This window comes from Plecotus auritus (genome assembly GCF_963455305.1).
Source record: "Plecotus auritus genome assembly, chromosome: 1".
Classification (NCBI taxonomy): Eukaryota; Metazoa; Chordata; class Mammalia; order Chiroptera; family Vespertilionidae; genus Plecotus; species Plecotus auritus.
In genome coordinates this window covers 188376281-188448369 of record NC_137770.1, presented here as the reverse complement: position 1 = coordinate 188448369, position 72089 = coordinate 188376281, and the positions used below count along the sequence as shown (strand labels likewise).

The following is a 72089-nucleotide window of genomic DNA, read 5'->3' as shown; positions in this document are numbered from 1 at the left end:
AGGAATTTGCAACTGTCAAGAGGGCAGCTTGAAGATACCATTCAACAAGGACAGAAAGAAGACAAACAGCCTTGCTGGAGGGTATCTGAAAATGCTTGGTTATAGGCACTCATAAATAGCTGTCTCCAGGGTATTTTAGATGTGTGTGTGAGAGAGAGAGAGAGAAGCGAGGGGAGAGAGAGAGAGAGAGAGAGAGAGAGAGAGAGAAGAGAGAGAGACGAGAAGGCATGGTATTGTTAAGAAACTTCCCATCACTCACTTGACCTCTCACACCTTATACTCACTTTTGTGCTCGTACCTGCAGCACACCATCTGGTTTTATTTTTATAGCCAGACAAAGATGACAAACTCAAGATATCTCTGGATATAACCAGGGCCACAATGAGACAAAACAAAACTTCATTTTTACCAGACACAAGACAAAGATGAGTCATCAGACAAAACAAATGTACTTTTCCAAACCCACCTGTTCCCCCTTGGGAAGTTGTTTTAACTCGATATTCCAGTAGCTCTGGCTGAATTAGGAGACAGAATGGAAATGTTATTAGAAGAAGATAACGTCACATTAGTTTGTGCTCTCTTCCCCAGCATGAGGATGCTCCCTGTGAGCACAGCTCTGTATTAATTTGGAGGGTAGGAATCAGACTGCCTGGGCTCCATTAGTTAACAGCTGTGTGTCTAAGGAGAATTATCTAATCCTTTTAACCCTCCCTTTCCCCAGCTGTAAATAGTACCATGAGATCATTGTGAGGATAAAATGAACTAATATAGATGTAAAGCACAGTGTGTTCATAAAGAGTGTCTCTTGGGCATGCCCTACTATAATATAGGTAGTCGGACTGCCTATGTTAAAATTCTGGCTTTACTACTTAACGTGCCATGCAACTTGGGGCAAGATGCTATACCTCACTTTCCTTCAGCTTCATTTTCGGGAGTCAAATTGTTTGTCTCAAAAGATTGTTATGAGGATCCAAAAAAATAATTTTGGCAAACAACTTAGGAAAGACCTGACACATAACAAGTGAGGAAAAAAAGGCACTTCAATTATCCATACTTGCCAATACAATTACTACTACTACTATTATTATTATTATGAGAAGGCTGGGAAAAACAACAACAACCCCTAAACTCTATTCTCAAGAAGACGTCCTTTTACAGTTTTTAAAAACACTTTCCCTCACCTTCTTATCTATATTCCTTTGTTTAGCACTCAGGTATAATCACTTATCATTAGAAATTGGTCAATGCTATTGATATACTAAAGTATGGGGGTACCCTTCAGATTCTTGACTCTAAAAGCACTCATGGAATTTCTTGGATTGTCATTTGAACAGCATATTTGAGGGCAAAAGACTTTGTTTTCCAGTTTATTTCATTTCTACTTGGGCTTGGTGACCCACTGAAAATAATGGAAGAGACAAGAAGCTGGATATAATTGAAGAATAATTAACTGGTTACTGTGGGAGAGATTATGAGTTGTCTACCAGTATCTATTTTGTCCTTCTTTCTGTAATATTAAAACTGCTGGGTCATAGCTGGGGCACTCTGCTTTTTAGCTCAAGACTCTATTTCCCAGACTCTCTTACAGCTAGCTATTCCTTTATGACTAGGTTCTTGACAACAGAAGTGATATATGTCTCTTCCAGGTTACACCTTAAAGAAGTGGGCAATACATACTTATTTTCTCTTCTTTCTTCTGACTACTTGGGATGAAGATATGACGGAAGGCACAGAGCAGCCTTTTTAGACCCAGAGGTAGAAGGTTCTTAAAGAGAATGGCAGAGATCATCATCTCTGGACCTTTATGTACGAGACAGCAATACACTTTTATCTTGCATTAGCCACTAGATTTTGGGATCTCTGAGCCTGCAACAAATACAGTCAAATTAACTCAATAAAAATGACATTCTACTTAACCACAATTATAAAGGAAGACAATTTCAAACAGTCTGAATATAATAAAGACAGGTTCAGAAAGGAAATACATCAGTCTTTGAGACAAATTTAAATTCAAGAGATCAAATGAAAATTTGAACTTTAAAGCAGTTTCCAAGTCTTTCCCCCCCCACATTTTGTACCATAATGAAAGCCCTGCTCTAGGGATCAGAATAACTCACTTATATTTTCAGTGTTATCAATTACCAGAGATCTTTTGGATTTGTGGTTAGATGCCATTTCATATGGTTAGAATTCAGACAAGTATCAATGTGATTATCTAAATAATTTATATTCAGTCCATAGATAGAGTGATGTAGACACTAAAGTATAACAGATCCTACCATTTAGGATAAAAGATAAGTATATTAAAACTAGAGGCCTGGCGCATGAAATTCGTGCATGGGGAGGGGGTCCCTCAGCTTGGCCAGCACCCTCTCCAATCCGGAACCCCTTGGGAGATGTCCGACTGCCTCTCACAATTTGGGACCTCTGACTCCTAACCGCTTGCCTGCCTGCCTGCCTGATTACCCCTAACCCCTCTGCCTGCCTGCCTGATTGCCCCTAACTCCTCCCCTACTGGCCTGATCGCCCCTCACTGCTCCCTTGCTGGCCTGATTGTCCCTAACTGCCTCTGCCTCACCCTGCACCCAGGACTTGGGCTTCCCTCCCTCTGGCTGGCTGCAGACACCCAGGACCTGAGCCAGCTTCACCTGGGGCACAACAGCAGGTGCCTAGGACTGCGGGGTGTGCAGCTTGTCCCTCTTCCAGGCCACAGGCGCAGGCGCAGCTGTTGGCACCCAGGACTGCAGGGCAGGTGGCTTCTCCCTCTCCCAGGCCACAGCCTGTCTGGTCCCCATTCCTTTCTTGTGAGCTCATTTATGCCTAGCTGGTCCCCATTCCTCTCTCCCCAGTGTTGAGTGTCTGAGCCGTTACGGTGTGACGATGTGAGGGCGTGATGACCTTTTGCATATTATCTCTTTATTATATAGGATGTCAGCAAGAGGTCAATATAAACACAGCAGGGAATGACATACTCAAGATTTGCAAGTTTGAATTATTTATTGTGAGCATGTACTGCTTTTATATTTAAAACAACATATATATTATATAAATATATATAAAATTACATGGTAAGGTTGCAATTGATTTTCTACAAGTTTAGAATTAGCTTGCAATTTAGAGGTAGTTTGCTGCTCCATAAGAGTAAACCCAAGCGTCCTCAGGAAGTTAGCATGTTAAAATATAATACATGCAAACTAGTCAGTACATGTGGGAATTCTCATGATAACCGAAGCTGAAAGAAGCAGGCTCATGGTGCAATGTTAAATCCAAATGGAGATAAGTGACCCTGCTGTAGAAAGGGATTAAAAGCGGGTCTTTTCTTTAGCATGGTCATGGCCAAAGCATGATTTCATGGTACAGGCTGTGATTGTGATTCACCGGGGAGTATAAGAGAAGAGAGCCTCTATCAGGCTAGCATGGTGTCATAACAATGCCTGCAAGAATGTCCATGTCCCGTGCTTTCCTTCTATAAACCTTTGCACTGAGAGTGGGCTCTTGGGTAGACCCACCATGTCAGAGGAAATAATACCATCTCTGTAGGCCAGGTTTGTATGATATTGTTATACCTGACATTCTAGCCTATGCGTAAGTCTCTTAGGAGTTTGTTTGGTGTGGTTCAATACTTGTAATCCTTTTATCTCTAGGTCAATGAATTAAATAAAGTTTTTAAACCTTTAGAGCGGAGACCAGATCACTTAGTAAAAGCCATCCATTGAGATTTCATCTGAAATAGCTATCCTTGGGTTCATATAACCACTTGTATTTTTATGCTAATTTTATATTTTAGAAACATGATTTTTTATTATTTGAGCAGTTCTCAATTTCAGTTGGGCATATAAAGAAAGGAAAGGTTATACTGATCTTAAAAATAGATGATTACCGCACTACATACCAATTAACCTGGGGGAAAATACTTATAATACTGAATGCTGACAAGAATGCAGAGAAATTGGATCACTCATATATTGCTGGTTAAAATGCAAAATGGGGCAAGTACTCTGAAAACCAGGTTGATAGTTTCTTATATAATTAAGCATATACTTATCATACAACCTAGCCATTGCCCCAATGGTCATTAATCCTGGAAAAATGAAAATATGTTCACACAAAAACCTGTACACAAATGTTCTCAAAGCTTTATTTATAATAGACCTAATTGGAAACAACATAAATGTCCTTAAAAAGGCGAATGGATAAATAAACTGAGGTAAATCTATACAATGGCTAATTACTCTAAATACAAAGAAATCAACTACTGATTGTTGGATCAACTATTGTTGATGGGTCCTTTCTAGAAGTCATTTAAAACTAGCAGTTAGCTAGTAACACAGTGATTTTTAAAATCTGAGATCCAGTTAGGCAAGACCAGACATCAGCTTGGATGGATCTCAGGCATTATGCTAAGTAAAAAAAGCCAGTCTCAAAAGATTACATATTGTTTGATTTCATGGATATCACATTATTGAAATAGGAAAATTATAGGGATCAGATTAGCAGAGAACAGATCAGTGGTTGCTAGGAGTTAGAAATGGGGATGGAAGGAAGGTATGGCTATAAAGGATATCATGAGGATGTTCCTTTGTGGTCACAGAATGTATTTGTGATAAGATTTCATAGAGCTATATGAAACAATGAGTGCATGTGAAAACTAGTGGATTTTGAGTAAAGTCTGTAGTCTACTTCAGTGATTTTCAACCGGTGTGCCGCAAGAATTTTAAAAACATACAATACCTGACTTTTTAGTCAGGGGCACTGATTTCTTTTCCCTTAGATTGGGAAGTAAAAAAAATGACAACAGCAAACACAACAATAGTTGGCCAGTGTGAATGAATCAAGATTATATCTATTTTTTTTTTTGTCAGATTGGCAAAAATATAACATACTTTTTGGTATGCCACAGAATTTTAGTAATTAGTTTATGTGTGCCGTGAGATAAAAAAGATTGAAGTTACTGGTGTACTTAATAGTATTTCTGGTTTTGATAATGCACTATAGTTCTGTAAGATGCTACTTTTGGGGCAAATGGTTCATAGGACCTCTCTACTATTTTTGTAACTTCTTGTGAATCTATAATTATTTTAAAATAAAAAATTAAAAATAGTGATTACATTAGCTCACCATCTATGACATTTTTTTAAATCTATTTATTTTATTTTATGAGGAGGGATAGCAGGTCAAACTGTTTTAATCAGAACAGTTCGGCTTTTATCTGTCTATCCCTCTAGGAAGATTTATTCTGAATAGAGAATTTCTGGGATAAAGTTTGAAAACCACTTCTAAAAGGTTGTGGAAATTTTTTGAGACATTCAAAATCAAATCATGTGCAATAGTTTAGTTTTTAATAAAGAAAAAGAGGTGTGGTGTGCTTTAAAAGGCATTTTGGTTATTTATTATAACAGAGGGTTACTGATTTCAAGGGAAGTGATTACAAGTGACCACATATTTTAGACATGGTGTCAGAACTGGTTTGTTATAAAATTACAGCTGCTAATGTTAACCATAGCTTATATACTGCTTGCTGCAGTGCAGGGAAATAAAATTGTTGATGGATTCTTCCTAGAAGTCTTTAGAAAAGCAGTTAGCTAGTAGCGCAGTGATTTTAAAAACCTGAGATCCGGTTAGGCAAGGCCAGAGAGCTATAAAACTCCTTAGCTTAGCTTAGCACAGAATTTGTTGCCAACATAAACTGTATCTCTACACATTCAAAAAAATCTTTATTTGCTGTCACGAAATTTTGTCCTCAGTCAGAGATTTTGGATAGCAGACAACCTGAGGTGGCCATCAACCACTCCATGTAGGGGTGTTTCTTGCAGCATCTGTGGAGGCAAAGCTTTCCTGGTAGGATCTGACCAGAGGTGGTTGGACCCTTCGCTCTCCAGGCACCACATATCTACCCAGAGCCCCAGTAAGTCTCTTCCGGTGACCGAGGCCTGATGACTGGTACTTAGACGGGACCTCTGAGTAATTACAGGGTTGGCCTTGTGGTTGTCTTCCAGGAAATGGCAAGTACCACTTGCCCTAGTGTGTCCCTGCAGACTGCACTCGGGGACAACAGGAAACAAATGCCATGTAAGGACATCCTGTAGCAGCTGTGGACAACTGAAAGGTGGACATGTTCTCTGTCACCATTGCCATTTCCCCTTCCTCAGTCAATTTGAGGCTTATCATGAAGTGAAACTTGTGTTTCTACAGTGATCTTCAAAAGGACCTATGTGAACTTTCACACTAGAATTGGGAAGACTTGATTTTGACCTTCCTCTACTTACAGTGACTCTGAGAATGCTTTTGCAGCTTTTTCAACACTATTATCTTACTGCCAAGGCTCCTGGAAAGTTCTTCAAAGAGTTTCTCTGCTTTCACCATTTATTTGAGAGAACAGTAGCTTCATTAGCTTGTGGCCAAAAACAAATTTTAAAAATATAACCAGGGTTATTCCCAGGGTTAAACTTATCGGTTGCAGAAATCCAACTTCTCTCTGAACTGTTAAATTTGGATGTGTAATGTGAAATTGGAGGAGGAGAACAGGAAGTCTGTTGTTTGTGGGGAGACAAGTCAGACAGGATCTTCTCAGGTGTCCTCACCATCTATTGCTCTTGGCTACTTGTCCTGTTTTCCTACCACAAGAGGAAACTTGAGGGAGTTGTAATGTGAAAAGAGGCCATAGCAGGAAAAGCTTTGGAACACCCTGGAATACTATGTGGCCATTAACAATGAATTACAGCTAATCCGAATGATTTTCAGGAATTTCCATACATTATTGTTGAGTAAAGAAAACAAGATGCAGGAGAGTGTGATGTTTTATGGAGCACTCAGCATTGGTCTCTCTTGCTTGCAGGTTGAACATTAGGCAGGGGTAGTAGCTAAATCAGCACTGGTGAATAGGAGCACAGGCTGGGCACATGTATAGCCTCTCTCCCTGACACAAAGCTACTTCCTCCATTTTCCCATTGTGCTAGCAGTGGGTGGCTGATGACAGAGGATGGCTAATGTCCACTGGCCAAGTCATTTTTGCCTACTTGGTTGTTTGGTACCCCTTCCATGTTGGTGCTCTTGGGTGAGTGTTTACATGTATCACATATATTATGAAGCTTCTCAGACCTCGTGCTCAATCTCTAATGTTCACTATATGCCTGTTTCCCAGACTTCCTTTTTCCTGATATTCTAATTTTTCTCTTTTTAGAATGAGTCGAACAGTGTCGCTCCAAAATTCATGACTTACCTAGAACCTCAAAATGTAACTTTATTTGGAAATATTGTCTTTGTAGATGTAATTAGTTAAAAACCTTCAGATAAAATTATCACAGATTTAGAGTGGGCCCTAAGTCAAAGTCTGGTGCTCTTACAGATGAGGAGAGAATACTGAGGGATACAGAGGGAAGAACGCAGTGTGATAATAAAGGCAGAGACTGGATCGATGAATCTATAAACCTCCAGGAGACATAGCATCTCAACCTAATACATAGAAACAAGCACAAGGGAAACAGCCAAAATGCAGAGACAAAGAAACATGTCATAAATGAGAGAAATTGAAGCAAGCAAACTACTGGATACAGAATTCAAAACAATGGTTATGAGGTTGCTCAAGGATCTTAATGGGAGCTTCAATGGACTTAAGGAGAGTTTCAAGGGACTTAGTGAAACTTTCAAGAATGTTGGTGAGAATTACAAGGACATAAAAAAGGACCAGTCAGAAATTAAGCATACACTAACTGAAATAAAGAATAATTTAGCCCAGCTGGTGTGGCTAAGTGGTTGAGCATCAGTCTATGAACCAAGAGGTCATGGGCTCGATTCCTGGTCAGGGCACATACCCAGTTGTAGGCTTGATCCCCAGTAGGGGGTGTGCAGGAGGCAGCCAATCAATGACTCTCTCATTGATGTTTCTATCTCTCTCTCTCTCTCACTTCCTCTCTGAAATCAATAAAAATATATTTTTAAAAAAGGATAATTTACAGGGATTCAACAGTAGAGTAGAGGGTTCTGAGAATCAAATTATTGATTTTGGAATATGAGGAAGCAAAATCACTCAATCAGAAAAGCAAAAAGAAAAAAAAATTTAAAAAAATATGAAGATAGTGTAAGGAGCCTCTGGGAGAAATTCAAGCGTACCAACATTCACATTGTGGAGGTGCCAGAAGGAGAAAAGAGAGAGCAAGATATTGAAAACCTACTTGAAGAAATAATGACAGAAAACTTCCCCTACCTGGTGAAAGAAACAGACTTACAAGCCCAAGAAGCACAGAGAGCCCTAAACAAGAGGAGCCCAAAGAGGCCCTCACCAAGACACATCATAATTAAAATGCCAAAGGTTAAAGACAAATAGAGAATCTTAAAAGCAGCAAGAAAAAAGCAGTTAGTTACCTGCAAGGGAGCACCCATATGACTGTCAGCTGATTTCTCAACAGAATCTTTGCAGGCCAGAGGGATGAGCAAGAAATATTCAAAGTGATGAGTAGTAAGGATCTACAACCAAGATTACGCAGCAAAGTTCTCATTTAGAATTGAAGGTCAGATACAGAGCTTCACAGACAAGAAAAAGCTAAAGGAGTTCATCATCACCAAACTAGAATTACATGAAATGTTGAAGTGTATTCTTGAGGAGGAGGAGGAGGAGGAAGAAGGAGAAGAAGATGATGATGAAGAAGAAGAAGAAAAAGAAGAAGAAGGGAAATAAAAATATGAACAACAAAATGGCAATAAATACATATCTCTCCACAATTGTATCTAAAAATAAAAATAAATAAGGAATCTAATGAACACAATAAACTGATGAATAAAATAGAATAAGAGGCATGGAAAAATGGAATACACTGATGAATTTCAGAGAGAAGAGAGAAGGGGGGATGGGAAGAGTTTAACCAAAGACTTAATATGCATATATGCATTATCTATGGACACAGATAATAGGGTGGTGAAGGCCTGGGGTGAGGTGGGAACCATATGGAGAGAGGCAAAGAGGAGAAAATGGGGAACATCTGTAATACTCTAACAATAAAGATTAAAAAAAATAGTAGTATTGCTCAATGAAATGCCAATGATCCTCAATGCCTCAACTTGAGAACCATTGAATTAGAGTCTGTTATAAATATCATTATTTGACCCTCTTTAATAATAGTTCCATTTTGCTGACATTGTTTGTTTCCAATATACTGAAATTGAAACTGGACAAAAATAGTTAGAAAAATGTTTAATTAGCATAAAAGTATCTTCTTTGATCTTTCTGTGTGTATTTTTATTTATTTATTTATTTTTAAAATTTAATAAATCTTTATTGTTCAGATTATTACAATTGTTTCTCCTTTTTCCCCCCACAGCTCCCCTCCACCCGGTTCCCACCCCACCCTCTGCCCTTACCTCCCCCCCCACACTGTCCTCATCCATAGGTGAACGATTTTTGTCCAGTCTCTTCCTGTACCCCCACAACCCTTTCCCTCTGAGAATTATCAATCCACTCCCATTCTATGCCTCTGATTCTATTATATTCACCAATTTATTCTGTTCCTCAGATTTTTAATTCACTTGATTTTTAGATTTACTTGTTGATAGATATGTATTTGTTGTTCATAATTTTTATCTTTACCTTTTTCTTCTTCTTCCTCTTCTTAAAGAATACCTTTCAGCATTTCATATAATACTGGTTTGGTGGTGATGAACTCCATTAGCTTTTTCTTATCTGTGAAGCTGTTTATCTGCCCTTCAATTCTGAATGATAGCTTTGCTGGGTAGAGTAATCTTGGTTGTATGTTCTTGCTATTCATCACTTTGAATATTTCTTGCCACTGCCGTCTGGCCTGCATAGTTTCTGTTGAGAAATCAGCTGACAATCATATGGGTGCTCCCTTGTAGGTAACTAACTGTTTTTCTCTTGCCGCTTTTAATATTCTTTCTTTGTCTTTTGCCCTTGGCATTTTAATTATGATGTGTCTTGGTGTGTTCCTCTTTGGATTCCTTTTGTTTGGGGTTCTGTGAAGTTCCTGGACTTGTAAGTCTATTTCTTTCACCAGGTGGGGGAAGTTTTCAGTCATTATTTCTTCAAATAGGTTTTCAGTATCTTGCTCTCTCTCTTCTTCTGGCACCCTCATAATTCTGATGTGGGTACACTTGAAGTTGTCCCAGAGGCTCCTTACACTATCTTCAAATTTTTGGATTTTTTTTTGCTTTCCCAGTTGAGTGTTTTTTGCTTCTTTGTATTTCAAATCTTTCACTTGATTCTTGTGTTCTTCTAGTCTGCTGTTGGGTCTCTGTATAATATTTTTTATTTCAGTCAGTGTATGTTTAATTTCTAGTTGGTCCTTTTTCATATCCTCGAGGGTCTTTTTAAATTTATCAGCCTTTTCTAGGAAATTCTTGAAAAACCTTATAACCGTGGTTTTGAACTCTATATCCAGTCATTTGCTTTCCTCCATTTCTTTCATTTGTGATCTGTTTCTTTGTCTCCGCATTTTCGTTGCTTCCCTGAGTTGGTAGGGTGGCTTTGTGTGCTAGGTGCCCTATATGGCCCAGTGGGTCGGCCTCCCAGTTACCTGAGGTGGAGACTCTTGGTGCACCCCTTTGTGGACTGTGTGTACAGCCTTGTTGTAGTTAAGTCTTGATTGTTGTTGGTGTCACTGGGAGGAATTGACCTCCAGGCCAATTGGCTGTGAGGACCTGCTATGTCTATAATGGAAGAACTGCTGTGCTGGAGACACGTTTATGGGGCAGGACTTGTTTCAGTGGGGCTTTGGTGCTCACTGAGTCTGCCTCTTGAATGTGTCACTTATGGATGTGAGTAGTTGAAATCTGGTGTTGTCTCACACTGACCACTAGATACACTAGCTTCTGGATCTCCAATGAGGTGTAGGTCAACTACTGTCTGAGGCCACCCAGCAGGAGCTACAGCGAGAACTACAGTTTTCTCCTCTTTGCTTGGGGTTTGGAGGTTTTGGAGCTGTCTGACCAGAGCTGCAGTTTGTTAGGTTAAGCTGCAATAGGGCAGGCCATTTATATGCAAAAGCGGCTGTGTGGAGCTTGGGTGGGTTTGTAGATTGTGCGGGGTGGGGTTTCAGGGAGTCACTAGGCTAGGGCGTGGCAAAGAGCGATGGCTGCCAGTCAGCCGTCTCTGCATTTCCGCATTTCCAGGTCCCCGCGTCCCATGCCCCAGCATAGTAAAGAATGATTGCTGCGTGCACCTCTGCAAGAAAGCCACCCTCACTTTCTGACCCAATGGCAGACAGTCCAGCTGTTCCCCGTAGGAATTTGGGACCCCCGCGTCTCCCCAGAAACTGGAGTTCGGAGTAATTGGGAGCTTGTCTCCCTTTGGGTTGAAAAAAGCAGTGCACCCAGTCACCTGCCACCTGCCCGATTCGTGTGCCTCCGTACCTCAGCTTTTCAGCACTTGTGCACATCTCATGCTCTTTTCTCTTACCTTCTAGTTATAGAACTTCCACTCAGCCAGCTTTCCCGTGGTTCTGGGTGATAGATGTTTTGCCTTTTAGTTGTAGTTTTGAAATTGTTGTGCGAGGCAGCAGTTTAGGTGTTTACCTATGCCACCACCTTGGTTCTCTATCTTTCTGTGTGTATTTTTAAAAATTTTATTGAATTTTCAATAGTTTCTCAATTTATTTAATGCTTTCTCTATGCCAGGAACTATTTTAAGCATGTTGTATGTATTATTCATTTAATGTTCACAGAATCCCCATGATATATTCATTAGTATTTCCACTTACAAATGGGGAAACTAAGGCATAGGTTTCTGCAACTAATAAGTATAGTGCTAGATTGTCAAAGTTGTCTAACTCCTGAGTTCATGGCTTTACTTCATTTGCAATATTGTCTTCAGTAAATACCAACACAGTTAATGGAATAATGTCCTAATATTGCCCTACAGTAATGAAACTAGAACACAGAAAACACTTCTTTTTCTCACAGAAAAGTGCAGAAGTTCTTATTGACCCATATTTTAAAGTTTTTTTTTTGCTAAAATACTTTGGAAAAACTTGCTGCCTTGAATATTCAAGGTCTTCCAAGTTCATGATTATCTGCTCATAAATGGTAGGAGAAAAGATGATTCATTGCTGCTTAAATTAAAGTACAGCAGCTTCTTAGCAAAAACAGCCCCGGGTTAGTTGATGACTAAATCTAAATGCCACATAGATTATGACTTTTTATTTTTAGGGGCCCCAGGAAGCAAAGATATCCAGGTACAAGCACATTACCAACTCTCAGTGGGATTTGCCAGACAACATAACTTAAGCATTTTATTTTGAGTATAAAGAACTTGGTTTTTTTGCCCTACAAATGTCACACCATTTGCTTTCATACCATATCCTTTTGTCTGTGGTTATTACTTTCTTCTAAAGTACATGGGATAGAAACTTTTGCTTGTATGAAGGAAGCTTTTCCAAACTCCTATTTCCTTTCTTTACCACATTCCACAGTAAAACAATAATTTAAAAAAAAAATCTCAAGTTGCCTTTCCTCTTTCTACAGCTATTTTAGTATTTCCAGGACTTGAACACACACACACACACACACACACACACACACACACACACACACACACACACCCCACAATCACCATCTCTTAAAAAACAGTCTTGTGAGCTTATAATTTCTCTATTCGGCAGTTTTTGCCCTCAAGTGCTGTAACAAAGTTACCTGTCAGGGCATAAGCAAGATAGGCTGTTTACTATTAGTTAAACTCCAGGTCATTCTTTTTTGACTTAAGACAGTTTCTAGTTTCCCTCCGATTGGTGCTGTGAAACTTGCAATGCCCAGACATTAAGAAGTGGGTGCCCAGGGCAATGTAGATATTGCAGATTTTGTTTTGAAACAACAATTTGACAAAAACCACTAACCTTGTGACACACGCTCACCTATTCCATCTTGTTAAAACAATGCTGGGGACCCGGTAAAGTGATTTCACAACCCATAGTTAGGGATGGCCCACCCACTCTTTGTAAGGTAATGTGGCACCCCTAGCATCTCAGGATGGGGGCTTTCAACTGGTCCGAACATCAGAACTACTCGTGGAACTTTTCAAAAGTACAGATGCTGGGTCTCATGTAGGACCTACTACATCAGAATATCTAGGGAGTCATGAGGCAAGTTTCGGGACCTTTTCACTTGACAGCTATAGGAGTGCAATTGGACTGGGGGAGTGGCTAGAATGGGTTCATTTGTCACTAGAAGTGAGATAAGTGAAGTGGAGGGGTGGATCAGATTTTGTGAAGCCTGAAGCTTGCATGATTTTGGAATTCTTTTAAAGAAAAATAATACAAAATTAGGTAAGAAAAATAAATGTTTTTGTAGAATGAGAAAATAATCACAACAAATTACAAATTTTAAAAAGCATACTCATTTCACAAACATAGATGATCCCTCAAAATATTTTTATTAATTAATGCCTTACATGGCTCTTGAATTCTTTTTATTTTACATTTATTCAATTCATAGCCTGGCTTATGTTTAGAGAGAAGAGAACAACTATATGGTCTTTCCTTTGGCATAGTTGATTGAAGTTTATTATTTATTGATGATAGTTGAGAAAACTTTCTTCTAGCTTCCCAACTTGCTATTGAAATATCACGTAAAATTTTTAGATTGCTGTCTGTATTAGTTTTCTAGCACAGATTGTGTGGCTTAAACAACAAACATTTATTTTCTCACAGTTCTGGAGGCTGAAAGTCCAAGATCAAGATGCAAGCAGGTTTGGTTTCTCCTGAGGCCTCTCCCCTTGGCTCACAGATGGTCACTTTCTTGCTATGCCCAATATGGCTGCACCTCTGTCTTTGTTGTCAGTGTCCTAATGTCCTTTTTTTATTGACATACCAGTCAGGTTGGATAAGGGCCCACCCCAAGGACCCCATTTTAACTCAGTTACTTCTTTAAAGGCCATATCTCCATATACAGTCACATTCAGTGGTACTGAGGGTTAGGGTTTCAACAGATGAATTTTGAAGGGTCTCAAATCAGCCCATAACATTGTCAAATTTGGAAAAAAGATCTCTCAAATTTCTTTCATTCATGAGTATAAAGATGTCAGTATATTAAACTGTTCCCCATGTAATGATTAATTGTAAATACTCTGAGTTGGTGACACATTAAACTAGTTGGTGTCTATGTCTTAATTATATTGATTTATTGTTATATCTTTGTAGATGTCAAATCAGCAAAAAGAAAATTGAAAACATTTTCCAATGATTTACTTTTTCTCATTACTTAGTTTTTCAGGCCATCTAAGTGTCTACTAGTTACTTATATTTGAAATTTATCACTTTCTCTTAATTAATTTTTGCTTTTGGTATAATCTGAAAAGGATATTATAGTTCCTTTCTCAACATTGGATTTATTTCAATGTATTTCATTCTCATCTTTACTGCTTTTGTGTTATAGTCAATTAATTTTTATTTTATACTTTTATTTAGTTATAGATCAAATGAATTTAAATTATAAAAGAAGTTATGCCTTATATAAAAAATAAATTAGAAGATGGTAATTTCTCACTGTTTTAAAAAAACCAAACTAAATTTCTTGCCATTTTCATTAAAAAAAAATGACCTTTGGCCCCCGCCGGGTGGCTCAGCTTGTTGGCGTATTGTCCCGTGCACTAAAAGGTTGTGAGTTTGATTCCCTGTTAGGGCACGTACCTCAGCCACAGGTTCAATCCCGGGTCAGGGCGTCTTTGGGAGGCAACTGATCTATGTTTCTCACTCACATAGATGTGTTTCTCTCTCTCTCTCTCTCCCTCCCTCTCTCTAAAAATCAATAAAAACATATCCTCCAGTGAGGATTTGACATAAATAATGTATGGTGTTTTTTAAAATTGTATATACTGCATCATTGAGTATATAATCTTGACAGGAAAGAACTTCTGCTTTGAGAAGATATAGATGAGACGTGAATCCCCCACTACCGTTTTGCATATCTGATGTTAGAAGCCCTTTTACAGACTAATTTCTGCCTCCTTGCATTTCAACCCTTGCTTCTCAATGGCGACCCACGTGCCTTTGGGGCCGTCTCTTGAACTGGCTCTGACCCTGCAGCTTCCAGAGGTCAGGTGAGCTGGCTCCGCAGTGTTAGCGGTATTTCTGGAGCCATTTCTCCACGGGGACAGTTAACAGTAACTCCACGCTGCACAGAAACCAGTGTGAACCACATAACTATCCCACTCAGCTCAAAATGAATGTATCCCATTTCACCTTTTATTTTAACTAGACTCCCAAAGTGCCTGTGGCCATGCAGCATCGGTGGACATCAGGGAAGTCAGAGGCGAAAGAAAAAACGAAGTCTTCACTGATTGTGATTAAAACCTCTCACTTTTGCAAATTTCAGAAAATCATATGACCGCATGAACATATTGTTAGGGCTCCTCCCAGGGCTCTGAACTTGAAGCTTTATTGTCTTCATGGAAATCAACGCCATTTGAGATTTCCACCTAGTACCATCGTTCCCAAGCACCTGTCTTCGAGTCAGTGCCAGTCCATGACAAAGGTTTCAAAACTATAAGATGAAATGAAAAGGATAGAGACAGTGATATATATATATATATATATGTATACACACACACATACACACACACACACACACACACACACACACACACACACTGAGTGGCCAGATTATTATGCGTTCAGAGATCATAATAATCTGGCCACTCAGTGTGTATGCGTGTGTGTGTGTATATATATATCTCACTAGGGTTGTCAACTGTTCTTTTTTGAGAAAGACTGTAATTTTTAAATGAGAGTATATTCTTCCTATTGATTTGGTGTTAAAATATGCTTCCTTATTTGAAATATGTGGTGACAATAGAGAGTAAAAGGTAAGATTTGTAAACTTATGTCAGTCCATTTGCCTTCTGGGTAGATGGCTTCACTTTCTGCATGTATGATCAGGGGGAGGGAGAGAAATGGAAGACTGCACAGGACAATTTGAGGGCAAGCTTAGTCGTGCATTTGTCTCTTTTGCACACATTCTTTTAACCAGAGCTCAGTCCCATGGATTAACTCCAGATGCATGAACAGCTGGGAACAGTGTGCCCAGGAAGAGAATGCATTGGCGAAGGTAGCATTTTCTCTATCACACCATCTTTTCTCAGATTCTAATAAAGTTTTAAGCAGAAGTAAGAAGTGATCATGTTTTTAGGCCTCTTGCCTGTTTCATTACCTTTACCACATACAATGACAACTGCAACACCTAGTGTATTTATTTTCTACTGTGATCTACCAAAGTATCACAAATTTAATGGCTTAACACAACACTAAGTTATTATCCCTCAGTTCTATGGCATGGCTGGATTCTCTGCTCAGGGTACTACAAACCAAAATCAAGTGTTGGCAGGAATGTGTGCTTTTCTGGAGGTTCTGAGGAAGAACTTCCTTCTGAGCGCATTCAGGTTGCTGGCAGAATTCAGTTCCTGGCAGCGGTAGGACTGAGGTTCCCATTTTCTTGCGGCTTCCTCCCTCTGCAAGTCAGCAACGGTGCACTGATCACGTATTATGCTTTCAATGTCTCTGCCCTGCCCCCTCTCTGACTCTTAAGGACTCAGGTAGTTGCCTTGGGCCCACCCAAATTATCTAAGATAATTTCCCTACCTTAAGGTCAACTGAGTTATAACCTTAATTATACATGCAAAGTCATTTTTTTTTTGCCATGTAAGGTAACATATGCATGGGTGTAACACTGGGGGTCAAAGGTCACTGGGCCAATATTTTACCTGCCACACTTAGTATCCCCCAGGGATAGCCTTCCTTCTCTTTTTACTCATTTTCCAAATACACTAGATTCCAACACCTCCCTCCCCCTCCCCAGCACCTTGCCAGCCTTGCAGCCTGAGGTTCCGAATGTCACCAGGTTTTATCCTCTGTCCAATTACAGGTGCATGCAGAGGAGTGGGCTGGTGTGTCTCACCATGGGCCGGGTGGGGACTGAAGGGGTGGGGAGGAGTCTGGTGCTGTAAATGGTATGGGACACTGCTGAGCTTGATTCTTCCCTATTTTAAAAAACAAACAGGCCGTGCTATGGAGTGTGTACATTTTCAATTTCACTCTCATTCTTATCCTAACCCATGGGACCATGAAATTAAATAAAAAGAAAAGATTCCAAGATAAAAATGATTTTTCTAATACTAGAAAAGACTATTTTTGGAATTCTTAAAAAAACACACAAAAAACTCACGTTTCATATGCATTCATATCCCAGGAGGTCTCCAGAAACCTGCAAACCTCATTCCAAGGTATAGAATAGTACTGGTTTTTCTCCCCTGCTCAAGTGCTGGCGTATGCATAAGTACACTAGGTACACGTTTCTGGCACACCTCGAAGCAAGCTGATTGCCAATATACAGGGCTTGTAGGCAAGAACAACTTGTTACATGCTCCTTTGTAACTCTCAGGGAGCTTTTCAAGTTGCTATGAACATATTAAAATTGGATAAGGTGTAGTGTTACCATTGCAATTTACAAGCAAATAAAATTGGAAAAAAATCATAAAATGAGGCCCATGTGTGTTAGAAAAGCTACCAAGCTATCAGAAAAATAGCAGATTCACGTCATGTATTTGGACAGTAGTTTTACTTGTTATGTCTACACTCCAGCATGACTTGTTGTAAAAGGGTCTTTTTTGTGTTCTGTGCCACTAGTTTATATGTTTTAAGATAACATCATATAAACTGCTTCTCATAAAAATAGTATTTTCATAGAAAAACAGTGTTTTTATAGACAGATAATTATAATTTCTGCATTGTCTTTCAAAACTAGACACACCATTTGACTCAAAGTTAGAGATTTATCTCGAGGTAAACACACAAAACTCTAGCAGGAGTATCTGAGTGCCACTGATATAGTCAAATGGGCACATCATGTAGAGAAATATTTGTTATAATCGTGTCGCATGGCAATGTAACTCTCTGAGATTTTTTCTTTTCATTAAATTGTCTTAAGATTCTATCAATATAATGAAGATGCTTATTTTTAATTTTTTTAAAATAATTTATTGTGAAATAGTCCCAAACTTATAGGGCAGTTGCCAGAACAGATAAAAGAATCGCTATATCCCTTTCACCCAGATTCCTCGAATGTTATTATTTTACTTCATGTGCTGCATCACCCACACTCATTATCATTAATCTGTTTCTGAATCTTTGCAGATTAACTGCAGAAATTATGTCCATCACCCGTAGATACTCCCAAGTGTATTTCCTAAAAGTAATGACACCCTCATATAAAACAACCCACAGCTCTCCAAATAATCATGTCAACGTTGGTAAAATACAACTGTCTAACTCTAACCCTAAGACCCCATTCAAATTTTGCCAAATGGTTCTTTTCCTTTTTTATTCAGGATCTTATCCAGGAAAATGAGTTGTACTCAGCTGTCTTGTCTTTTAAGACACCTTCAATTTGGAACAGTTCCCACTCCTTTTATAAAAAAAAATTTTAAAATTGATTTCAGAGAGAAGAAGGGAGAGGGTGAGAGAGACAGAGATAGAAACATTAAAGATGAGAGAGAATCATCGATTGGTTGCCTCCTGCACACCCCCTACTGGGGATCAAGCCGGCAACCGGGCATGTGCCCTGACCAGAAATCGAATTGTGATCTCCTGGTTTATGGGTTGACGCTTGCCATTGAACCACACCAGCCAGGTAGTTCCCATTCTGTATCTGCCTTTCACATGCCTGACAGTTTTAAAAAGCGGAAGCCTTAGATTCCATAGGATGATCTCCAGTGGGGTCCATTTCTCTGTTCTCATAACCAGATGACCAGACTCAGGCCACCCACTGTCGGCAAGTGTACCACTGGAATGATGCTCTGCTCTTCTCAGTGCCTCATATCAGGGGCACCTGATGCTAACCCATCCTACTGCTACTGGCGTTGACCTCGACCACTTGGCATATTTCTCTCCACCAGATTTCTCCACCTTAAAGTCCTCACTTTCCCATTTGCAGTTAATTAATAGTTGGGGTATATTCGAGGGGGGTTATTTGGACATTTTGCTAATATCCTGTACCTCATCCAATATATGCCCACATCTTCAACAACCATTGATAATTTCTCTCTCAATCAACCTCCTTTACAATGGTTTCAAGATGGATATTCTCTATTTTCTACATTTCACAGTTGAAAGGTTGTAAGGAAAAAATGTTATCTTCCACTCTAATTATTCCTTTATTTATTTACTAGGTGTACCGGATAATAATGGAGGATTTTGTAATCAAAGAAAACACGATAATTTCAAGAGAAACATCAAAAGCGCTTTATTCAAAGTAATGTCCATCGCTAGCTACACATTTCCCCCATCTTTCAGGTAATTTGTGGATACCATCCCAATAGAACTTTTCTTGTTTTGAGGCAAATCATTCAGAGACCCAATTTTCCACTTTTTCGTTTGTTTTGAAGTGCTGCTCAGAAAGTGTGTGTGCCATCGATCGGAACAAGTGGTAATCTGAAGGAGCAAGGTCTGGTGAATATGGCAGGTGGGTTAATACTTCCCAGGCAAGATCTTTTAACGTGTCTTTAACTTGTTTTGAAGTGTGTGATGGTGTGTCATCATGAAGAAAAATTACTTTGCCTTGTCTTCAGGAACATTCTGGTTGTTTTATGATCAAAGCATGGTTCAAATTGATCATTTGTTGTCAGTAGCGATTAATGGTTTCACCTGGTTTTAGAAGTTCATAATACACCACACCTTCCTGATCCCACCAAACGCAGAGCATTGTCTTCTTTCCGAAGTGATTTGGCCTTGTAGTCGATGTTGATGGTTAACCTGGATCAACCCATGATTTTGTGCATTTGGGATTCTCAAAATAAATCCACTTTTCATCGCCAGTCACAATTCAATGCAAAAAAGACTTTCTTTCATGCCATTGAAGCAACATTTTACTGATGACTTTTTGGTTTTCCATTTGTCTTTCGTTCAGTTGAGGTGGCACCCATTTTCCTTCCTTTAAAATCTTTTCCATTGCTTGTAAACGATCAGAAATTGTTTGCTGAACAATGTTTAATCTTTCTGCAAGTTGTTTTTGAGTTTGACATGCATCTTCATCCAATAATGCTTGTAATTGTTGGTCTGCAAACTTTTTCAGGTGACCTGGATGTTCCTTGTCTTTCACATTGAAATCATCACTTTTAAAGCGTTTAAACCAGCGTTCACAAGTATCTTGAGATGAAGCATGTTCATCATAAGCTTCCCGAAGTATTCAGCAGCACTTTTCTTCAAAATAAAGTAATGAATTAAAACTTCCCACAAATGCTCTTTTTTTGGCATGAAATTCGACATTTTTAAGCGTAAAAATATCTATGATAACACATTCAGCAAATTTGACATATGAAGTTTTGAAGCTTGCTGTCAATACAACAAAATGGCATACATATCAAATCGCATATATATCAACATATGTGTAACTCCATCTATTGAAAAAAATCTGCATTATTAACTGGTACACCTAGTATATCTGTAGGGACTCACGGATTCCTATTTTATTATTGGTTGTAATTTGTTACTACCATTATTTTGATGTTCAATTTTGTTCCCACCTTGGCCAGTGGGAGTCCTTTCAGGCTGGTCCCTGTGCCCCTGTGGCATGACCCCATCATTCTTTGAGTATTTATGTGCTTTCTGACACAAAAAGACATTGCAGGCTCATCTTATATTTTACTAGAGGCCCAGTGCACGAATTGTGCACCTTGAAAGGAACTGTGGGATGCGAGGCTGTGGTGGGCATAGTGGCAGGTCTTGGCCCATCCTCCACGCCCCTGCCCGGCCCCTCCCACCATGGCCCCGGGACCGTTGTCTGCCGGCAACCCTGCTCCCACTGCCACTGTTCCCATGTACTGATGGCACCAGGGCTGGCAGCAGGTGTAAGGGCCAGGTGGGGCCGGGCATGTGGGAGCAAAGAATTTTCAGTAACCACCAGAGGCTCGCCCTGATGACAGTGACCGGCGCCTCTCCTTGGTCTGGCGCCCCCGCTCACCTGCTCCACCATTCTGCCATGGCCAATGCCCACCATGTTTTGCGTGCACCCCCTGGTGGTCAGTGCATGTCATAATGACTAGTTGTTTGGTTGTTCCACCTTTCAGTCTATTTGCATATTAGAGTTTTATATATATAGATTTGCCTCAGTCCTAGAATCAGCCGTTTTTCAAGGAGATTTGATATTTTTCCCTCCAGAGGAGAATGGTATTTAGAACTCAAAATCTGGATATTTGGTATACTCATTACTATTGGGGTATCATTGCTTCTGGGCTTTCTTAGTAGACAGAGTTAGGATTATATAAGCATGCATATAAAAACACATATACATCTATAAGTATTTCTATTCCTATCTTTATATCTATATATATAAAAGCCTAAGTGATCGTTATGACTGTAACGACCGAACCAACTGGTTGACCAGTCGCTATAATGCTCACTGACCACCAGGGGGCAGGCGCTCAATGCAGGAGTTGCCCCCTGGTGGTCAGTGCACTCCCATAGCCAACCTCCCATGGCCGGCCAACCTCCTGGGGTCCCTCCCCCTGATAGGCCTCGATTGCTGTCCAGGCCGAGGGACCCCACCCATGCACAAATTTGCATACCAGGCCTCTAGTATGTGTTATAAAATCATTAACTCACATCGTCACCACTGATTCTAATCCCGTATGTAAATACCTCCTAACCAACTGGTTTCCTGCAACTGAATTAAATTATGACATTATCTATCTGAACTTAGCATCTGATTACACAAGCTAAAGGCTCAACTTCATAAGACTGCCCCCATCTCAAGGTCAAGGCCTCCCTTACTTCTGGCTGACTGACTATAAATCAGGGTTCTTCATGTCTCCTTACTTAGGTTTGATAATATGCTATCACTGCTCACAGAACTTAGGAAGTCATTTTACTTACTGGTTTGTTATAAAAGATACAACTCAGAAGCAGCAAAATGGAGGAGATGCATTCATTGGGCAAGGTATGGGGAGGAGGGTAAGGGAATGCAGCCTCCATGCCCACTGGGTGCACCACCCTCCCAGCACTTGGGATTTGCAAGACGTTTCAATGAAAATCCCTCTCATTTGATAATAGAATGACCATTTCAATTAAGTTAGGCAATTGTAGAGCAGGCACCTCATTCATTTAGTTCAGCTCTTCTATTTCAAAATAAGAAAATCGAGGCCAAGGGAACAGAAATGACTGTTGCTGTGGCACCTGCAACTATTCATGTAGATGAGACCTCAGTGGAAAGGAGAAGAAAACTGATATTTAAGTGACTGTTTGGGGGCAGACACCATGCCGAAAGAGTTTATATTCACAATCCTGTTTTACTTCCTAAGAATTCTTGCAGGTATTATCTCCATTTCACATCCAAGGAAATTAAAGCTTGTCATAAGCCATAAAATTAGTAAGTAATAGAGCCTGGATTCAAACTCCTGTGATTCCAGGAGCAATTAGCTTTCTACAATCCACTATAAACAATAAATATTACACTGTAACCCAAATACACATGCAAAGTGAAACAAACCTTTAAAAAATATATTTACTCTGTGTGGTGTCCTATTCTATTCTTTCATCACAAAAACACTGATATTGATTTTATGATCTATTAATGGGTTGTGACCTACACAGAGTGGCCCGATTATTATGATCTCTGAACGCATAATAATCTGGCCACTCAGAGCATATATATATATATATATATATATATATATATATATATATATATATATATTTAGGGGCCCGGTGCATGAATTCATGTATGGTTGGGGTCCAGCCAGCCTGGCCAGGGGGAGGGGACATGGGCAGCTGGCCGGCCTGCCTGCTGGTCAAACTGCTGGTCGAGGGGACAATTTGCATATTAGCCTTTTATTATATAGGATATACACTGAGTGTCCAGATTATTATGCATTCAGAGATCATAATAATCTGGCCACTCAGTGTAAAATTCAAAAAACACAGCATGGTATTTTCCCTTTCCTATTAATTATATTAATATTTTGGAAGACCCTTTCTCTTCAAAGCTTTATCAGATCTTATATACCAAAAGTAAAAGGGATACTATCTTAGCTAGTCTTTGCTTATTTAAATTCATAGTAGCTCATGCAAAACATTGTAGCTTAATTCTTCCTGTGGCCTTAGACATTTCAGCTTCTTTCTCTCTCTTTCCCTCCCTTCTTTCTTCCCTCCTGCCCCACCCCCCTTACCACATCCCTGTGAAGGGGAAGATACAACATTAACATTGAACCCTGTTATTTTCTGAACTGATGGGTGGTTTGTTATTTGAGGAGAGTCTAAGCCCATGTCTATAACAGGCAATTGTAGGCAAGTTATCCACTGATTTACATTTGGCTTAAAACCCTCTCTGAGTGGGTGTTTGGGTGGTAGTAGTGGTGGAGTTGGGCTGTGTATCACTTACCCTGGCAATACTCCATGGGACAGAGTGTGCTTGGGTGGCCTGGCATTCCTAACCCACTTCCTGGTGGGTGCCATGATGTGCCCATTGGAGTCACCTATATCATCCATTCACAATTCTTCCTTGAGTGATGGGAATTAGGGACTTCAATTTCTTGGCCCACGGTGGGATTGCTTTTAGAATCCAGTAATACCATGGGTCTGTCAGTGCTTATGCTAGATTTTAATTATGATTGGCATCGATAATCATCTGGGTTTCAGGAGCTGCATCAAACACTTCACACCCATCATCATTATTGAATCCTCATAGCAGCCCTGTGATGAGGATGTAGTTATATTATTGCCCATTAGCAAAAGACTAGGTTGGCAGGTGACTTTTGTTCAGCAGGCACTTAGAAGGGTAGGGGAGGGTTGAATCAGAAAATGTAATGAGGAAGGAAGTGGTAGAGATGAAGTTTATACACACACACACATACACACACACACACACACACACACACACACACCAAAAATAAAAATTTTGCTGTCCAAGTTAAGCCTGCCTTGCTTTCTTCCTTTTCTGACCTTGTTTGTCTGCAAGAGGATAAAGTATTGCATTGTAAAAATCTTTATTTGTGGAGGAATGATTTTCAGTTAGTGTTGCCAAATAAAAGATTTAAGCACCAATTACTGTGGTAGAAAACAAGCATAAATTGCCAACTTTTTGTGATGATTGAGAAGAGGTGAGTACAGGACATTTAAGTCATCCTCACAAAGTCAATACGGAAAGCAAAAAAAAAAAATAATCATTAAAATCCAGGATATGCCCTCTGTATTCAGGACATTTGGCAACCTGATCCCAACCATGCATTTGGCTCTGCTTCTCTGTGACCTTCCCTGTCATGCTCAGGGTTTCAGGGTTTTCAAAGGGGAGTGGCCCAAGGTGAGGCTGGATAGTGTAAGAAGTCCCAAGCCAGATGAAAGAGTCACTCAAAGGTTTGCATCTAGCCCCAGCTGGGTGGTTCTGCTGGCTGGAGCATCGTCCTACACACCAAAAAGGTTGTGGGTTCGATCCCAGCTCAGGGTGTGTATGGGAGGCAACCATCAATATCTCTCTCTCTCTCTCTCTCTCTCTCTCTCTCTCTCTCTCTCTCTCTCTCTCTCTCTTCTCTCTCTCATCAGTAAAAACATAAAAACATATCCTTGGGTGAGGATTTTAAAAAAAGTTTGAATCTAAGTAGTGGCATGATTAGATGTGCATTTTAGAAAGATCACTCAGGCATCGGTGTGAGAGGTGTAGGAGCAGGGCCCAGAGACTGGAAGCAGGTAAATCTGTTAGGAGTCATAACACTCAGTCGGAGAGAAAGAATGAGAGCCATTATACTTTTGTTTTCACTAAAGATTAGTAAGTTATTTATAGTATTGAATAAAACACCTGTCAAAGTTTGGGGGTCTTATTTAAAAGGCATCACTTTGCCAATAATCCTAGGACAATTTGGTCAGTGACAAAGGACTTGGACTTAGTGAAAAACCATGAAATTCATAGTAGCTCCCCCTACAAGGAGTTATGTGTGTGTGCTGGGCACTGAGCAGTGTCCCATGTATTACCATCACAGTGCCATTAAGAAGTAAGCAGTTAATTCAGCGCAGTGGCTAAGAGTCAGGTTCTAAGGTCAGAATTCTGGGTTTCAAATCTGGGTTCTGTCACTTAATGGTTGTGCCACTTTGGGGTGCAGTTTCTTCATCGCTATGATGTAGATAACTGTTATCACATGTGATCGTTTTAAGGATGATGAGATAACATGCTTAGATTGTTGTGTGTATATATAAGTGCTCAATAAGTTAACTATTATAACACAATTATACAGATGAGAACTGAACTTAGACGAGGTCACACAGTAAGTGACAGGTAGGGGTTGACCCAGATATATCTCACTTCAAAGCCTCTAATCTTAATTATTACTCTCTAATAGCTCTCAATATCTAAGACACAGTTTTCAAAAAAATATATATGCAAATGAAAAGAGAACAGTTGAAGTATTCCTTTTTTCATAGGAAGAAAAGATTATGTGGTCTAGTAACTGTTGTATTTTCAGTCATAATAAGACAATGGAAGCTAAGACTGCCCCAAAGACATGTCTGTTACTTGAGGTTCAGTTATAATGTCTTTTTAAAATAAAGGGATTTCAAAGACATTATGCCCACTTGTGGACTTGAGGGAAATGGAATAAGACAATCTAGAAGAAATGGTTTCCACTTAAAAAAGAACAACAATGGTTGCTTTTCTTCAAAAATCAATATAATATCTGTTTTCCCAATTGCACTGGCATTAACTCAACAGTGGACAAGTGAATTGAAGGTGTGTATTTTTGCCTCGTTTTTTTGTTAATCCTCACCAGAGGATATTTTTCCATTGATTTTTTTTTTTTTTAAAGAGAGTGGAAGGGAGAGTGAGAGACAGAGAGAGAAACATTGATGTGAGAGAGCCAAATCGGCTAGGGCTGAGTTTAATGTTTTTGCCTTTTAAGCTTTCACCAATCAAAGATGCCCGGCTGGGATGTTATACATCTGCCCCCACAGAGAAGCACGTGCATTCTGCTGGTTTGTGAACCAGTTTGAGTCAACTTGAAATAATCTGAGTTGGAACATTCTCTCAGTGTCTGTACTGCTATTGTTATTCTTGCCTTAGTTTTCACATTTGGCTCAGCTACTGTTTATCCAAATTTAAGAAAACAGGAAGGCAGATAGTTCCAAGTCATGGTAATAGAGTAGCCACTAGGTTGAGTTCCATTCCAAATTCTTTCCTTAGGGACAGAATAACAATCCTAATTGAGGGTTTTTAGATAACTTGTTTAGTTACTAAATTGATATAGATATCTGAATACAGATCTTAAATTTTGGTTTCCATAATCAGTTGAGGTCTATGTTTCCTTTTGGGGATCCCTTATTAAAGCCATAGTTTTAACTTATCAATTTACAGGCTTTGGAATGATTTAATTACTTTTTCTCAGCTTTATTGAGGTGTAATTGACAATAAACTGTACAGATTTAAAGTGTACAATTTGATGCTTTGACATATATATACACCTATGAAACCATCACCCCAATTAAGACAATGACAAGTAACCATAAAAATTTCCTCATAACCCTTTATAATCTCTTCCTTCCATGCCTCTCCCCACCCAGGCCCCTTGAAGCCACTGATCTATTTTCTTTTACTATAGATTAAAATGTATAGCAGGCAGAATTTTCTTTTATCCTCACTTGAGGATATGTTTTTATTTATTTATTTTTTAGAGAAAGAAAGGAGAGAGAGAGAGAAGAAGAGAAAAAGAGGAAGAGAAAGAAAAAGAGAAAGAAGAAGAGGAAGAGGAAGAGGGAGAGGAAGAGAAAGAGAGAAACATCGATTGGTTGCTTCCAGCACAAGCCCTGACTGGGATAAAACCCAAAACCTGGGTATGTGCCCTGACTGAGAATTGAACCCCCTTTTGGTGTATGGGATGATGCTTCAACCAACTGAGCCACCCAACTAGGCCCCCCCCCTTTTTTTTTGAGTGAACTTTGGTGGTTTTACACAATCTATCCATTTCATATGAGTTATTGTATTTATTGGTATAATGTTGTTCATAGTATTCTCTCTTTAATCTTTTAATGTCTATAAAACCTGTAGTATTTTCATCTCTTATTCTTTATATTAATAATTATTTCTTCTCTCTTATTTATCTATTAACTAGGCCAGAATCTTATAAATTTTATTGAGCTTCTCAAAACATCAACAACCAATAAAACAGGCACAGTTCACTAACCTCCACTGGTGTCTGTGTGAGAATGAGGGTGTTGCACATTAGCAAAAGACTAGGTTGGCAGGTAACTTAATCCCACGAATAACCTAAGACTTCTTAAAACTTGGTTAGATGTTTTAAGCCACCCACATAAACATGCTGTCTAAATAAAAACAAAATGCTTGCTATGAAAACATAGTTTCAAGGCAAACCCTCTTTCCATTAGCACTACTCCCCTCCAACCTTACTGCTTTCCTTGTAATAGTCTTCTATTTCATTCTGTAGTTATTCTGTACTACTGTTGGGTAGTAATATATTAGTGGTCGAACGTGGTTCATATCTTTTGATGTTATAAAGTACAAAAATATCAGATTATTCATGAAAATTTTGAACAAGTTCATGGAAAGACATAGATTGTCAAGTTTTTAAACTCACATATTGGAGAAATGGTTTAGAGATTACAGTACTTGCATCATAGCACATGGCTGGGGCTCAAGACAATGCTGAATTCAAGTACCAAAACTTTCTTCTAGAAATATGACCTGGTTTTCTATTTTGTCTTCCACAGCTGACAGAAAACAGGTCATTGAGAGCTCAATCTTTTGTTTGTACATCCTTTTGCACATCTAAGTACCTCACAATAAATTTTGGTATTTTAAATAATCTATTTTAAAAACTTAGTTTGAATAATAAATTGATACATTTTAGAACTTCACGTCAATGTCTGGGTCAGAGATAATTTATGGAGTTACTATTTATAGATTGTTAAAGACACCTCTCAGAGCAATATCCAGGCTGTAGTGTGTGGACATTTCTGGGATTATAGCACAGAAACTTTAATACCCACCTCAGGAATGACAGGGATCTTAAATAGGCAGTCATATTTACTAAAGAAACCTAGAGTTTTCTTAGATTGCCAACCTTAGTAAGACAAGAAATGTCAGGGTGACAGAGCTTAAGTGGCTCTTTTCAGATATGTTACACTGATTCTCTATATTTAAAATGCAAAACAGCCTCCCAAAGCTATTTAATTAAGTGAAAGTAAGTCTAGTCCCTTTGGAACCAAATGGTTCAGTGAGCAAATGCATATCAGCAAGTGGAGGGAGAGGAGGAAGTTATTATGTGCTTCACAGACACGGTGACAAGCTATAACCCTATATCAGGGATCCTAAACAGTGATTGGTGGAGAAAATTATCAAACTGAGTTTAAATTTCGGCAGGTACGAAATTATCATGCAAAAGTCTAGGACAGTGTGCCACTCAGTCTCCAAAGAAAAAGATAAGAAACCCTGGATTTCCAAAGTCCCTTTGAAGGCTTTTAAGGTAAGACAAAACATCCTCTTTACTCGGAACCAACAGATACCTTTAGAAAGAAATTTGAATTTCAGAGAAGCCAACTAGATTTTAAGAAGTGAATAACCCTGTATGATTAGATTTTTTTCCCTCCTCTTTTGACTTGTCAAATCAAGAGTTTGTATGAAAAGATCTCGAGAAATTATGTGGTAAGGAATACTGATTCCATTTAGCAAAATATTGCATTACTGAAGAGTAGGTTTTTTTAAAAAATAGCCAGAGTGTTAAAATATCAGTTGCGAATAAAAAGAATATATGTAAGATGAAGCAAATATTTTAAATCCAAAATCTTAACAACAGAATGAGTGATTAGAATATTTTATGTATAACTCACTAAAGTGCCATTACTGTTATTTTTATTCAGAAAACCCAGTTTTAAACATAGTTAAATGAATTTTTTTTAGTCTCAATGCAATGTAAGACGTGATGGGATTGAATGAAAAAGAAAAGAAACAATGTCTCCCTTTTTTATTTATTATTATTTTTAAATTTATTATTATTATTTTTAATTCTCACTCAAGGATATGTTTTTATTGATTTTCAGAGAGAAAGGAAGGGAGAGAGTTAGAAACATTGATGTGAGAAGCATCTATCACTCATCTCCTGTATGCGCCCTGACTGGGGATCAAACCTGCATCCTAGGTATGTGCCCTGACTGGGAATCGAACCCACAAACTTGGTGTATGGAACAATGCTCCAACCAACTGAGCCACCTGGCCAGGGCTCTTCCTCTTTTAAATAGTAACAATAGTAACATTTAAACACTGACTATGTTAAAAAATAAACATGAATTTGATGTAACACATTATATTTATTTCAAAGTTTGTCTAATCAACTCAGTGATAGGGCCCATGTCTGTCTTTTAGGGCTCCATATCTGGCTCACATTAGATCTTCAAATGCTTGTTGAATTAATGAATGGATCTCAGTTTACATATAACTTCTTGATCCCTAAAAAAACACATCAATGTTTAACCTAAAAAATTAATTTTTTGCCAGTTGACATTAGGACTTTAAGAACTATACTAAAAACACTTCTACTCAGAATAGCTAGAGATTCTGACCTCTGTCAGACTTCTCCATTTTACAAGATGGTAGCTTTGAAAAAAGAAAGATACATTACTAACAAATTGGCAAACTGAGGTGGAAATTTGATCATTATCTGGTGCTTTGGTTAGTTTTGATAAGAAATTAGATAAGGTAGATTTTAAAAATCCAGCTTGGGCTTTCAAACAGGGCTTTAATTAGGCTTTGCTTTTCACTTAAAAAATTGTCTAAAATAACTAGGTAAAATTTCTAAATCTCATTTAATTTGTGACATGAAATAATCTGGAGGGGGGTACACATAATTCTTAAGACTCTGTTTTCAGGCTGACAAAATTAAGGGCATTTCTTTTTCTTCTTTTAAAAAATATATATTTTTATTTATTTCAGAAAGGAAGGGAGGGGGGAGAGATAGAAACATCAATGATGAGAGAGAATCATTGATCGGCTGCCTCCTGCACGTCCCCTACTGGGGATTGAGCCTGCAACCTAAGTATGTGTCCTTGACCAGAGTCGAACCCAGGACCCTTCAGTCCACAGGCCGACGCTCTATCCACTGAGCCAAACTGGCTAGGGCAAGGCCATTTCTACAGGAGTCTTTTGAGCCATTGACCTACCTGTGGAAACAGCTGAACATCAGCATGCATCCATCATTCCATTGTTCTGGAATGGATATGAAAGGGAGCTAATGTGGTCAGATTTCTGGATTGCAGTTTAGAAACGGGCTGCACATAACCCTGGCCTTCACAACCGGTACCTTTCCAGGACACCATGGCCCCTCCAAATCACAGTGTAGACTGGCCTTCGGCAGACTCCCTGTAATAATTAGGGCTGAGACTGCAAAGCAGAGTGTAACTCCTGCTTACGAAACAGCTGCCCTTCCACATCCATGCCCAGAGCTCTGCATTATACTTGTCCTGAGGTCACCTGGGCCTCGCTTTTCATCTGCAGCATTTTGGAAGGAGGTCTTGGCTTTCTGCTGAGCGGCTACAAGAGTAAGCACTTTCTTTTCCTCTCTCAGTAGCTCTGAAACTGTGTCCTCTCTCCTGTGAAGAAATGCCAATGACTCTATGGCAGTTGATGTTCACTGATGCTTTATGATGTTTCCACTATCAACATTAAGTCCAATAAAGGCCACTTTATAACATGCAGCATTAGAAACTATAAACCCAGTGGGAGTTCATGAAATAGGAGTAAAACTCTCCTTTCCTTTCTACAGTAAAGGAATCATTACATCAAGCAATCCAATTTGCAATAAATGGGAATTTAAATTTTTGATTCACATGGACTATCCAATGCCTATTCCAATGTATCAAAAATGTATATTTGACCATTTCTGAATGTAAATTCTAACAGGAGTAAAGGGTCATATGTTTATAAGTCCCTTATAATAATCTCTTTCATTTATTAAGAGATTGCTCCATACCCAGGGCAGTGCCAGGTATTGCTTGTATTAATAAGAATTAATTCATCAACAATATTCAGGAAAGGTCTTTTTCTGTGCTCTGTATTGGACTACAATGAGTACCAATACATCCTCCTGGGTCTCGGGAGCTCTCAGTAGGGCAGGGGAAGGTGCAAGGAACCAGGCTATTTTAAAACAGCACAATAAACACTGAGAGGCTCGCTGTATACTTTTCTTAATTGTCTGGCTGAAGTGTTTTTTATTCACCTCCAGTTTTGAAAATCTGACTATTTCTGTAATTATGTTTCTGTGTACTTCATCTGGAACTCCTCATCTACAGAAATTGGATCTCCGTGATCATTTTCTGAATTCATTAACTGTTTTAATAAATTTAGGTTTTAGCTTTGAAAGAAAACAACCACCAAAAACAGTACAATAGGCTACCAGTGAGGTGTGCAGAAGCTGCTGTGTGTAAAAAAGAGACATGAAGCACCCTCAGAAATGGAGCCATAGAAGGCTTCTCAGAGAAGATTTTTCTGCTAAGATGGTTGGGGCAATCCTGCAGGGCAGGCATTATTATTATCCCAGATGGAGGAAACAAGGCTGAGTAAAGTGCTTCAATTTCTCAAACTCACACAGCAAGTAGCAAAGGTAGAATTCGAACCCAGGTCTCTAAATCCAAACTCTATGTTCTTTCCATGAGCCTAGGCCCCCTCGCACCTGTCCCTTACAATCTAGCAGAGTCCAAATGTATGAATCGAGAGAGGGGATGATAAGTGCTTCATCTTTTAAACACAATCTTAGCACAATTAGTTAATACTTGATTAAAACTATTCAGAAGAGACAGATATCGTTACCATTAAGAACAGCAGAAGGACACAAATTATGGTTATGACTTTGTGGCTATATGGCTGTTCCCCTTCACTGGCAGAGGCAAACAAGCCTAGATGGTTCCATTGGTGATGGACCTGAGGATGCCTGTACATCTCCACGACCACGCCAGGGATGTTCTGAACACGGAGTCTTGGCAGCCACCTTCTCGTGCTCGATAAATACTTCTTGCCTGAGAAAAAGGCAAATGCTTACAAACCAAATGATATGTTACTGTGGTTGTTACCTTTTGTTCTGTAAGTAAGGTTGTGCTGTTCTCCTTTTCAAACAGCCATTGACGAGTATTTCTGAAGAAGATGAAGATAATCACATGTTTTTGCATTTGGGCAGCAGCATGGGCCGTTCCGGTGAGTAGGCCACCCTCAGGAAACCTCCGTTCTTGGCTATCTCTTTTAAGCTAACACAAATATACAAGACTGTGCAGATAAGCTGAGCCTAAACATTTAGATTTGCATGAAAGACTTGACAGGATATCTCTGGGGGTCTCAACAAAACCAAACATGACTCCAAGTTCATGCCCCTATTCCTCCAATCAAAATTCATGCTGCTCAGAAGTATTCTTATTTAAAAATTCATTCTGATCAATTTACATTCAATCCCCAGAAATCGTGAAGATTTTGTTCATCTTTGCTCATGTGCTCTGAACTGCACTCTAATATCAATGAAACCTGTATTGTTTAGGAAGTTTTCAAGAAAGAAAAATAGCATTTTTTTTAACATGGGAGAAAACTAACATTTTACTCAGAGTTATTTTTTATATGTTCACTGTAGAAAATTTGGAATATACAAACCACACCAACAAAGAGAAATTAAGAAAATTCAACTATTTGTAATTTTATTAGCCAGCTGCTATGGTTAATATTTTTTATATGTTTTCATAATACCAAATGCTTTGGTATTGATGTAGTTGAGAATTTTCTCAATTATTTCAAATGCGCTCCTGAGGACACATAGTCTACTACTTTTTTTTTTTTTTATGAACTGGCTCTGGTCATACCAACTATCCTCCTGGGGGTTTTGGCCAGGATTATACTTAGGGTAGGTCTTGTACTTTGCAAGAGGCTTATTGTAGATAAATACCCAAGATCTATCTTTTCATCTTTAGAATAGACTGTTCCTCTTTTATAGTTGAGACGAATGGTCTGGTTAATTCTTCAATAAAATTGGTAACACCGTTGTGAAAACTATCTGTATGCCAGTTTAAATTCCACATAAACCCTGTAAAAAGTCATTTCTCTTTTCCACCTGATTAGAGCATATGTTGGCCTTTGTGTTATATCTCTCCCCCCTCACTTCATTTAGGGAAAAATGTGTGTGTCTGTGTATGGGAATGCACGCAAAATAAGAATGTTTTTGATTTTCATAGGTTCCTCAAATCAGGCCATTGGAGAGACATGCTGTTGGCCAATCTGTGAATTTAAGTCTTCCAGCAAAATTAAGAGTGCCAATACAGGTATAGGGTATAAAATGTGTTTCTAAGGTGTTTTTAGATTCCATTACCTTCCAAAAAATTGATGCTCAGCTTTTGTTTCACAATGATATTCACAATTTATTTTGAATTGTTTCTTTTTCAGGATGAGTTATATGCTAATGATACCACCAAAGAAAGTGGTGCCCCCAAGCATGAAAATGAAATGAGAAGGCAACAGTATACCAAAGATGGTTACCAAGTAGTAGATGGCTCTGAGTGGGCAGGAGTAGGAGGGAAAAGTTTTTCTACACATTCCATGTCAGTAAATGAAGAGGGGCATCCTGAGGATCAGAATGGGGGCACAGAAAACCCAGAAACATATGGTCATGATGGAATACATGGTATTAGGGGACAAGCAAGCACTATTGACATGACTGGAGCAGCAAATGGGAGCAATGTTAATGGAAATACTGATGAGAATTCTAAAAATGGGGATGTTGCAGATGCAAGTCAGAGTGAGAATGCCACTGTTGTTGACGAAGATGAACATCAAGTATCTGGAAGCAGTAATAGTACAGGCCATGAGGATGACATAAATGGGAATTCTTGTATGAATGAGGGTGATACAAGTGCAATAACACCTCAGAAAGGAGGTGAGAGAAATGGTCATGAGGAGGCAGGGGTAACACCAGGGGGAAGTGGAGCTGGCAACAGAGAAGATGCTGGCCTCGATAATTCTAATGGGAGTCCTAGTGGAGATGGAACAGATGAGGGTGAAGACAAGGGCTCTGGTGATAATGAAGGTGAAGAAACAGGAAATGGAAAAGATGGCACTAATAACAGCAAGGGCCAGGAGGGTCAGGGTCCTGGAAAAGAAGACGACAATGATAATAGCTTAGGTAAAAATTCAATTAGCAGTGAAGATGATGACCCTGAGGACAAAGAAGATCCCCATGACATGGATGGAGATAATGCCTCCGAGAGTGAGGAGGATTCCGATAGTATCCTAGAAAAAGATGATAGCCAAAGAATAGAGGACATCCAAAAAACCAATCACAGAGAAAACAATGGTGTGGATAATGGAAATACCAAAGAATCAGAGACAAGTACGAATGGGAAGAGTCAAGATAAGGTTAGTTTATGAAGTTGATTTTTTACAGCAGACCTTTTAGCATTTCTTGAATTGCTGGTTTGGTGGTAATAAATTCCCTTAGTCCTTTTTTGTCTGCGAAGCTCCTGATTTCACCTTCAATTTTGATTGATAGCCTTGCTGGGTACAATATTCTTGGATTCAGACCCTTCCTTTGCATGACTTTGTATATTTCATTCCATTCCCTTCTGGCCTGATGAGTATCTATTGAGAAATCAGTTGCTAGTCTGATGGGGGTTCCTCTGTAGGTGACTTTCTGTCTCTCTCTGGCTGCTTTTAAGATTCTTACATTGTCGTTGGTGTTTGCCAATTTAATTATAATGTGCCTTGGCGTTGGTCTTTTGGGGTTCATTTTGCTTGGGACTCTGTAAGCTTCTTGGATTTGTATGGGTTTTTTCTTCCCTATATCAGGGAAGTTTTCTGTCATTATTTCTTCAAACAAGTTTTCTATTCCTTGCTCAGTTTCCTCTCCTTCTGGAACCCCTATTATGCGAATGTTGTTTTGTTTCATTTTTTCCCCAAAGTTCCCTTAGGCTCTCCTCCTGCTTTTTAATTTTTTTCTAGAAGCTGCTCTACTTGGGCATTTTTTCCTACCTTGTCTTCTAGCTCACTGATGCGGTCCTCTGCTTCTTCTAGTCTACTCTTGATGCTTTCTATTGAGTTCTTTACAGCGATGTCATTTTTCATTTCTTCTTGGTTCTTCTTCATTTCCTCTTGGTTCTTACACATATTGTCAAATTTGTCTTCCATTCTTTTCAGCCACCTTATGACCATTTCTCTGAATTCTTTCTCTGGCAGGTTGCTTGCCTCCATTTCGTTTACTTCCTTTTCTGGTGATGCCTGATTTTCTTTCATATGCGGGCTGTGTCTTTGTCTCCCCATGGTCTCTCTTCTCCGGGTGTCTGGTTATGTAGTTCTCTCTCTCCTGCGTTGATTTAAAGGCACAAAATACGACAAAACCAGGCACCACACACAAGGCACTTAACATAAATGTATTCACGATATTAATAACCCCAAATAAAGGTGACCACCAGAGAAAGGCAAATTAGGGGATAGGAGAGAAAGAAGAGAAAAAAAGGAAAAAAAGAAAGAAGTGCCAAAATGAAACTGGGAAAAGGAAAAAAAAAGAGAGAAAAGAAAGAGAGTAGGAAAGAAAAGGGGAACTAACTATATAAATGGGGGGAAAACTCCAATAGAACAGCCACTAATCCCAGCAAATGCCAGCAACAAGTACCTGGAGATGAATACAAACTACAAACAACAATTAATATCAAGCAAAGTGAGGAAAAACGGATGTAAAAAAAATATGGAACACTTCATGAATTTGCGTGTCATCCTTGCGCAGGGGCCATGCTAATCTTCTCTGTATTGTTCCAATTTTAGTATATGTGCTGCCAAAGCAAGCACTATAAAGTTGATTGTTTAAATTCTCTCTTCCACTCAACTAATGGTAGCACAAAAAAATAATCATGACAAGCGTTCATGTATTTTTGTACCTAAATTACTTGAATATCTGATGGGAAAGCCAGAGTTCTTACTAGATTTTGATATACAACATTTCCCTATATTTTATTGATTTTTTACAGAGAGGAAGAGAGAGGGATAGAGAGTTAGAAACATTGATGAGAGAGAAACATCTATCAGCTGCCTCCTGCACACCTCCCACTGGGGATGTGCCCACAACCAACGTATATGCCCTTGACCAGAATCGAACCCTGGACCTTTCAGTCTGCAGGTCGATGCTCTATCCACTGAGCAAAACTGGTTAGGCAATATACAACAGTTTTAAAAACTGAAACATTTCTAAAAATTTGGTTAAAATTCTACAACAGTCTTATGCTAAATAATGTCTGCACCATAAAAGTTTCTACTGGGTGAAATATGTGGGTGGGTTGTTATATAACCCAAACACTAGAGCACTTTTAAGTACTGAGTGCAGCACATTTTCACAAACAGATGTTTCTGAAGTACTGGAAGCTGACCTTCTGTTTCACTGGTCCCTTTTCTCAGTGTTCCTCAGACCAACGCAATTTTGCAGTATAACAGTCATTAATTACCCATTCTTTTATCCATTCTTCCATAGCAAATAGAAATTGAAGGTCCCAGCAGTGGCAATAGAAACAATATTACCAAAGAAGCTGGGAAAATCATCGGCGATAAAGAGAGTAAAGGACAACATGGAGTGATTGTGGGCAACGGAAATGTCCAGACACAAGGGGATATTGACAACATGCAAGAACCTGGCCAGAAGTCAGAACCTGGAAATAAAGTTGAACGTGGCCAAACAGGTAGTGAGAGTAACAGTGATGGCTATGATAGTTATGAGTTTGATGATGAATCCATGCAAGGAGATGATCCCAACAGCAGTGATGAGTCTAATGGCAATGATGATGCCAATTCTGAAGGTGACAATGACAGCAGTAGCCGAGGAGATGCATCTTATAACTCTGATGAATCAAAAGATAATGACAATGACAGTGATTCAAAAGAAGGAGATGAGGACAGTGACAACACATCAGATGCTAGTGATAGTGACAGTAATGGCAATGGTAACAATGGGAGTGATGATAGCAAATCAGACAGCAGCAAAGATAAATCAGACAGCAGTGACAGCAGTGACAGTAGTGACAGCAGTGACAGCAGTGACAGCAGTGACAGCAGCAACAGCAGTGATAGTAGTGACAGCAGTGACAGCAGTGACAGTAGTGACAGCAGCGACAGCAGTGACAGCAGCAACAGCAGTGACAGTAGTGACAGCAGTGACAGCAGTGACAGCAGTGACAGCAGTGATAGTAGTGACAGCAGTGACAGTAGTGACAGCAGTGACAGCAGTGACAGCAGCAACAGCAGTGATAGTAGTGACAGCAGTGACAGTAGTGACAGCAGCAACAGCAGTGACAGCAGCGACAGTAGTGACAGCAGTGACAGCAGCAACAGCAGTGACAGCAGCAATAGCAGTGACAGCAGTGACAGTAGTGATAGTAGTGACAGCAGCAATAGTAGTGACAGCAGTGACAGCAGCAACAGCAGTGACAGCAGCGATAGTAGTGACAGCAGTGACAGTAGCGATAGTAGTGACAGCAAATCAGATAGCAGTGATAGCAGTGACAGTAGCGACAGTAGTGACAGTAGTGACAGTAGTGACAGCAAATCAGATAGCAGTGATAGCAGTGACAGTAGTGACAGCAAATCAGATAGCAGTGACAGTAGTGACAGTAGTGACAGCAGCGACAGTAGTGACAGCAAATCAGATAGCAGTGACAGCAGTGACAGTAGTGACAGCAGTGACAGCAAATCAGATAGCAGCGACAGTAGTGACAGTAGTGACAGCAGTGACAGTAGCGACAGCAGTGACAGCAGCAACAGCAGTGACAGTAGTGACAGCAGCGATAGTAGTGACAGTAGTGACAGCAGTGACAGTAGTGACAGCAGCGACAGCAGTGACAGCAGCGACAGCAGTGACAGTAGTGACAGCAGCGATAGTAGTGACAGTAGTGACAGCAGTGACAGTAGCGATAGTAGTGACAGCAGTGACAGTAGTGACAGCAGCGATAGTAGTGACAGCAGCGACAGCAGCGACAGCAGTGACAGTAGTGACAGCAGCGACAGTAGTGACAGTAGTGACAGCAGTGACAGTAGCGATAGTAGTGACAGCAGTGACAGTAGTGACAGCAGCGACAGCAGTGACAGCAGCGATAGTAGTGACAGCAGTGACAGTAGTGACAGCAGTGACAGCAGTGACAGCAGTGACAGCAGTGACAGTAGTGACAGCAGTGAAAGCAATGAAAGTAGCAACAGTGCATCTGACAGTAGTAATCAGAGTGACAGCAAGAGCAAGTCTCCTAATGGCAACAACAATGGAGGTGATAGTGACAGTGATAGTGAGAGTGAAGGCAGTGACAGTAATCACTCAACCAGTGATGATTAGAATAAACAAAAACCCCACAAGATTTCTTGTGTGAAAAGTTTGGTGAGTGATAGGAAATAAAGATTTCCAAGAAAGTAAGGAGAAGGAAGAAAGAAACAGAAGACATGTAAACAACCACAGAATTAAGCCAAACGGATGGATTCAGTCCAACTCCCAACTCCCTCAGAGAGAATCTGAATGTGTGACCTTGGGTACATGCGAGTTAAAATATATTCTGAAAACATTTTGTTAACGGTGTACATCTAAACATAAAATAACAATCCAAGTATCATTTAATACTTCATACAGAAGTCTCAAGTAATCACGTACTACAGGATAACTTCAATTCAAATGCCAAGGGCTTTAGAATGTGGCAAGTAAACACTTCTTATAAACAGCTTGTGACTTTGCCTTACTCTTCTGAGTAATTATATTTTCTGAATAGATGGTCTGCTCACTGCTGAGTAAAGGATACTATTACTATACCCACCTTGACTACTAATTCTTTACTTATTCCAAGAAATGCAACTGTAACATGAAAAAAAAAGCAGCAATATTTTAACCTTTTGGGGAATAATCTTTGTAATTATTGAATAGAGTAATTTTAAGTTAGGGAAATTCTAAAGAGTGTTAGAGAGGAATCGAGAGGCTGATTTAAATAAAACCTGATACTTAGTATTACATTCCTGCAAACCACTGGAAATTTAGCACAAAGTCCCTAAAACTACTGACAAAACTGGTGCTGTGCTTAGAAAAGTGTCTTGCCTCCAGTAGCCACTTTCCAAATAGCAATAAATAAATGAAGCCAAGAATGGACATTGGGTGGGGTGGAGTGGGGAGGGATGGTGGTGTTCAATTTTGAACTCTATTAAGTGAAATCAGTTGTCTTCTGCCTCAATCTCACAACGTCAAACTTGGTTCACATTTCCCTTTTAAACCCCCACAAACCAAAACTTCTAGATCAGACCTTGAGACTCTCTTCTCACTATTAATCTCTTCAATAAAGCCAATAGTTGCTGGTGGGTAGTGTTTGGAAACTACCCTTTTTTATTATTATTTGAGTCTTATATGTAGCTAAAATCTGAGCATGGATCTTCAGCCTTTTCATGAATGAGGGTAATTTTTAGTTTTGCGATGAAGCCCAAATGCTAGAATGTGAGGATCTTAAAAATGTATGAGCCTAGACTGTCATATTTCATAGGGTGGAGAAATACTTTATTACTCAAACTAGGACACTTTTGAGAGTAAAAGGGGTGCTATCAATACTTACGTGGGGACAGGGGGTGTAAATTGGACTGTCCAGGGACACCGGAGATACAATGAACATAGCCATAAAACTTTAGGGTGTAATTTTCAAGATTTAGTAGCGATGATTTTTCATTTCCCTCTTTTTCCATGTAGGCAATTATTTTAGGTTTGCTCTACTTCAAAGTTAAACATCTATATAGGGAAGTTTTGGATGCAACCTTTTAAATGTTAATTTTCAACCAGGCATTAGTTGACAATTTATGCTCTAAGATTAGGCATATTTTACACAAAGAGTTTCAGTAGGTTGTTTTTTCTGCCTCCTTCCTCCCATATGCAAGAGTTTCTTTGTTAAGAGATCAATATAGCAAGGAATATCTCTGAAGGCTTTAAAACACTGCTACTCATGAACTACTTGATATAGCTCAAAAAACTGTGAAATTTTAGTTTTCAATATATGCCAATCATGTAAGTCACTTCAAACTTCTTTTGTGAAAGTATGCTCTAGGTTTTGAACTCCTTTAAACTTCAGGTTATTTTTTTTTTTAAATGTATGAAGTGCGGCTTCTAGTGTTTGTCCCACCTATTTCAAAAGGTTGTCATGAGCACTCAGTCAGGCAATGGATGTGAAACTCTTAGTAAGCTGTACAAGATATGTAAATGATAGATAATGAATTTTGGTGTTATAATAAACATCTGTTTATATGATTATCCTCAAGGAAATCTTCCTTTATCTTAATGAATTTGTGTAACATGTTTAAAAATTAACTTTAAAATAAATACATATCTTCATTGATTTCAGAGAGGAAGGGAGAAGGAGAGAGAGAAACATCAATGACGAGAGAGAATTATTGAGTGGGAATTGAACTGTGACCTCCCGGATTATAGGTCAACACTCAACCACTGAGCCACACTGGCCAGGCAAAAATGAACTATTTTAATTGAAAAAGTAATATATGTATATACACAAAATAAAAATTCAAACACTATGTAAAGGTATACAAAAATATTAAATCTACACAATTCTAGACTCCCAGTCCTCTATTTCTCTTCCCTAGAGGCAATTCCCATTACTAATATCCTGTTCAACTCTCCAAAAATATTTTATACACCTATAAGCATATATGTCCCCTTTTTAAAATACCTGGAAGTCTACTATACCCAATGAACTTTTTAACCTAAGAATGTACCTTGCATAAAACACAGATTGATAATCTGTGTTGCATTTCATTCTATGAACTTCCATAAGTATTTAATCTCTGCCTATTTTCCCATTACTTTCTGAGCCATTCATGGAGTGAACTCTGCAGGTGTCACCGGAGTCTAAGAGCCCAAGCTGGATACATTTTCAGCCAGTTCTAATAAAGATTTCATCTTAAGAAGTGTTTCTGGGGGTGGAAAATGTTCAGAACTTAAAGCTGATGCCAGAAATAGTGAAGGAAGAATATGATCCTGATTTTCTTATGTAATAATATTGGCATCAGCCTCTAGACCTTTGAGGCAAAAATGGAAACACTTTAAAAGAATGTCTCAAGAGTAAATCCTTTGTACACAGGAAGTCTGGTGTTAGAAAACACAATTGGTTTGGGGTCATTTTCTGGAATAAAGTTTAATAAGCTATCTGCTAATATTGTCCATGAGAGTAATTTTTTAAACTGCAGGTTGTCACCAATTTTTTAAAAATATATTTTTATTGATTTCAGAGAGGAAAGGAGAGGGAAAAAGAAAGAGATAGAAACATCAATGATGAGAGAGAATCATTGATCAGCTGCCTTCTGCACACGCCCTACTGGGGACTGAGCCCACAACCCATACATGTGCCCTTGACCAGAATCAAACCTGGGACCCTCAGTCTGAAGGGCTACACTCTATATACTGAACCAAACCATCTCAGGCTTGTCACTCATTTAGTAAGTACTGATATCAGTTTAGTGACTTACCACCAACATTTTATAAAATGAAATAGTAAAAAAGGAAAATCATAGTGCATCAGATGTAGTGTTTTGTGAAACTTGACATTTATCTCTATATACATACTAGAGCTCTGGTGAATGAAATTTGTACGGGGGGGGGGGGGTGGGCGTCCCCTCAGCCTAGCCTGCACCCTCTCCAATCCGGGACCCCTCGGGGGATGTCTGATTACCAGCAGTCAGATATCCCCCTCACAATCGTGGACCATAGGCTCCTAATCACTCACCTGCCTGCCTGCCTGGTCACCCCTAACTGCCCCCCCCTGCTGGCCTGGTCGCCCCATGCAGCCTGCTGTTCAGTCGTTTGGTCGTCCCTCACTAACCCCCCTGCCGGCCTGGTTGTAGGCAGCCATCTTGTGAGGTCATGATGGTCAATTTGCATATTACCTCTTTATCATATAGGTTATACACACATATGTCTAAGTATGCTTATACTAGGACGTGATGTAAAATGTCATTCTGACTGTTGGTTGTCATAAAAAGATTTGACTGCCATTGGTTTGGTAAAGCATTATTATTGCTAGTAATCATTTCATATTTACTTTTCATATGCACATTTCTCTGTACAGCTAAGTTTCTTTCCCTCTTTGAAGCAGTGTTTAAAAAATAAAAGAAACATAGGAGTAGTGGTGTATGTATAGAGAGCGAGGCAAGAGTGGTGGTGGGGATGGGTTTCTGGATTGATTTGTACTGCAGTAAAGGAGGCAAGGTAACATTGTCATCTTTTGAGCTGGCTCTCAGAGGTCATCTTGACCCTGACCCTGGAATTTCTTCCACACCTGCTTATACCACAAATAAGGAAAGGTAGTAAGGGTGTGTGTTTTGTTTTGTTTGTATAAAATCTATTTCTTAAAACAGATTATAAAAAGATAACCTTTAGAGAGTCATATCTCACCATACAAATACATGTAAAGTTATTAACTGGTATGGAATTTCCCAGAATTCAAACTTGCTTTATGGTTTGTAATGGAAGTTTTGAAAAACTTTAGACCAAAATAACCTGGAACAATTTTCCTCTCCCTAAAAGGAGCAGGAACAAAATGGAATAGTTTGGTCATAGATGAAAATATCGTTGTGTTCTCACAGGGATCCATTGACTGCTGTTCACAGGCAAATCCTCTAGAGAAAGAAACAAGTCAACAATACAATATTCCCAAACACTCGGCTCTGAATAGAGATCTTGGGTTCACATGCTAGAAAAAGGGGGGGAAAAGGTAATTCCTATGGGGCACTCATGTAGCTCAGGAAAATGGTCTAGTCCAGTGGTCGGCAAACTGCGGCTTGTGAGCCACATGCGGCTCGTGACCCGCGGTTTGCCACTCTGTCGACTAATGAGTTTGCCAACCACTGACCTAGACTCTCGATTCCAATAATTACAGGCTGCTGTTGTTCCTTGTGATTAAGCCCCTATCTCAGTGGTCGGCAAACTCATTAGTCAACAGAGCCGCAGTTTGCCGACCACTGGTCTAGTCTAAAGATCACTAACACATTAGACTCTGTGTGTTTTCCATTAGTTGGCAAGTCCACTCTAGCACGAAGCACTGCATTTACAGAGTGCTGTATCCCAGCTCCCTCCTTCACTTCCAAGTTTATTATTTTGGGTGTTGCCAATGGATATACCCCTCCTTCCTTGACCCTTTCCCTCTTTTTCTCCCTAGTATTTTTTCTCTTTGAAGAGATGAAGAAATGTCTGGGAGGAAATGCTTTGTCCTTTGCAGAATTTACTTCCCAGGCATCTCCCTGGGAGAGGCCCAGGCAGACCCCCCAGGCAGAGGTTGCTGTGTTGAGCTTCCTTTTTCCAGCTCATATATTGCAGACAACCAGCTGGGTCCCAGCTCCTGCCTCCCTAGTACTTTCCTTAATTGAAACCACTGAATGTTTCCTTGCCACTCTAGTTCCACCTCCGTATCCTCAGACCAATCTGAGCTGGAGGCAGATACTCAGGCTCTCACAGACCAACACTTAGTCTTGGCACCAAAGCCCATTTACTTCTTGTCTTATTCTAATAGCCTGGTTCTAAAAGGTGGACTCTTACCTTGTCCCCACATGACAATCCCCCTTGATCTTTCTAACTGGGCTTCCACATGGCTTCCTCATCTCTCTGTTGTATACTGATTAGAATTTTCCCAGCCCAGCCAGCCTGCCAGGACGAGGAGCAAACCTGTTGTTTGACACAGTCAGGCTTATTGACCAACCCAAGGAAGGAGATTGTGCATCAGAGCAACCTCAGGCATCTCAGCAAACAAAGGAAAAGACAGAACTACTACAGGGTTTTGGGAAAGGGTGGAATTTAGATAATATTTAAAAGTGTTTGAGCGGCTCAAAGCAAAGCAAGCTGTGGCTAAAGGGGTCAACCTCAGGTTTGGACTATGAAGTAGATGCAGGTTCCCACGTCCTTGGAGAGTGCCAAGTGAAGATGGATGTGGACTGTTGTAGCCCCAGACCCTTTATCTGACTCTCTGCTCCTAGGTTATACGTTGAGAATGGTTCTCTGTGTCAAAGTAGCTTAGACCCTCCAAGCAAATGTGAGGTGTTTTATGTTTACTGATATTTTAAAAAGCAAAATATCTGATAATTTATGGTTTTAGAGAATAAAGCTTCCAGTAATTTATAAATCAGGAATCATTTAAAGTAGGGGGTTGTTACGACACTATACAGCTTCAGTGTCCTTGGGAGAGATATCTTCTGATAAGTTTGCAGCTGACTGTGAGTCCACTCTGATAAATGGTGGGGAGATTTTTACTCTCTCAGTCCGAGCTCCATTTTACTTTCTCAGGAACTATGTTTCTGCTAAAACCAAGACTCTGCTTATCTTGCTGGTCTTTTTCCCCAATTCTGGCAGAATTCCCAGATGTCCACCTGCTCTTTGAATATTGCCCATTCCGGCATCTGTTGGACTTTGCATTACTCCCAATAATTGTGTTCCTGTCTTGCTGATTACTCTAGGGGTGGGCAAACTTTTTGACTCGAGGGCCACAATGGGTTCTTAAACTGGACCGGAGGGCCGGAACAAAAGCATGGATGGAGTGTTTGTGTGAACTGATATAAATTCAAAGTAAACATCATTACATAAAAGGGTACGGTTGTTTTTTTTTATTTCAATAGTTTTATTCATTTCAAACATTTTAACAAGAAGAATGTAAACACTAATTATTATAATTTGAAACTTCAAAAAATGGAGGAATCATAGCACAATAACATACCTTATATTGAAGATGGCAAAGGCAAAATAAAATTGCCTAACAAAGGAAAGGTACAAAAGCCTTTCAAATTAAACTTAAATATAATGAAATAATTTAAAACTAAAACAAATAGAAAAGAACAAAATGTGTAAACAGTAAATTAAACATTTTCTTTAGTGCAACTTCCAAATTATGCCCGGGACGTAGATGTAGATGGCAATGTAGACTGGGTTGAAAGGTTTTTGGTCTTTAAAACGTCAACTTCAGTGGGAACAGTGTTGTTGGTCTCCTTTTTAGCTAATGCTCTGATACTGTGCTCTCCAGGGGCTGTCTCCCTACATCACCACGATAACGTGTCTACGCATTCCCAGGGTGATGTCGGGGGACGCGTCCGCGGGCATTACAAGGAGCCTCTGGAAGATTGAGAGGTTGTTCCTTCTACTGAATGGGCGGATATAAATCCGCCCACTCAGAAGAAGGAGCTGCGGCCGTGTTTCCCGACGTTGCCATGTTAACACTGCTGCTGGTGAAGGAGCGGAGGGGAGAGCAAGAGAACCCTCTGCTCTTTCGGCTCCGCGGGCCGGATAGAACAGCCTAACGGGCCGGATCCGGCCCGCGGGCCGTAGTTTGCCCACGGCTGCTCTAGACCCTGAAAACACATTGTCATTTCCTCTTGGTGCCAGTGTTCTGAACACAGATTTTCCCCTGTTTAAACCTGAGCGTGGCGTAACTTTTCCACTGCCATTTCTCACCTGTCTCATGTAGACCGGGAGGTCCATGTTCTGTCTCCGTCCTGTCTATTCCATTCTGCTACTAGGAGCTCATCCCTAATTGGTCAAGTTCTGCTATTTAACAGTTCCCATCTCTAAATTGAACTCGAGTCCTCTTCTAAATTTCCAGGTTGTTGTGCACTGATTTCACAGTTGTTGTTGTTGTTGTTTTTTTTTCCCCAGGAGTCTCTCTGACTCTGGGTTTCTGGTTTGTTGACATATTTCTCCTCACCTTTTGTGGTTTGTCTGAAGGACAGTTAAGAGCCTGATGTTTATAATGGGTTCTGGGCTTTATCTTTTGGTAAAATTCAAATATTCACCTGTCATTATCTGCCAATTGTTGGGACTGAATTTCATTTTGAAGAAGGTAAATGAGTAATGTAGCCAGTTTGTTCAACCAAAGAATCTTATCCCAGTCTTCTTTTCCATCGGACTAGACCTAAGACAAACAAGATAAAAACATTCTCTCCCTCACCCCCGCCCCCAAATATAAGCAATCAGAAACAGAAAAATAAATCCACAATAGTCTTCATGGTTCTACATTTTAGACATGAATGTCTAAATATGTAGAACCAAAATGGTCATTGATAAGTAAGTTTATCTTAGACTTACCAGGTAGGTAATCAACAGCTCAATAATATTGCAGCTATGTATAGATAAATTTGGTCACACATTTTCTTCCTTGTTTTAATTACCTATCTTCAGAGCAGTGTTTGATGGAGAAATGTTCCTGTCTGTGGCTAGAGCTTTGGCAACATGATTGCTAATTCTAACTTATTAGAGCTCTTGAAACATTTTTTCAACGTAAATATGTTTATAATATTGGTATCAATGCTAATCAAAGTGTGACCAGTGGAATAGTTACAGCCTATAAACAATTTGTTAGAGTTCAGAAATAGAGGAATTGAGAGTAAACATTTATAATCTTTATAGCAACTTGACACTGCATGAAATTCAAGCGTGATAATTTTTCTAGTAATTCATTTTCATTGTATTTCTATAAGCAGAAATCCAGGAAATGTGTGGGAATGAATACTTAGGGTGGGGAGTAATGGTAGAAGGTACGTAAACATGGATCAGGCCAAATTTATTGATATGTGCTTGCTAAGTAGAGAATCTGCATTTAATGTTGCAGCTTGATGGTTAGAAAGGGCTCTAAGGGCTTGGTTAATTGGTTGACTGAAACATGGACCAAAGGTGACTGTTAGTGAGTGAAATGGAAATGTTTGGCTCCCCTTGGTTTGATGTAGTGGAAGGGATTCAGAAACTTAGGGAGATTGGGATGCTGGAGTGGTGTCATTTAAGACATATTTACCTACTCCGGGAGGGTCCAGCAGACACAGCTTTCATCAATACTCTGAGAAAGAAACTTGTTCTTCTCTGAAGGCCAGATCTTACATGAGAACCAGAGCCATTCAATTTGAAAACCTAAATGCAATAACGGTAATGGCTCTTGGAGGCAGGGTCCAAGTGACAGTCCTCAACTGACAAAGACAAGTTGGTGTGGTTACTGTAACGGACAGCAGAGTCAGAATAGTAATCAGAATAGTTTGACTTGCACAGACTGGTGGCATTGACTAGTTAGTTAATCATGGTGTTCCTAGAACTGGAATAGATGGTGAGCGTACTAAATTCTTACTTTCTAGGTACATGCAGAAAAGTTCTACATCAAGTGAACAAAAGTCCAACTCAAATAAAAACAGAGAAGTGTATACAGTCCCTCAATCAATTCCCAGACTTGAGACACAGTGTGTAGGTCCCGCAGCCCTTGAATGAAGGGGAGAACAGATTCCCTTTAGGAAAAAACCCCAGTATACTACCAAAAATTTACACCATTAATATTTTCCCAAAGAGATCTATGACATTTCATGAGGGAAACCATACATCAATGCAGGAAAGGAAATAATTGGACCTGTAGGGACAACTGAACACTGTGCCGCACCAGCACAGCCAAGGGTTCAGCGAGCCTGAGGGAGGGCAGTGAAGGATGAAGAATAAGACAGAACAGGAGAATAAGCTGGGTGGATCTTCTGTGCCTTGCTGAGGCCACAGAACAGATGCAGACTACAAAGCTGATGCTTTATTTATAGTCAGGGACAAACAAGGCAATCTACAATGTTCTTGTAAGTTTCACTTATTTTGGCAGCACTTGCTGCCCCTCCCACAGCCCATTAGCTACCCAGGAAAGATCTAGGGAGCAGTCACAAGATCAAGCTCTATGCTTAGAGGACTGTGCCCTCCAAGCTTGGACTTGTTTGCGACTTTGCTAGCAGGTCAGTCCAAGGCTTAACCCTATAACCGCTCCCTACAGGACACTGGCTCCAAACTGACACTAATTCTAGGAGACCCAGAATGTCACTGTGGCCCACCAGACAGAGTAGGGGCTTATGGATGTTAAACGATCAATGGACTTTTAGCTCAGTTCCATCTCATGGTGGGTTCACTGGGTCCTTAAACCCATCCTGTGGTTATTTCCTCAGTTGCAGAATGCATAATTGGAGTAGACATACTTAATAGTTGGTAGTATATGCATACTGATTTTCTGACCTGTGGAGTGAGGACTATTATGGTGAGAAAGGTCAAGTAGAAGCATTAAAACTGACTCTACCTAGGAAAATAGTAAATAAAAAATGAGGCTGCATTCCTGGAGGGTTTACAGAGATTAATGCCATCATCAGGGACTTGAAAGAGTCAAGGGTGGTGATTCCCACCACATCCCCATTCAACTCTCCTATTTGTCCTGAACAGAAAACAGATGGATATTGAAGAATGACAGTGGATTGCTGAAAATTTAATGAGGTGGTGACTCCTACTGCAGCTGCTATACCAGATGTGGTTTAATGCTTGACCAAATTAATACATCCACTGGTATCTGGTATGCAGCATTGCTCTGTCCATAAAGATGACCAGAAGCAGTTTCCTTGCAGCTGGTTAGGCCAACAATATACCTTCACCTCCTGCCTTCACTGTACCTATAAACTCTCCAGCCCAATGTCATAATGTAGTTTGCAGGGATCTTGATTGCCTTGCCATTTCAGAAGGTATCATACTGGTCCATGGCATTGATGCATGGATGACACTATGCTGACTGGGCAAGGTGAGCAAGAAGAAGCAACTGCTGTAGATTATTGGAAAGACATTTGTATATCAGAGGGTGGGAAATAAAGCTTACTAAAATTCAGGGGCCTTACAAAAATTTAAGACCTCAGTGGAATTTCTAGGGGTTCTGTGGTGTGGGGCATGGTGAAATGTCCCTTCTAAGATGAAAGATAAGCTGTTTCATCTGGCGCTTCTTATAATCAAGAAAGAGGCATAATGGCTAGTGGGTCTTTTTGGATTTTGGACGAAATATATTCCTTATTTGAGTGTGTTCCTTTGGCCCATTTACTGACTGACCCAAAAAGCTGCTAGTTTTGAGTGGGGCTGAGAAGAAGAGGAACTCTTCAACAGGTCCACGTTATTTTGCAAGTTGCTCTCCTACTTGGACCATATGACCCAGCAGATCAAATGGAGATTAAAGTGTCAGTAGCAGATAGGGATGCTGTTTGGTGCCTTTTACAGGCTCCTATAGGAGAATTTCAGTATAGGCCTTTAGGATGTCATCTGAAGATAACTACCTTCTTTTGACAAAGAACTCCAGGCCTGTTACTGAGCCTTTATAGAGACTGAAGTCTTGACCATCAGTTACCCAGTGCCCTGAGCTTCCCATCATGAACTGAATGTTTTCTGAACCATAAAACCATAATAAGTATGCAGGCAATACTCCATCATCAAATGGGAGTGGTGTATATGTGATTGAGCCTGAGTCCTGAAGGAACAAGTAAGTTACATAAAGGAGTGGTCCAAATTTCCATGATCCCCACTCGCACTACATTACCTCCTCTCTCCCAGCCTATACCTGTCCTCATGGGGCATTCCTTATGGTCAGTTAACAGAAGAGGAGAAGACTCAGGGCTGGTTTACAATGGAACAATGGTTCCATTGAACTGGACGTTCTACAGATTATTCAGGTACCACCCAAAAGTGGGCAGCTGCCTGCCTGCAACCTCTTACTGGGATGTCCCTTAAGAGGAGCCGGTGAAGGTAAATCCTCCCATTGGGCAGGACTTTGGCAGTGCACCTTGTTGTTCACTTTGTTTGTAAAGAGAACATATGTGCAGCTATGTACCAGTTCATGGGCCATAGCAATGGTTTGGCTGGTTGGATGGAAGAGGTATGCGGATATATCTACCTGAGTGGTCCAAAATCATGAAGATATTTTTGTCCCATGTGAATGCTTACCAAGGGTGATACCGGAGAGGAGGATTTTAACAATCAAATGCATGGAATTACCTACTCTGTGGATATCAGTCAACCTCCTTCCCCAGCTATCCTTGTCATAGCCCAATGGGCTCATGACAAAGTGAACATGGTGGCAGAGGTTATGCATGGGCTCAGCAACATGGACTCCTACTCAAGGGCTAACCTGGATTTGGCTACCACTGAGTGCCCAATCTACCAGGAACAGAGACTAATATTGAGCCCCCTTATGACCCCATCCCCAGAGTAATCAGCCAGCTCCTTCTAATATGGAATGGGCAGTATTTTGTTCTGACTGGAATAGACACTTACTCCAGATATGTATTTCTTTGTCTACATGCAATACTTCTGCCAAAACTACCATCTATGCCTTATCTACAGTTATGGTATTCCACATAGCATTGCCTCTGATCAAGGAATTCAACTCTCTCTCTCTCTCTCTCTCTCTCTCTCTCTCTCTCTCTCTCTCTCTCTCTCACACACACACACACACACACACACACACACACACACAAAGTGCTACAATGGAATTCACTGGTCTTACCATGTTCCCCACCACCCTGAAGTAGTTGGCTTGATAAGAGTTGTGTGGAATGGCCTTTGGAAGACTTAGTTACATATTTTGTAGGGCTGGGGCAGGATTCTACAGAAAGCTGCATGTGCTTTGAATCAGTATCCAATAATGGTGCTGTTTCTATGATAACCAGGATTCATGAGTCTAGGAAACCAGGAGGTGGAAATGGTAGCAGCATCACTCATTATTATCTCCAGTGACCAATCAGCAACATTTTTGCTTTCTATACTTGTGACTTTATGCATTGTTGGCCTAGATGTCTTAGTTCCAGGGGAAAGAATGACTCCATCAGGAGATACAACAATGGTTCCATTTAACTGGAAGTTAATTCTGCCACCTGGCCATTTGGGCCTCTTCCTTATGCTCCTGAAACAACAGGCAAAGAAGAGAGTTACAGTGTTGGCTGAGGTGACTGATTATGATTACTAGTAGGAAATTGAACTATTACTCCATTATGGAGATAAGCAAGAGTATGTCTGAAACTCAAGAGATCAATTAGGGTGTCAGTATTACCATGCCCTGTGATAAAGGTCAATGGAAAACTACAGCCACCTAATCCAGGCAGGACTACAGATGGTCCAAACACTTCAGGAATGAAGGTTTGGGAGACCCAACCAGGTAATGAACCACAACTAGCTTACTGAAGGCAAAGAAATCACAGAATGGGTAGTAGAAAAAGGTAGTTGTAAATACCAGCTGTGACCATGTGACCAGTTACAGAAATGATGACTGTAATTGCCATGAGTATTTTCTCCTTATTTTGTTATGAATATATTTATGTAATAACAAAGAAAATACCTTTGTTTTCCATCTTCTCTTATTTCCTTATCATGTAACTTAAGATGTATTGACTTTATATAGCTATTTAAATATTTTAAATTCTGTGTCATGGGACTTCTTGGCCTCTGTAATCATGTGAGACTACTCCTGTAACACAACTCCTCTTATATATCTTTCTCTATATAGCCTATTGGTTCTGTTTGTCTGGTGAACACTTACTAATACAACAGGTGGCAAGGAGGGAATTCTGAGTAAGATGAACCACTGACTAAAAGCATAATGTATTAAGGGTTGGAATAAATAGATGCATATGCCTGAAGTATAGAATTCATAGAAAAGTTATAAAAAAGATGAGATGGAGAGATAAAAAGGAAGTACTGTAGGGCAGTGCTGGTTGCTTCATTTTGACTGTTTTCTTTTTTTTTTTAAACCTAAAACAGCAATTTCAAATGGTTCTACTTAATTAATAATAAATATGAGGTTGGACAAAACTATTCACTTCTTAAAATTACACAAAGAAAGAAATATTTTCTTTTTTCAAAGGTTCTCAAAGGAGTTTGTCTGGCCCTAATGATATTATCAGACAATAAAAAGAGAAGTTATTAGGGCCACCTAGAGAAAGAAGAGAGAAGGAAGTTGAAGAGTAGAACAAAATGCAAAATTTTTAAAAGTTAAAATTTATTCATTAGGGGAGAAGTAGCATTAGAAAAGATTATTGAAAATAGGATTAGAAAATATAGTAAAATGAGCATATAGATCACAACTGATATTTATGTATGCATTTTTATATGTTTAGGGAAAGAACCTAGTAGACTAATAGATATTCTATTGGTAAAAGAAGGAAGATTTTTGGCCTACTTTCAATGAAAATATAAAAAAGCTTTGAGAGGGTTAACAATTTTCATATCTGCATTTAAGTAGACATCTCTAATTTGGTTCAGGTGGATTCTTAAACATACAGATCAAATAAAAAACTGAGGACATGATAATATCACATAAAAGTTAATGCATATCTAAGTGAAGTGTTTACCTATGTAATAATTATTGTTGTCAAAGGTGTTAGTGATTATTGTGCTCCCTCTCATCAAATTCAGATGCCCCAGAGTGCCAAAACACAGTTGTTGTAACTGCTATGGGAGTAAAAAATTCATTTTACCACCACCTTTCTTATTATCCTTTGTCATATTGATGATGAATTTGTGAACATTTTGTACATATAAATTAAAATTAGAGAAATATAATGCATGCATAATCTAGTTTGCCAACATTACATTATTTTAAAAAATATATTTTTATTGATTTCAGAGAAGAAGGGAGAGGAAGAGAGAGAGAGAAACACCAATGATGAGAAAGAATAATTGATCAGCTGCCTCCTGCATGCCCCACACTGGGGATTGAGCCTGCAATCTGGGCATGTGCCCTGACCAGGAATTGAACTGTGACCTCCTGATTCATAGGTCAACATTAAACTACTGAGCCATGCTAGCCAGGCCAAAATTACATTCTTTATTAGCAAAGTGAAATAATTATGAATAAAGTATTTGAGAGGAAATATGCTCTACATACATGTTTGTGTCCAGAACCAACACTATATGTCTGTCATTTTATGGTATCTGAGATGCTTTGACACCATCACTTTATTGATCTTATTAAATGGTATAACAAAGGTTTTCACACATCTCTGTCATGATTGCCACTCTTCTATCACAGACAGTCAGATGCATCTTAAGAGACTTTCACTTTAAAATTGAGCTACTCTTTCCAGACTAATCTTTTTCATTTTACAAATTGAGAGTTGACTCTTTTGTAATCCTTTTATTGGCTCATGGAAGTCTTTAGAAAGGAAGGCTCAAGTAGGACAACTTGGAGAACTGATGCTGTAAATCTATTCTAAGCATTATTTTAGGTTGGCAAAGAAAAACAATGTACATGATGTATTCAGAATTATTCTTTTTTATTCTACTACCAATTTTATCCAAGATCAGAACATCCTGAGGTTTCCAGATTGGAAAAGATTCAATTTCTGTGGTAGACTGAAATCAATCTTTTTCAAATAACTAAGTTGCAGAATTGTAAATTCCCAAACAATCTCCAAATAGCCAGTTTCAATTTTTAAATGTTCTTACAAATAGGGAAGTTAAAAATATTTTTATCCACTCCAAACCTCAAAACAAAGAATTAATTTAACTTCCATTATGGAGAAGAGATAAGAAAACATTTATAAAAACTAAAAAAATTCTGAAATAAAAAAATTTACAATCACTTGTTGGCTTAAGATTAGAATGGTAAAATTACTTTACTAGTATAAGCTCACAGAAGAGCTATTTTTAATGATTGTATTCAATGTTAATTTTCTAAAAACAGAAAATTCATCTTAAAAAGACTTTTTATTATGAAATATAATATACATACCCCAAAGCATTAAACAATTGCACAACTTGTGTAGGCACTAATTAGGAGTTTACATATTATTTTGTTTTTGGTATCATGAATGTATAAACTCATGGATTTAAACATATTTGATATGTGACTTGTTTTTAAAAAACATATTTTAAAACTTTTATTGTAAAAATAACTGCAGATACAAAATTCCCCAAAATGAATCTATAGCTTAATGAATTATTATAAGGTGACTATTCTTGTAATCATCATCCAGCTCAAGAAGTAGAACATTGCCAGTCACCCCAGAAAACCTTCATGTGCTTCATCCCAACTAAACAATTTTTATGTCCCAAAAAGTAATAACTGAATTGTACAGAAATCACTTCCCTGATTTTTAAAGAGTTTTATCACCAAGTGTGCAAACCTAAAATAATAACCTAGTCTTGTCCATTGAGAAACAATTTCTATGTATTTTAAGTCTCAAAATCATTTGCTACACTTCTATTTCTTCTCTTTCTTTTCCTAATAATTAAACTGTTGAAGACTCTTCAGTATTTGAATTGTAGAGCTTCCCACAATCTATATTTTACTGATTACTCACATGGTGCTATTCCAAATACTTCTCTGTTATCTGTATTTCCTTCAACTTGGCAGCTGGATCCAGACATTTAATTGCCTTGGATTTGCTCTGTTTGGCCAACTATAGGTGATATTGTGTTGTTTTGTCAAGAAGCATATAGTTTGGTTGTCTCTCTTTTTTGTGAGTCAATGATGTGCAATACCCAGATTGTTTAATTAATTAGGGGTTGCAAAATGGTGAATTCTATCATTTTCTTTTAATATGTTAATTGGAACTTTATAAAGATTTGTTTTCTTTCATCTCTAATTTGGTTCAGTTTTTATGGGACTGGACATATGCCTCATTGTTTTCCTTTATTTACAATATTTACACATAATATGAATTGGACCCTGTGATCATCCTAAGATGACCAATTAGTGTATTATTTTTTATTTTATTATTATAAACTTATGGATTTAAAATAATTTGGGAGTGCAAGATTAATTAACAGAAACCTCATTTAAATTGGAGTTGGGAGGGCTTTATGGGAGCTCTCATGCTCTACTGCTCATCATCGATTACTCCAAACATGAGGAGACATATTTTCCACCTCCAACAGGAAGATGTTTTCTACTCTACTACTCAAGCAGGAAGAAGGATCTTCCTGTCAGGCAACCATTCAGCCAATGAAAGACTATTACAATTCAGCCAATGAAAAGCCAGTACACTTCCAATGGGCTTTTTGTTTTGAATAACCCATCTATCTGGGCTTCCCCTTTTCTCCATAAAAGAACATTTATCTCCTTTGTTCTTAGGACTTGTGTGTAGTTTGCCATTTGACCACATATTTAAAATAGCAATTCTTTGTTGTTCCCAAATAAAACCATTTTGCTGGAGAAATACTTGGATGTACAGGTATTTGTATAAGGTCAGCTACAGGTTTCAGTCTGTTGTAACTAGAATAAGTCCTCGCTTAACATCTGTCAGTAGGTTCTTCAACTTTAAATGAAATGACTTTTAGTGAAACCAATTTTACTGTAGGCTAATTGATATAAACAGAAGTTATGTTCCTACACCACCCCATCAACATTATAATGAATTAATGTTGAATGAAATATTGTTCAAGGATCTGCTGTATTATCTATTTTAAAGATTACATTGTTCCATCTTTGGTAGTGGAGGCCTATTTAGGTTGGCTGCTGAGTCTCTAATAGTCTTTGATAGCTTTCCTATAATCTGGTATATGAGGATGTGCCAGACTTACCTTGTACATTTCTTGCCACAAACCTGGAAACAACTAAATCCCCTGAAGACCCCAGGCACTAGGGTGCTAGGGACACCAACTACTATTGTGTTTGTCATTGTTTTTAGATGTCTATAGGGACAGAGTTAAGAAATACATGGTGTGTGTGTGTGTGTGTGTGTGTATGTGTGTGTGTGTGTTGTTTATATAATTCTGGTGAAATTTCTTATTCTTTCCATTTAAATTCAGGATTACAGGATTTCTTACTTTCTCTCTACTGTATCAAATCTGTATCTCCTTTCTTCCACATTGAGAATTCTAATTCTCAAGGACACATTGGTTACAAGGAAAAAAATAATTTATAATTACTAATTTACTTTATCCCACAAATAACACAAAAACCATTTTCAAAATAACAATATTATCATCATTGGGAAATTTGAAGTTCTTTATTAATATGTGTTTTTCAATCTCCTCATCTTTTAAAAAAGTTGTACTATATCTATGTTAAATATATACCATTACATACTATAGTCTCTCTTTTTTAGCCTAACTTAATTTTATTTCTACAAATAACTCTGGTTAATGCTTACTACCTATTCTTATGACAATTTCTTTCTAGTCGTTTTGGTTGTCTGAAGCTAATTCTCTAGTAGATTCTCCAGAAAGTTTTGAGAAAACTATATTCCCTGAGTACTGCATGTTGGTTATAGTCTGTTTGAGTTCTTTATACTTAAAAGTTAATTTTGCTGACTATAAAATCCTTGATTCACATTTTTTACCTTGAATGTCTTAAATATGCTATTCCATATTCTTGTGGCATAAAACATTGTCGTCAAGAGGTCTTATGGTAATTTACTTTCTTTTCCTTGTAAGTCACTTGCTCCTCTTGCCTAGAAGCCAAAAGGATTTATTTTCTTTATCTTTCATTGGATTATGTTTTGGAGTTTATGGGTATAACCTGTCATGTAGTGTGGTAACCAGTCTTCAAAATGGCCTCAACATTTCCTCTGCTCCTTATACTGTATACTAGAGGCCTGGTGCATGAAATTTGTGCATGGGGTGGAGGGGTGTCCCTCAGCCCAGCCTGCACCCTCTCCAATCTGGGACATCCCTCTCACAATCCAGGACTGCTGGCTCCCAACCACTCGCCTGCCTGCCTGCCTGATTGCCCCTAACCCCTCTGCCTGGCACCCTGATGACCCCCTAACGACTCTTCTGCCAGCCTGATCGATACCTAACTGCCTGACCCTGCTGGCCTGGTCACCCCTAACTTCCCTCCCCTGTCGGCCTGGTTCCCCCTAACTGCCCTCCCCTGCAGGTCTGCTCCTTCCCAACTTCCCTCCCCTGCTGGCCATCTTGTGGTAGCCATCTTGTGTCCACATGGGGGTGGCCATCTTTGACCACTTGGGTGCAGCCATCTTGTGTCCACATGGGGGTGGCCATCTTTGACCACTTGGGTGCAGCCATCTTGTGTGTTGAAGTGATGGTCAATTTGCATATTACCTCTTTATTATATAGGAGGATTCATTCTGTTCCTCACATCAAAAGGTAGGGAGTATTTTTCCTTCTGAATTTGGGATGCTGTGTGACTGATTTGACCAGTTGAATGTGGGGAAAGTGACATTCCCAGCCACCTAGTGAGAAAACCAAGCTACAGAAGAAGCCATGTGAAGGAGAACAGAAATGCTCAGAATAACAGCTCCTACTGAACCCCCAGATAACAATCATGTGAGAGCTATCTTGAATATTCTACTCCAGTTGAGTCTCCAGACTCATAGCTCCAGTTATAAGAGATAACAAAACGATCATTGTTTTAGGATACAAAATATAGGAATGGTTTTTAATACAGCATTAGGTAAATAAACATTTAGTTTGCTGTAAATGTTGTCCATGGTTTTTAATTTTGTGATCTAGTTGCTTTATCTGTTTGTATTTGGGGATTTGGAGAGATTCTAAAACCATGTCCTATTATACCCTCTGCCAAAATCTTCCCATAATCTGCTCTGACATAAGATTATAAGGTTCTTCTAGGATAGACCTCAGTCAAGGCCTATGAAACCACTGGGAAGTGTAATTCAGAACCAGAACAGAACATAGGGACTTTATAGGTTCCCCATGTGAGCTTGGTTTTCTAATCAGCTTTAGAAGGAAATAAACTCCTTTCTCCTCAGTTTCTGCCCCCTAATTCCTTGCAGTTCAAATCAAATAAATTAAGACTCCTTATATCCCTGGCCAGTGTGCTTGATGGTTGGAGCATCAGCCTGAGTACCAAAGGGTCACTGGTCAATACCCCATCAAGAGCTCATGCCTGGGTTTCAAGTTTGATCCCCAGCCTGGTGGGGGCAGATGTAGGAGGAAACTGATCGACGTGCCTCTCTCAAGTCAATGTTTCTCTCTCTCTCTTCCTCCCTTCCACTCTTTCTAAACATCAATGAAAGAATATCTTCTGGTAAGGATTAACAACAACAACAACAAAAGAATCCATATGTTTGTATTAGTTTTCTGGATAAAATTGGGAGCCCAATTCTCTAGAACCAGATTGGTAAGAGTATCAGATAAAATTTCCAACAATCAAAAAACTTTCAAAAAAAAATCAGAATGAGTCATGTGGGTACTACATAATTTGACCCATAATTTTTAAAGCCAATCAGTTCAGTCCTTTATAAAAGTATTTATGGAGCAATTATGACCCAGGAACTAGGTATTAGGGCACGGGGTATGCACCAGTAAGCAAAACAAATATCCCCAATCTTGAGGAACTTAAATTCTAGCGACTTACAGTCTTTAAATATTTGTTCACTGATTGTCCTATTGTATCTTGAGCAGGCTCCTTTGAAATGCCAACTCCACTTTCAGATCTTTACAACAAATACACTCCCTGAAGAGTCTTGATAAGTAGCATTTTATCCTTTTCATTACATTTTCAGTGGTGATAGAGAGTCCATTGGAAACTGGTTTCTTTATCAGGGGTGGGGAACGTCTAGCCCATAGACCCTATTAGGCCCACAAAACCATTTGGTCTGGCCCTGCCAAGGCATTAGGAACGAGTTTATTAAATGTTTGACTAAATATAGCAGGCTAATTTTTAAGTTGATAATTTTGTATGGCCCATGAATAATGTTATAAACACCCAAATCGCTTTGGCAGAGAAAAGGTTCCCCACCCCTGCTTTAGAAGCTACCCAGATAGTCTTCTCCTTAAGCCAACTCTGATTTCAAAGAGTTAAAACCAAAATATGGCAAGCAGTTACGGCCCGCGGGCCGGATCCGGCCCGTTCGGCTGTTCTATCTGGCCCGCGGAGCCGAAAGAGCAGAGGGTTCTCTTGCTCTCCCCTCCGCTCCTTCACCAGCAGCAGTGTTAACATGGCAATATCGGGAAACAAGGCCGCAGCTCCTTCTTCTGAGTGGGCGGATTTATATCCGCCCATTCAGTAGAAGGAACAACCTCTCAATCTTCCAGAGGCTCCTTGTAATGCCCGCGGACGCGTCCCCCGACATCACCCTGGGAATGTGTAGACACATTATCGTGGTGATGTAGGAAGACACGCCCCTGGAGAGCACAGTATCAGAGCATTAGCTAAAAAGGAGACCAACAACACTGTTCCCACTGAAGTTGATGTTTTAAAGACCAAAAACCTTTCAACCCAGTCTACATTGCCATCTACATCTACGTCCCGGGCATAATTTGGAAGTTGCACTAAAGAAAATGTTTAATTACACTGTTTACACATTTTGTTCTTTTCTATTTGTTTTAGTTTTAAATTATTTCATTATATTTAAGTTTAATTTGAAAGGCTTTTGTACCTTTCCTTTGTTAGGCAATTTTATTTTGCCTTTGCCATCTTCAATATAAGGTATGTTATTGTGCTATGATTCCTCCATTTTTTGAAGTTTCAAGTTATAATAATTAGTGTTTACATTCTTCTTGTTAAAATGTTTGAAATGAATAAAACTATTGAAATAAAAAAAAACAACCGTACCCTTTTATGTAATGATGTTTACTTTGAATTTATATTAGTTCACACAAACTCTCCATCCATGCTTTTGTTCCGGCCCTCCGGTCCAGTTTAAGAACCCATTGTGACCCTCGAGTCAAAAAGTTTGCCCACCCCTGAGTTAGGGGAAATAATGACTTATTTAGACTTAAATTACTTTTGGTTAACAACAAAAGTTACTTAACGTGGTGCTTTAACATTTCCAGTCAGCACAGAATTCTGTAACTGGATACTTCATTAATTAGTAAAAAATTTGGATCTGTATATATATATGGGGGAAGGGAAATGAGAGAAAAAGCGGATGAGTAGTAGAGGTGGTTAAAAGGAAAAGAAGGAAATGAATGAAAGCCCATATTTTCAACACCAACAATTTAGGCAAATCTAGTATTTTAGTAGGTTCTCCTTGTACAACCTGGTAATGTACATTAACAGGAAACTTTCTACCCACTCCTTGACTCTCCTTTTCCCATCCTTGCGTCTGCTGGGATCTATCAGTGGGTGGAAGATATTGTCATTGTTTATAATGTTCATAAGACTGCATGGATGTGAATGACATATATTTAGAAATCAAAATAAAGCTTTAGGAAGATCTTCAATTTAATGGAAACTAGTATAGTCATTTGGGAACCACAAAAGCTTTTTAGGGAAAATCTGCCTCTGCAGGCTGGAGGAAGTGTGGGTGTGCTGGAGTCCCAGTGACACCTTGTGATGTCAGTCACCCCCAGCCCGAGGTTGATTGGCTATGAAGAGCTGAAGCAGAGTTTAAATTCCTGCACCATCAGAGAAGTATTCAGAACATCAACAGAAGAGTGGTTTTGTTGGGCATCAATTTCCTTTGTGAGAACTTCAGCCTGATCATCGAGATTTTTTTGGGACAAATCTTTGTGAACTGAAGACGGTAAGACATTTTCATGGTTTAATTTTTTAAAAATGACTTCTGCTGTGTTGTTTGAAAATTATTAAATATGTGTACATGTTGAGAGGCATGCCATGTGGAGAAAGATGGGGAAAACTGTGCCTTGGGTAAAAATGACTCTCATTTTTTGTGTGCCTATTGTTTATGCCATAGTAAATGATGATATTAAAATGACATAAGTCAATGGAGCCAGGTGTTTTTCTCAGTGTACTTTAATCAGATCTCTGCATAGTACTTTTGAAAGGAAGGTTTACAGAACAGGAGGGCAGGTGGAAAGTAATTCAGAAGTTTAGCTTTAATTAACAAAACAAATCAAACTTTTACATTTAGGTTTCATGGATATAGTGAGGTTCATTACCTATAAGACATTATGAAAGAATCTAAAGTAGACTGGCAGGATTTTCAAAATAATGGTGTTTGAAGTGAAAAACCATTTAATGCTATTCATCTATAGAGCATCCAATAAAATTCATTATGAACTGAGTAACTGAAAGAAGATACTAAGACCACTGAAATAAACCAAGAGTGTGATAATTATAATGCTTTTGTATTGTTTAGCTGGGTATTTATAGTAACCTGATGCCTTGCATACTGTCAGAATTCAGTAAATGTTGAATACTATTGTCTTTTTAAAACATTTTCCAACCAAAGGATTTGTATGCATGCATATGAGCATAACCAATGGACACAGACAGTAGGGGGTGACAGCATGTGCTGGGTGTGGGAGTGGCCAGGGAGAGGTCAATGAGGGGAAAAGGAGACTCATGTAATACTTTAAACAATAAAGAATTTCAATTAAAAATAATAATAAATGACAGCTTTTAACTGGTAAAAAAAAAACATTTTCTAGTGTAGAATACTCCTGTCCATAGGTATTTTTTAAAATATATTTTTATTGAGTTCAGAAAGGAAGGGAAAAGGAGAAAGAGAGAGATAGAAACATCAATGATGAGAGAGAATCATTGATCCATTGCCTCCTGCACACCCCTTACTGGAGATCAAGCTCCCAACTTGGGCATGTGCTCTTGACCAGAATTGAACCCTTCAGTCCACAGGCTGTTGCTCTATCCACTGAGCCAAACCAGCTAGGGCTCCATATGTATTTTTATTTGCTGCATTTAATCCACTTGATCTGTATTGGAAGTGTCTGTCTTCCATGATGGAGAGCAGGGGCTATGGTGAGGCAATGCATTCTGGGTGACATATAGAAGATTCCATGTGTCATAGCAACACTTCTAGAAACCTGTCTTTTTCAAGAGCAGTAACCTCTGGTAAACCATACATTCTGTTTAATTGATGGCCAAGTAGACTATTTTACTTTGATATGGTTGGTTACAACATGTTAACAGTTTTCTAAAGGGCATTAGTCTACTTACCTAACCCAAAATGGTGATGTGAATCAATGTGCCTCAGATGCTTAGAGGTCTTCCAAATCTATATCTAATTTTGGGAACCTAAAAGTTATTAAACTGTGGTTGAAGGCATATGACACGGGATTGATTGTAATTGATCTCAAGACAATTACATTTTTACTGATTTATTAGTTTTAATAAATTCCTGCACCATCAGAGAAGTGTTCAGAAGGTTTGTTTTTCTGAATTCCTGATAGAAATAATGTCCTGGTCAAAATGCACTTTATTTTCAAAGTAATAATCAAACAAATTCTAGCTAATGTTCTGGTTAGTTGGGTTCTGGGTAATTTTCCTCTTATAAGACCAGCTCTTTATTGTTATTATACTCTATTGCACTCTCAGCACCTACAATAGTGTCTGGCACATAAGAGGTACCCACAAATATTTGTTGACTACCAATGAAGGGATAAAGTGTTCATTAGTATTACTAAGAACAATCATGTTAAGCCAAAACCAAGCAAATTAAGCATGATAAATTGAGTCAATGATTTTTCAAGCTCTTCTTTCCTTCTTTTGGCCTATCCCTTCATTGTAAAGTATGTAAATTCAGTGAATTAAGACATATACTTTAGAAGTGAACATTAACTTTGAGGAAATTCCAGAACAAGTTTCCTTACTTGAGAGCACAAAGAAGTTTAGGCTATACTTGAGGGCAGCGAGAGGGAGAAGGAACTACAATTGCCCTCTCCAGATCCTAATTATTTTCTATCTTTTCAACTCTGGGAAAACAATTAATGAAGGCTGAAAGTCTCTAATATATACACTGCCTTCCAAACAGGTGGAACTCAAATTGAGGTTGTTGATTTCCTTTTGTTCCATGATCTTATGATAGAATAATAGGGTATACGATGTAGGAGTGACATTTACCAATCACTGAAGAAGAACTTGAGGTTCTGGATTAATATCTTTCAGGCTTGTAGCTATTTTGCTAACTTATTACTCAGAATAGGACCATTGCATATGTGATTGAAGTCTGTGTAGGGTGGCAGCAAAAAAGCTTATAAAAGACTGGAACTCTCATTTGAAAATACATTTCACAAAAGTAATATTTTAAAAAATAAACAACAGTAATTAAAGAAGATATTTCTTTTTAAAAATATATTTTTTATTGATTTCAGAGAGGAAGAGAGAGATAGAAACAGCAATGATGAGAGAGAATCATTGATTGGCTGCCTCCTGCACGCTCCCTACTGGGGATCAAGCCCACAACCCAGGCAAGTGCTCTGACTAGAATCGAACCATGACCTCCTGGTTCATAGATTAATGCTCAACCATTGAGTCATACCAGCTGAGCAAGATCTGACTTTCTTTAATGCTTGATGGCAGGTGATATTCTTTGGGAGGCAATGTCAGGTCTCTCAGAACCCCAGGGTATATTTTATTTTACTTTATCAGACCTCCATTTGGGAAATTATTACTTTAGGTCAGGATGTAAACGGTATTTCTAGAAGCATAAGCATATTAGTGCATCTTGTGTTTCATGATAGTCCATTCCTGATAAACTTGACCACTGGAAGCATATATTTCTTTTGTAAAAAAAAAAAAAAAAAAAAAAAAAAAAAAAAAAAAAAAAGCACACCCATAACATTCACTGGTGTAGAGCATCTCCTCATTTTTTTTTTGTTTTGTTTTGTTATTTGGATAAGAGAGAAAAGAAAACACAAGAAGAGAACTTAGTATTCATTGGCCTTTTATCAAGGCTGGAATATTTTCTAGTTTTCAGAGCATCAAGAGATCACCACCCTATTCAAATTTCACTTTGAAAATTAAAATGGTGAGCAGCTTACTTTTCATTTGACCTGTGAAGCCAAAACCATTGGCATGCAGTTATTTTGAGAGTATCATATTTGGGGGAAACTTTCCTTTCCTTAAGAAATAAACCTAAGAACTTAAAAAAATTGTTTTGAGCGTGGAAACCAAAGGGAAGTGTAGAGGAGGTAAATTCTACTCTCTTAGGGACTTCTGCTGGGCCTAAGAATTTAACTGACTTAAGACAGAGTGTCAGGAAAAAAGCATACAAGTTTTATTAAAATTTTTACATGTACATGGAAGCCTTCAAAAGAGAATGAAAACCTGAAGTGACCAGCACAGAAAGCTATTATACCTTTTAGACAAAGAAACAATACATTTGTGAAGAATTGACAAGAAAGGGTTTGGGGCTATGCTGGGCAGTAAATTGTGCAGAAGTGACTGGGAAGATAAGGGTTAGTTTAACAAAGCTTATTTGTGCCTTGAGTCTCATCTCTGGAGATAAGATGCCTTCTTTCCTTATGGTTCAAAGACTCACTCACATGGGAGTTTGAGCTTCTATTTCCAGGAAGAAAAAGGTGGATCAGTGTGCCTTTCTTGCATCTGCTGTTTCCCAAGTGCCTTTAGCTCAAAATAAGTTTCATGTCAAAGAGGCACATTTGGGGATGAGATATTCTGCTTTCCTTCAGAAGTAATATCTTGCTGAATTAGGCTTGTTTTAGGTGCAGTTATATTAGGCAAAGGATTTAAAAATTTTAAATAATATCAAAATACAAGGACTGATATGACCTATATGGAATTAGGATAAAGAAAATAGCACACATTAAGGATGGCAAGGTTGAAGAGGGATAATGCTCATGACAGAAAATGAGAGGCCCTTCTGGACCACTTGAGCCATATGAAAACAGAAATGAAGGATATGCTCAGCTTCCTATTTTGGGATTTCTATTGTTTTCTTGAGTAAATTGAAAAAGAAGAAATGACTTCTCAAGCCCAATGCTTCAGACATTATTTAGCATATCCAGGCATTTTTGAGCAGCGTACACTTATTTCTCAGATCAAGGGTTAAAATCACCTAGAGTACCTTTGAAACAAACTTCATGCCTATTCCCACCCCCAGTGAACTGATTACTTACTCAGCAGTGGGATTTGTGCATTGGTATAACTTCAAATCTCCCCAGAGAAACTAATGAACAGCTAAGGTTGAGAATCTCTGCCTTTGATCTTTTGTCACTAGTATGGCATATATTTAACATTTGAAAAAAACAAATAGACAATAGTGAAGTCTGCAATAAACTTGCAGGATTTTTTTGCAAAATGTATGGAAGTCCATCTGACCAGTTTGTTAGGGCAAATGACTTTCCTTTTAAATCATTTAAATAACTCTTTAACATCTAGTACTTTTATTTTTAGATATAGAACAAATTGCTTCCCAAGTTACCAGTTCTTGAGGTGTGAAATGAAGCCTCCAGGAAAATGCAGTTTGATTTGGCCTGTTTCTTGGAGCATGATTCACAAGTGCATCCAAGCCTCTACTCTTCCCGAGAGCCTTCAGTACTGTGAATGACACTTAAAAGAATTGAGCATATTCATGTAGGATGTGTGACTAAATGTAGCACAGGAGATATTACGAGCTTTCTGGAGCTGTGATATGAAGCCTGACATAGTGCACTTCTTGCAGATCAAGAAAAAAAAAGGCAAAACTGATATATTTTGTGTAGACATTATTATGAGGTTATATGTGACTGAAAAGCCACTGTGTGTGTGTGTGTGTGTGTGTGTGTGTGTGTGTGTGTGTGTAGACAAATGCCCACCAGCTATCAATGGTATCTATAAATATAGTTTTTTGGGGGAATGTATTTGTCAGGTTGCTCTGCTATACCAAGTTGCATAATTATTATGAAAGTGAATGGTCAGAAATTTCTTTATTCCTTTTTCTTTAAATTTCACTTCATTTATCATATTTTAGGTGTTAGTGAAAAAGTATTATAGACCTCCACATTGAAAAGTTTTAAATTTATCTCTTAGCAGTAAGGTTTATTTTAAACAGCTTTATTGAGATATAATTCACATACGTACTTTACCTATTTGAAGTGTACAGTTTAATAGTTTTTAACATATTCCCGAAGTTGTAAAACCATCACTGAAATCAACGTTAGAACATTTTCATCACTTCCAAATTCACCTCTTAGCTGTTATATCCAACTCCTGGCCAAGCACTTAATCTACTTTTTGTCTCTATAGATTTGTCTGTTTGGGATATTTCCTTTGAATGGAATTATACAATATGTGGTCTTTTGTGTCTGGCTCTTTTTCACTCAGTGTAATGTTTTCAAGGTTCATCTACTTGGTAGCATGTATCAGTGATTCTTTCCCTTTTATGACTGAATAATATTCCATTGTATGGATCAAGTACATTTTATTTATCCATTTATCAGTTGATGGACATGTGGATGAGTTGTATATGTGTGTGTGTGCATGTGATGAGTTATGTCTTAAATAGGAAGAAACTGTTAAAAAGTTGAAGCTCCTATATTTTTGTAGCCTGGAGAAAAACATCTGTCTTTCATCACAGGTAGAGGTGTCACACCCAGCTATGAAGACCAGCATTCTGCTTATGTTCCTTTGGGGGTTGTCCTGTGCTCTTCCAGTAAGTATTAGGATAGGGATATCTGGGGGAGACACACACTCACATACACACACACACACACACACACACACTCACACACCCACACACACACACACACACACACTCACACACACACACACACACTCACACACACACACACACACACACACACACACACCTTTTATACTTAAAACTTCACAATTTTCACTGGCTGTGAGCCAAGGTGGCTGTGTATGTTCCAGTCAGATGAAAACAGTAGTTTCTTAGGAAGCTGTTTTCTTTAAAATACCATCTGAGTTATTCTTTATGAGCCGCCATTCATATAGCCACAAGTCTCAGTTTTCTTCCTCATAAGCAGTGGCTCTCAACGTGCATCCCTGGACCAGCAGCATCAGCATCAACTAGAACTTTGTTAGAAAGGTACATTCCTGGGTCCTACCTCAGACCTGCTGAGCCCGAGTCTAGGGATGGGACACAGCAATGTGTTTTAGCAGGTCTCCAGGTGATTCCGGTGCTTGCTAAAATTTGACTATCACTGTTCCTAATTAAGTAAAGTGTTAATAGCTGCTGCCTTGGAAATTTCTCTGTGGGCTGACTGTGTGTACTAAATTTTCTAGGTAGCCAGGTATCAACATACTGAATCTGAGAGCTCTGAAGAATGGAAGGTGAGTAGAAATATGATTTTTTGACATATTTTTATTTTAATATATTATTAGTATAACCAAATCATCTCCACTGTAAATGTTGAAACTGTTAATGATTTAATGAACACATCAATAACTTACGACATAGGTAGTAAGAGCTATAATTTCTAAGGAAATTATAGGAAATTTAGTTCATATAATGCTTCAATTCTAACGTACTAGTATAATTTGGCAAGGAAGCATTTTTTCCTTTGGCTTTATTTTCATAATGGATGTGTATCGTAGTGCAAGAGGATGGTGACAATGAACCAAGACTGCCCTTGGAGGATTAGGACTAGAAACGTGTCTTACCAGATGTCTGGGTAGGCAGAGGGTGGAGTCCTAGAAAGTGAGAAAAGAAAGAATGAGAGGGTACTAGAGTCTTTGGAAGGAAAGCTAATGTTGGTTGAGTGTCGAATCTGAGCAACCTGATAGTTATTAACTCCCAGTAACTCAAGAACAATTTCCAGGCATGGTTCTGTGTGCTTTGCATGTATTAATTTCCTCAATCTTCATAGCACCCAATAAGTTAGGTGTTGTATTTTATTCTCATTTTACAAATGGGAGCCCTGAGACATAGAGTCACCTCGTCTATCTGGGCGATACAGTTAATAAGTGTTTGGAGCTGGACTTTGAACCCAGGTCACTCTGGCTTCAGAATCCACATTCTTTATCAGGGTGTCCCATCCCTCTCAGGAAGGTGCCAGGTCTAGGAGGGCAGTAGGTTCTCAAGATTGAACTATGAATAAGGGCTAAGACTTAATGCTAAATAGGAGTGTTTTTTTCATTATCTTGTTTCCTGCTGCGTATGAAGCAGCTTGGGCACGGTGCTATTAGTGGTAGGAAGATAATATCAGAGGCCTGAGATGGGGCCCTGCCGCTCCCTGAGGCTGGAAAGGACATTGCAGGATCCTTTCTGGTAATTTACATCAGACATGTCTGTAGGCTAGTTAATTTAAAAGCAGCCACTGTAGATCCTTTTACTCCTTCAATCAGGCACTCCACGAGTACTACAAACATGCTGTGTTCTCAAGTCCAGCCTTGGTATGAGAAGAACTCCAATGTCTGGCTCCTTCCACCCCTTAATTCCGATAACTGGAGTAGAGTCTGTCATTGTGCCTGCCTGCAGTGTCACAGGGCAAAGACTTACTAGTAAATGAGTATCGCTCCTTCTTCCGAAGAGCTACCAGTATCTCCAGCCTGGCACTGCTGAGAGACTTGTTGAAAACCTGTTGATAGCTCCTCCCTGCTCTACTTTGTACCAGCTTCACACCCATCTCTCAGCAGCTTTGAGCCTCATGGGACTTTGGGATTTTGCCTTGCTCAAGGGGAAGGAGGAGACAAGGTGGAGAAAGGGTATCAGAAGTGACTCAGGCATTTTTAGAGTTCTTAGAAGATTAAAGAAAGTGAAATAAATCAGAACTATGAGTAATTAAATTTCAGATTTAGAATTTAATTTTTATTTTGTGACCTTGTGTGACGAGAAAGTTTTAATGGCTTTCTTTGTTCAGTTTTGTCTACTATTGAATTTTATAAAGTAGGTGTTCTCAGTGGATCATTACTTTAGTTTATATCATATTGAACAGTTCTCACTATGTTTCTATAGGCATTAGCTGAATTCATCCTCACAGAAATCGTATGGGAGTAAGCACAGTGGTTGCTAATATTCTTAATTTATGAATAAGAAAATGCTATCAAACATGGGAAGTGAATTGTCCAAATTCACATAGAGTGACTAACCACTGAAATTTGCCTGAGACTTAGGGGTTTCCTGGGACACATGAATTTCAGTGCTAACACCAAGATGTTGGTTTTCCGAGTTAAAACCCAAACCAAGGCACTAATTGAGACTTAAATCTGGGTCCTGAATTCCTGCGGTGTTTTTCCTATCTTACGTTTCCTCTAGGTTGTCCAAACACCCCGTTTCCAAGAAAGTAAAATTTTCTCTAAGTACCAGATATACAGAAATCTTCCAGGTCTTTTATATCATAAGATTTTTCTCATGTCACACTCATTTTTTAGCTATTTCATCATAAAATGTCATTATTAGTCATGTAAATTCAAAATACATACCAAGAAACTTTAAAAAAATTACATAAAAGTATTCTAAATATTTGTGATGGCATGAATCATCTGTGAAGGTGTAACTTGTTTTCCTTCCTTTTTTACAGGGTCATTTGGCTCAGACACAAACACCACCGTTGGTAACTATCTCATTTATTTGTTGTCATAAACATCTCATAAAGTAACTTTAACATTCTTCCCATCACCTCAGGCCATTTGGAAAGTTGTAAACCCAAACCATAAGCAATTTATATGCATCATATTTTTTCCTTTCCTCAGGAATTACTAAACAACTTTTTTTTTTTCCTTTTAGGAGAGTAGTGAGTCATCAGAAGAAAGTAAAGTTAGCTCAGAAGAGCAGGTAATTAAATAGACCTTTCTTAACTTTTCAGACTGTTTAGGAATGGAAGGAAATGATGTTAGATTAAATTACCTGGCAACTGTTCTAAATATAATATTTTCTAACTATTGGTTATGCTGACTAAAAAGTCCCATAAAATAAGAAGGGAAAAATGAGTGGGAGAATTCAGATGTGCACATGCTGTTCATTCCATATTTGTCACTGGAGCCAGATTATAGACATTGTGGCCCTAAATATCCCTCTAGTTAAAAAGAACACACACACACACACACACACACACACACACACACACACACACACACACAAAATGGTCAGAGACTATGTTAGACAAGCAATAGTTCACTCATTAATTAAAAATGCTGCTTTTACAATTAGAGCAGTTCAGATCAGGTAGAGAAAAGTGTCTGGCTAACATGACATGAAGTGCCTGCTGGGCCTGGAGACCTCCTTAATGTCAGGACTCTGTTAAAGAGAGAATAGGAGAGCCCTGAGGAAAATGGAATGAAACAGGGGCTTCAGAAATGACTTTCTCTTTAACATACTTTTGGTCCTGGGATTGAGAAAAGTTGACTTAGCTTATATCTCTTTAATAAAAAAAACAACTGTCTTTCTTCTCCTTTTCCTCCTCTCCCTTCATTTCCCTAAGACTAAATGTCATTACTTTCTTAACTGTTCTATCATTTCTGACCAAACTGAACCCAATGGAGCTCCAGAGATTCCAGGAACCAGGTTTTTCTCTGCTGTTTTGACCCATGTTTCATTTTATACTTGACCGCAGTTGGAAGATTAATTATTAGGCTTTGTACCACTATTGACTAAAGGTTTTTCAGAAGAACATTCAAGAAATTTATAAGCATAGAACTGGAAAAATGCTCTTTTCTGCAGATGCGGTGATTTATTACCCCAGTGGTCTCTGTGCTCACATGAGGGTAACAGTCTCTGTTTGAGGAGGGTGCCATAGGTGCTTGATAAGGTATGGAAAGCTAAACAGATGTTTGGTTCCAGCATATCAGTGTAAACTAGTGATGGAAAGAGATCTCATCCTTTTGTACTCCCGATTGGAAACTCAGACATTGATCATTAGGAACATGTAGAAAAAAGGAAAAATGTTAGCAAGAATGTTCTAATATAGAATATGAGAAAGAGTGGATTTTCCAGACCTCAATGGTGATGACTCACTATCCTTCCTTATCTGTGCAGAGCATCCCATTGTTTTACTTATGGGGATAATCTGTGTGAGCTCTTAGAACTAAGCTGCCTGGGCAGTCACACTATTGCAAGTCTTCTAGCTGAACCTTTCACGGGCATAATAAGATATAAACATGGTTTGAATGAGATAGATACCTTATTGCAATATTTTACTTTCATTTTAGCTAAAGGTTCCATCCTCCTGCCCTAATATATCCACCCCCTCCCCCCAATTGATTAGAAAAAAAATTGGGGTCTTTTAAAAATCATTCAGTATTTTAAAAAATTGTGTTATAAACCAAATATTTTGGTGAGTGAGCATTATAAGCCAACTCTTTACAAAAAATTCTCTGAGAGTTTTATTTAAGGAATCATACTTACAATATAATTTGAGGTTCATAAATGTGATTCAATTAAGTTTTTTGAGAATTTTTTGCAGCATGAGTGAATTATGCTTATATAAAATGGAAAGACTTGAGTTTTACCTCTCCTTCCTTCCTTTTGAACCTTTGGTAGAGATGGTATGGAGCAGTAAAATTGACCATGGTTTAGATGAGGGATACAGGAAGAAGAAAACAGAAGGAACCTAGATGGATACTAGATAACATAAACCCTCTATATCACCTCCTAAAGTACTGACCGTGTCTGTTAACCTCAAACTCCAGGTAAATGAAGACCCCAGTGACAGTGCCGAATCAGAGGAAGGCCTGGGCCTTGCTGATCATCCATATGCTCATAGGCCAGCTGGTGGCTTTTCTAGGAATGGAGGAAAAGAAGGAGATGATAAAGATGATGATGAAGATGACAGTGGAGATGACACCTTTGGTGATGAGGACAATGGCCCAGGACCTGAAGAGACACAAGGAGGAAATTCTAGACTCAGTATTAATGAAGACTCAGCAGATGCCACACAGTCCAAGGAAGATAGTGCCTCTCACGGGGAAGACAGTGGCCAAGATACCACCAGCGAGAGCAGGGACCTTGACAAGGAGAGTGAGAGTGAGGAGCACTGGGTGGGAGGTGGTAGTGAGGGAGATAGCAGCCATGGGGATGGCTCTGAGTTTGATGATGAAGGAATGCAGAGCGATGATCCAGACACCATCAGGAGTGAGAGAAGCCACTCCAGAATGAACAGCGCCAGTGTCAAATCAAAAGAATCAAAAGGAAATAGTGATGAGCAAGCCAACATTCAGGATTCAGGTGAGAGCCAATCAGTGGAGAATCCCGGTAGGAAAATTTTCAGAAAGTCCCGCATTTCTGCGGAAGATGACACAGGTGATCTTGGCAATAGCCGAGAAGTCAAAAGTGACTCCACAGAAAACACCAACTCCGAAGAAGCTGGCCTCAGCCAATCCAGGGAAAACAGCAAGAGTGAATCTCAAGAAGATAGTGAGGAGAATCAGTCCCAGGAAGACAGTCAAAATGAACAAGACCCCAGTAGTGAGTCTAGTCAAGAGGTTGACCTGCCATCTCAAGAAACCAGTAGTGAATCTCAGGAAGAGGTATTGAGTAAGTCCAGGGGTGACAACCCAGATAATACCTCCAGTCACTCAGAAGATCAGGACAACAGTGACTCCAGTGAAGAGGACAGCGTGAGCACACCCTCCAGTTCAGAAAGCACATCCAGAGAGGAGCAAGCTGATAGTGAATCCAGTGAGAGCCTCCAATCCTCAGAGGAAAGCCCAGAGTCTACTCAGGAGGAGAACAGCTCTAGCCAGGAGGGCCTCCAGTCTCACAGTGACTCCACAGAGAGCCAGAGCCAGGAGAGCCAGTCCGAGGAAGATGACAGCAGTGATTCTCAGGAC

The 72089-nt window shown here is 39.0% G+C and overlaps 2 protein-coding genes across 3 annotated transcripts in view; both read left to right on the top strand.

Moving 5' to 3' along the window:
• Positions 1-32109: 32109 nt before the first annotated feature.
• On the top strand, positions 32110-38302 carry DSPP (dentin sialophosphoprotein; the record flags this gene model as incomplete). Its single annotated transcript, XM_080655500.1, has 4 exons — positions 32110-32160; positions 33180-33266; positions 33388-34356; positions 36458-38302. The coding sequence occupies 4 exons, from the start codon at positions 32110-32112 to the stop codon at positions 38300-38302; spliced, it is 2952 nt and encodes a 983-aa protein (XP_080511626.1).
• A 27653-nt stretch (positions 38303-65955) lies between these two features.
• The window catches only part of DMP1 (dentin matrix acidic phosphoprotein 1), a gene marked incomplete at both ends in the record, with an annotated part of 6302 nt that continues 168 nt past the window's right edge, over positions 65956-72089 (top strand). The window contains 5 exons of one of the 2 annotated variants that reach the window (XM_080668146.1): positions 65956-66009; positions 66606-66653; positions 68843-68875; positions 69049-69096; positions 70950-72089. The exon at positions 70950-72089 is cut by the window's right edge and continues 168 nt beyond it. In XM_080668146.1, coding sequence (XP_080524272.1) covers positions 65956-66009; positions 66606-66653; positions 68843-68875; positions 69049-69096; positions 70950-72089 — 1323 coding nt within the window. The remainder of the gene's footprint in view (positions 66010-66605; positions 66654-68842; positions 68876-69048; positions 69097-70949) is intronic. The other variant, XM_080668147.1, reaches the window with a different exon arrangement.